Raw genomic sequence first — 72,089 nt, 5'->3', positions numbered from 1 at the left:
GGGGAGGGAAGGATCTGTGTGGGGTCGAGAATACTTAAACACGTTAACCCAGTGTAGTTTATGTAAATTCATGGTTTTAAGGAATATGTGTGTACATGATATATGTATAGGATGGATAGTGTGTATATACAGATTCTCTCCGGCTATCCTCGGTATCAAACCTTACACTAGTAAACAGATAACCATCTTACATTGTACTAACATAGACCTGGAGATAGAAATCTGCCAAAGAAATAAACAGAGAAATCCACCAAGACGATAGATGGAATGTATGAAAGGTTGTTGTTATTAAATAGATAGTGGTATGTCAGAAATTCTATTAAAACTGCCCACCCCTTGTCCCCCCCCCCTCATCATGAATAATTATTTGCATATTTTCACTAGAAATTTATACTGTCCACACTGTAAACCTCTTGCTCTTTAAAAGTATAATTTGAAAATGGCAAGGATGGGTTTGCTCCGGGGTTCGCTGAAACTATGGAAAAGTGTCGAATAAACTGTGCAGAACACCTTGACCCGGGGAGTTAGTGCGAAAATATCATGAACCTGGCGCCAAGACAGAGCTAAAATTATTGCAAACTCAGGTTCAAGTTAGGTTTAGATAAAGATAAAAGTTCACATTTTTTGATAAAGTTCAGGTTTACTCGGATGGGGTTTAGATTTGGATATGACTCGATCTTGGGTTCAGATCTAAATTTGAAGATAACCATGAAAAAATTACTTTCTGAAGTGACACGAACAAAAAAAATACGCAATTCAGACCCAAGCATATTAGACATGGGAAGGTTTAAACAATTTCTCTTATTCCTGTAAAGAAAGGACCAGATGGAGCAGAACAGAACTCGAACAGAAACATTTTAATTCAGAATAGAATTAGAGATTTGATTTATACAACCAATAATAATTTATTGATTTTTTTTAAAGCATGGGTGAAAAATGAAAAAAAAATAATTATGAAAACCGATATTTCCCACATACTTCCTCCTCCCTTTAAATGGATAATGTTGACACTGCATGATTCCTCAATCAGCCACCGTGCTCTGCGTCGTTCAAGTCTCCAGCAGGAATAATACTCAAGAGAAAACTATTCCTAAGTTGATCGTAATATCTCAATACCTTTCCAGTCTCTTTATTCCGCAGAGAGAAGAGGAGTGGGTTATGAAAGATTTTAAATTAGTTTCTGGAGAAAGTATATGCATTCCTAAGGACCCGACATAATTAACCGAACAAGATCAAGATCTCTAAACATAAAATTGAAGTAAGTGTTGACGATAATGATGAAGATGACAAAAATAAATGAGTTTCTCTACGTCGTCTGCTGGGTTTTTGTTGTATCAATATCTGGTCGGGGACTAGTGATCCATTTAACTATAATAACCAGACCTAAACCAAAATACTCAAAAACAAACCAAAACTCGTCAATCACAATCAAACCTTCCAAAATATCAGTTTACCCTCTCTGGACTAAAATAATATCCTTGCTGCCTCAGAATTCATCAGACCTGTCGCCCCGGGGGCTGACAAACACTTTTCTGCATCCAGATTACAATTAGTTTAAATAGAGATAAAGCGATAGAGCGGAGCAAGGACAGGAGTCGTGACAAAATAATCTCGTCTGCGTTTATCAAACCTGGTTTTAGATTGAAACACTTAGTCGGGTTGATGCTGAGTTGATCTTGAGTGAAAGGCGGAGAAATGTCGTGATTCAACCTTAGCTACGATACTTAGATACACCGAAGTACTTTATCCAACACTAAAAGAAACTAAGGAGGAGACTGAGGAAAAAGAGGGTAAAAAATAGATGGATAAAAAAGTAGAAGAGAGAATAAGAGTAAATAGAGGGAGAGAGAAGATACAAGATATAGAGAAAAAAGAATGAAAAGAGAGATAATTTAGAGAAAATAAAAGGAAAAAAGAGAGAACAGATTAGTAGCAAAGAAGGAAAAGAAAGCAAGGGAAGAGAAGCAGAGAAGAGAAAGTTAAAAATTGCAGGAAGTAAGAAGACAGAAGGAGAAGGGAGAGATGTGAATGAAAAATAATAGAGAAGAATAGTTTAATATTACAAGATCAAGAAAACTCAAGTTGAACTAAAGATTTCTAACGATTATATTCAATCTTACTAATAATATATACAGAATAAAATATAAACCAACCTTGCAGGAAACCTTGGATATTTTAGATTGAAAATTACAGGGTTGAGTTTACTACTTGTGCGGTCCAGTAGGAAAATCAAGGCAGTATTTGAGGTTAAAGGATCTAGGAGGAGAAGTATTTAAGGTTAAAGGGTCTAGGAGGAGAAGTATTTAAGGTTAAAGGATCTAGGAGGAGAAGTATTTAAGGTTAAAGGATATCTAGGAGGAGAAGTATTTAAGGTTAAAGGATCTAGGAGGAGAAGTATTTAAGGTTAAAGGATATATGAGGAGAAGTATTTAAGGTTAAAGGATATAGGAGGAGAAGTATTTAAGGTTAAAGGATATAGGAGGAGAAGTATTTAAGGTTAATTGTTCTAGGAGTGCATGTATTTAAAGTAAAAGTATCTAGGAGTGGAATGTCAAGGTCAAAATTTTACTTTACTCCTTTCTTTTTCATTTGCAAAATGTATTAATTATTTACCCCCCTATCTATCTTTAAACCAGGATGTACAAGGCACTATTTTAAACATTCTATTTCCTGGTGTGGTCGGAGTGAGGTTTAGTATGAATTACATTTGTGTGATCTACTCAATTATTAACTCCTTGTCGTCATGAGCCAGGTAATCAGTTTTAAAAACAAAAACTGGTTTTAGGAAATCTAGTTTTTCATCTGAAAGTAGGTTTAATGCATCAAGAGTCTGGTTTAATCTAAAACTATTTTGTTCCTAAGTATATCTATTGTAAGGGTGTGTCTAGTTAAGAAAGAGCGTGGGTTGAGTTGAGGATGAAAACACTTGAATCTAACACCAGGATCCTGTATAAGAAACTGTGAAGCCCTGGCTTCTGTTTTCATATATATCTTCCCTAATCGTTACAAACCGAACCATTTAAATCTTTTATTAGATTTTTTCTTTAAAGAAGAAATTGAAAATAAGGCAAAAGTTTGAACGGGACAAAAATTATCAAAGACGGAAAAGAAAATGATTGAATGGGAAAAGAGTAAGAATGGTTGATAATAAGAAAGAAAAAAGAATGGATGAGAGAAGAGTGTGAAGAATGGATAAGAGAAGAGTAGAAGAATGGATGAGAGAAGATTAGAAGAATGGATGAGAGAAGAGTAGAAGAATGAATAAAAGAAGAATAAGAAGGAAGTATAAGGGAAGAGAAGAAGAATGGATCACAGTGAGTGAGAAGAACGGAAAAGAGTATTCTAGGGAGGAGAAGGACGGAAGATAACAAGGATGAGATGTAAGTTGGGTGGTCGGAGAAATGAACGCGAACTGTATGTATTGAGTAAGAAGTAACCATCAGATTGTATCCTCCTTGACGTTTATTATGAAATGCAACGAATTATACGATCATTTAAACCTGACACGAGACAAGCGAGTGTAAATATTTTCTTGAACTGAATGGATACAGAACATTTTTTAGCCCATACATTTTTTATCCCAAAGGTTTGGATTTGATTAAGTTAGAGAAATTTTCCGGAACCAATTGTTTGCTCTGCACTCAAAATCTTACATACTTAATTAAATCAATTTATCCGTTGGAACTTCACAGGTCAACCTTGACCTGATCAACCCTGAGCAGGGAGAATATCTAAACCTGAAACCGAACCCAACCTTCTAGATATACTCTCCCATAACCTTGAGATGAGGAAACCTAGGGATAAAGTGTCCACTAAACATATCTTCTTCTTCTTCTATAAATATCTTTAACCATCACATTCCATCACACTCAAGCTCATCCCGACCAAACGCAGGACATCAAAAGTAACAGACGAATAACAGACGAATAAGGGACTAATAACCAACGACTAACAGACGAAGTGAAGACTAATAACCGACGAATAACAGACAAACATTCCCTGTTAAGTATTAGAACGTGAACTAAACAAACAAACATCCCTCATTAACGTTGAAAACTGCATCTCTACTCCAAAACATTTTTTATGGAGTATGTATACTAGTGAGTGTCATGTAACCTGTAAACTGTATAAACTACATTGTATTTAAATATGTAAGTCTATGCCCCGAGACTTCGTGCATATAGTTATATAGGATGAAGAAGAATAATTAAAGGGAGTGTTCATGGAAAATGAAAGGGTGGTACAGGCTTACGGCGAAAAATAAGCCTATACCCCCTTTCATTTTTCGCAAACACTCACTTTAACTTTTGTTTCGGAAAAAAATATCATTGCCTCGTTTCTAAACCAATTTAAATATTCAGTATGGACTTCCATATTCATCCCTCTTAAAATTGTTCCGCACCTCTGAGTAAGACACCGACCAAGCCCCTGGAAACCTATAGATTGCAAATTGGTCGGAAGAAGAAAGGGTCCGTAAGTTTACTGCACTTCAGGATCAGAGTTTAGATTTTTTTAACATCATGAAACTTCAGAAATTTAAACCAGGTATCCTTGACAGAGAATCTTTATATCGTTTCAGACAGTTTTATCTGATCTTTTTGGGAAATTTCAAAAACTTCAAAAATTAGGGTTTAACATTTTTGTCTTTTTAACAATATATCAAGATTGAAATGATTTATCTAAACCAATATGCAAGGCTGGAAATAAAAGATTGTAGAAAATATTAATATAAACGAAGATTAGCACTTCTTGTATTAAAAGTTTGAGGGCTCCGGGCCAAGGGTTCTTAGTATAAATCATGATTAGAGAAAATTAAATAATTAATAAACTTCGTGAAAGTGTCGAGTGTAAGAACGGGGAGGTATGCCAGGGTTGACCCTAACCCTCAGATCAAGGATATTGATGTAGTGCTCGGTTTTAATACAAACCCAAACCCCGTTTTTAATTTTAAATAGACAAACATGTAGGGGCAAGCTTTGAATCTTTTGTTAAAATCAAATACAATATCCTAATAAAGAGACATAAACAATTTATGGAAAGGTATCGTAATCATAAAGAATAAGATCAGTCCAAGAATTCATAAACCTATTCTAAATATACTCCCATTATTAAAGTCCTGCTCATGACTAATATATTTGTAGTTACGACCTTAAATGGCAATGTGGAGCATTTTACTCTGTGTACAGATGCCATCCATAAGTTATACCCGTTCTGGTTTATGCAAACCTAATACCCCCCCCCCTCCCCTCCCCTACTAGGCTGATACAACCCCTCTCCTCCACACTGGATACTTTCTATCCTATCTTCACATTTGCATAGTGCAAGATTAAGTATGTGCGGAGGGGAGAATATGATTTTGAAACCTCTCTCCTCTAATGAGCGGGTGCACTGCCAATTTAACTTTATAATGATTTCTCCAAGTAGGCAGAGGAACTGCCTGTTCTTGCCTGACCTGCAATAAATCAAACCCTGCTCAGCACATTCTCATAATTATGTTTGAAAATCCATTATTATTTATTGGATGTGAACGAAGTGTGGATATTGCTCCTGAATAGTTAAACCTAATATATTTTTATTTTTGTCTGTTTATTCTGAATGTATGCGCTCTAGATGAGAAACCTATCTACAGAAGTGCTGTGAGCACTTGGCAAGCGTTGTAATGGAAGTAAATGACTTGTCATTTCCTAGTATGTATGTTATGTACACCGTGTGAGTGTGGTGTGTATAAGACTGAATAGAATGGCGAGTGAGTGTTTGTGTGTAAAAACCTGAATTAGGAATGACGTGTGAGTGTGGTGTGTATAAGACTGAATAGAATGGCGTGTGAGTGTGGTTTGTATAAGTCTGATTGAAATGGCGTGTGAGTGTGGTGTGTATAAGACTGATTTGAATGACGTGTAAGTATAATATGAAAAGAACTGAATGGAACGGCGTGTGAGTGTGGTGTGTATCGAATTGAATGGAATGGCGTGTGAGTGTTTTGTGTAAAAAATTGAATGGAACGGCGTGTGAGTGTGGTGTGTAACGAACTGAATGGAATCACCCCCTCAAATTGTATCTTGGCTGTTGAATATTTAACACCCTCTCTCTCCCACACTATTGAATTATATTAATACGATGCGCCAACTTTCTCCAAAACCGTCCCAACCTTGTCCAACTCCAAATATATATCATCCCGTCAACACATATCATTATCATTATCTGGAATATTTTTACAATCCTCATTCTTTACAAGATTAGTTTCCAGGGTTTGATATTCTTCAATGCTCCAAACTAATGGATGATTACAAAACTATTTAATGTAATCAATTCTCTCTCTCCAATCCTTCATATAAACGGCCGGTTTGTGGCGCCTGGAGTTAATGTAAATATACTGGATCGTGATCGACCAATATATTGGTGTATCCTGACCTCTGGATTTAAATCCGAGATAAACCTAATAAATTGATATTTAATGGGAACTAATCCTTGAGAAAACCTTCCAATTTCAGGATATTATTTCAATTCTAATTGGATGCTTTAGAAAACATTCTTGGCTTAAAAGAGAGACATAAATACCAACAGAAAATATTCTTTCAATCCGTCGTTTTTGCATTCCTGTAGAATTGAAGAGAATGAAAAAGAAAATGCCCAAATCCACGATGCCAGGTTTCCTTTTACAGCCAAGTTAAGCTAATCTTTATTCTACTCTCAATCTCTAGACTAATCCTGCTAAATAAATACCTCGGATAAATCATCCCGCTAAAAAGCGTCTAACCTGACAGCTTGTGATTTACAGCGCCGGAATCCGGGATAAAAAGTGTGATATAAACCCTAGTTATCACGAGAACAGATATCTTAACTAACCTAGAAATATATACAGGACAGGACAGGACAGGAAAGAACTCAATTAAGGACGTGTACCAGTTTAATCTCAATCCTAATAGAAGATCCATGTGTGAAACCAGGAGAGGAATGTTTGTATGCCTGTCAAATCTGGTTCTGATTTAATTTGATAATTTGAATTTAATTCTGATATGGATATGATTGTTGGATCCGTGATTACATCTTCAACCCATTATTATTTGAACCTGGAGATACACATACTCATAATATGTCACTCCTCTTCTAGAAGAGAAGGGTTTACGTTGAGTTTACAGAGAGATAAAACATCAAACATTGTTGAGAAACAATGGAGAAAAGAATGTTGACATGATTTATTATGATATATTGTATATGTTTATGGTTGTTTGGTTGTACGTATATTGACTGTATTTACATGTCTGTAAGAATGATGAATGACGTGAATGCCGGGACCAATATATTCGAGTCTTGAGTACCTTCTCCGTCTTAACTTTATCTCTAGATACATGTAATGGTGTAACCAAATCCCTAGTTTTAGAACTAAAAATACAGAGGATTAAATTTTTTAAAGGGACTGTTAATGTAATTTCAAGTGAGCCTCTAATTAAAGAGTTGATTCACAGCAGTACTATTTAAACTTTATTCCCAGCAAGAATGATGGTTTCACTATAAAATTGACTTGCAGATTTATGCCGCAGGAACAAAGAAGGAAATTAACAGAACTCAAAACTTTTCATCAAAAAAGAACAATTATATTTTCCTCAAGGGCTAAAGGGTACCGTTGTGAATCAGAAATTTACATCTTTCAATATAGGGTCACTTCACAGTCCCTTGGAATAAGATTTCTACTGTTTATATATAATTAAAATATTTTGAATATTTCCTCACCGTTTCTACGGATTAGATCCAGGTGTTAGGTTTAACATGAAGGATTAGAAGAGCTCAAGGATGGTTGGAAAGATCTAAGATAGGATCAGAGAAACCTGGGGCTCAACACACTAATATTATATCCAGATCTTATCCTAGAGCTCCGGCAGCTATCCTGCACTACTCTCAAAACTATCTGTTAATTGGAGATTGGAAAATCTGTTGAAATGTCCTAATGAATCTACTCAACTAAATATCTCGGATCCTTATCTTTGAAAATTATCTTTCATAACTAATCCTGACCACTTAAAAATGTCATAATATCCTTCATAATTGTAACACTAATTTTTTGTGCAATACTTCTAAAGTTAAAAAAAAAACAGTTTAAAAACCAGATCCTTTATTCATTAGCTCAAGGATATCGTTAATACAAGAAGAAAGTATAGAAAATTTCAAGCTTAAACATTAAATTTGTTTCGTAGCTTCACCGCCAAAATTATTTAATCAACATTATGTAAATACACATTCTAGAACCCCTTTCATTTGATGCTTCTCAGGTTGAGAGTACTGATAATACAGATCAGTACTGAGATTAGTACCCGGAGATATCAACCTAACCCTGGAGCTCTCATCTCAGGGTAGAAAGTGCATTGACATGAATTATTGTGGCTCTCCTGAGCTGGATTAGTAATAGATCAATACTGTATAGAAATTCTAAACATAAGAACTAAATCTGGACACATTGATTTATTAACATAACAAAATATGTCTCGAAACATAATCAAACTTTTTGATACATCTGTAGGAACAATTATTTACCATACATCGTACAGTTTACTATGCACATACAATGTACAGTGTACTGTACACATACGATGTACAGTTCACTGTAAATATCGCTATGTAATTTTTATGTAAGCTATTCGTTGTACAACAGTTTATTTTGTATAAAAAGAACAGTACAAACTAAGCAATGAGAAGGGCACAGGCTTCAATCTGTATTCTGTATTCTGTACACCATCAGGACGATAAAAGTGTACTAATAGTTTAAAATACAGACAGTACATTGTACTGCTCTCACTGATTGATGTCAATAACTAGCCGAGGTGGATAGTTGAAGAAAATGCAGTTTCTACTGCCAATACGAGGATATAATCATTCTTTAAGATAAATACACTTCAAAATATCCCCGGCACTACTTTCAAACCCGGTTGATTACATCCACTTGGGATCCAGGGCGATTACTGGTTAGGGTTATCTACAGATATCCAGGGTGGTAAGGTGATCCCCGGGTATATTGGGTGATCAGGGTGATCCCTTGTTTACAGGGGGATCAGAATTATCCCTTGTTATACAGGGTGATCAGGGGGTTCCTTGTTACACAGGGTGATCAGGATGATCCTCTGGTATACAGGGTGATCAGGATGATCCCCTGGTATACAGGGTGATCAGGATGATCCCCTGGTATACAGAGTGATCAGGATGATCCCCTGGTATACAGGGTGATCAGGATGATCCCCTGGTATACAGGGTGATCAAGTGACAACTTCCCAAATGAGCAATTTTCCATGCGGCAACTTCTCAAGTATGTCTTAGCCGCAGCGCTCGTCCCTCATCCTGTTCTAGCCGCGGCGCTCGGGCCCCTATCCCTTGGTATACAGGTATCTGAATGATCCCTGGTATACAGGGTGATAAGAATGATCCCCTTGTATGCAGGGTGATCAGTTTGATCCCGAAAAGTCATCATTGAGCCAGCATCAGTTCAATAAAAATAAGATTTACAGTCTACCATCTTAATATGGTATCTCTCTATAACTATGCCTTAAACTAAAACAAATAACCATGAATAATAGGGCAATTAAATCCAGTCCATGCGTGAGATACCTAAGGATGATGTTACGCATTGGATGCTTTAGAAAACATTCTTGGCTTAAAAGAGAGACATAAATACCAACAGAAAATATTCTTTCAAGACTGATTTTTTTTACCAAATTTGAATTGAAAAATCAAAAAAAATTATTAAATGTTAAATGAATTTAAGTTTTGTTGTGAAAGATATATCCGGAAATATTAAAACAAGGTAGACCTGAGTTCTATATTGATGTTGAACCGTGAAACCGAGTCTGCGGTTTCACACTAATTATTATTAAATTCGGTAAACAAGATTGGGAGTTTTTTCAACTTTATACAATTTTAGTTTTTTAAAGAATATTTCAATATTCCCCTACGTTTTTTAATTTTCTCTTGCATTTCCCCCCTACTCCCTACTCCCCTTCGCTTCTTCTAAACTCCCANACGTACAGCCTCAGTTTTACGATAGGTTGCATGGTCCCTGGGTCAGTTTGCATAAACGTCCAAGGCCAATAAAACAGTTTTCTTAATAAACCCGGAATTCCAGCTGTATATCGGTATACACTACTATAATAACACAATTGAATTAAACCTTTAATCCTACAAATCCAACACACCACATGACTTCCCATGGTTTTAGAAAAATGTTTAAATTTTTAATAATTGGATCAAAAATATAGGTTTCACCAAATTTTTTATTTATCTTTATATATAATTATTTCATAAAATTTATTGTTTTAGATCGAAAAAACTCTTGGACTCTATTGTTAAGTGTAATAACACATTAGTCAAGTTAAGAATAGTTATAGTATATATATTATATATGTATTTATAGCATTAAACTGGTTAAATATATGCATATCTTTCCAATTAAGTCAAGTTAGTTTTCCATTTCGTCGATATAATGACTTTTTAATGTAAATTTGTAACCTTCTTTTCATTTCCAGTTTTAATCAACATTTAATCCTCCGCCCCCCCCCCCCCCCCCCCCCCCCCCCCGCCCCCGCGCAACAAATGCTAGCCTTCACTTTCACTCTTTTTCTTTAACCAGTGACCAACCCCAGAAACCACCAATATTTTACACTCAAAGCTAAACACTCCCGCACTCAAGTTTCAACTCACATACAACAAACACACACCCAAATCTAAACACTCAAATAGTTAACCCAAAACACACATTAATCCATCTTACAGACCACCCTTATCCCTTATTTTACACTTAACTCCAAACACTCATCTATAACTCATACACTCAACCTTAAACACACTTTTAACACATACACTTTAATACTCGCTGATTTAACCTTAAACACACGTTTAAGATTGTAAAAACCCAACCTAAAACCAATAACACAGCTCCAGGTCCAAGGTTCAGACTGGACCATGATGCTCCAGGTCCAAGGTTTAGACTGGACTCTGATGAGAAAATATTGACAGATCTCACAATAATGTTTTCTTTAGATTTCTTTATCCGGACTTTATAAACACTTCAGATGAAACAGCTCAAGGTTCAAAACTAGAAAATCTTTTCAACCAAACATTGGACAATTTGGAGCAATTCTTGGGCGTTCTTCGTTAAAGTAATTTTATATTTTGAAAATCATAGATATCCAATTAAAGTTAATCTGCTCCTTGTTTGAAAAGAGAAAAGTTTGCTCTCTAGATTCCGTGAATTTACTTAAACCCATAAAATGTATGTAATGAGAGCTTAGGTTTGATTAATCTTTATCTCCTGTTTATTACGGAGAGAACACCCAAGTATTACATAGTATAACCTCCCATAAATGTCATCCAAACCTGTCATAAATAAAAGATGAAATATCTCATCATTTTACCTCTAGTTTGCCCTCATTTAGAGTAGGATAATAAAACGTGGTCTGAATCTAAAAGAGCGTACGGAGAAATGAGTTTAGGGTTTCTTATCCTTCGCTGAAATGCTCAGGGTCCAACTTTGAGTACAAACAAATCTAAGCCCAACCTAGGCATCAAAACCAAGGATTTCTGGGCAATCCTTTGAACCAACGATATCAACTTTTTGCGAGGATAAAGAGTTGAGGAAAAAGATTAAGCTTGCTTGAATATGCTGAGGGGGTGGGGTGGAGCCTTCAACAAGAAGAAACTGCTTGAGGGAAGGATGGAGAAAATAATAAATTGTAAAGATATTATATAAATGACCTGGATGATGGACTTGAGTTGGTGGCAGATATTGCTAGATGTGTGGGTGAGCTGGGTTAGGAGTTTTCAAATCTTTACTTTTCATTAATACATACACCCTGATCATCATGATTTATAAAGACTCAGGATAAAACCGTCCTTGGAATTTGTATGAATGGATAAAAACTAGATTCTGATTAGGTCAACCTAATTCTCCCTCTACTTCCCTCCTACTATGCTTCTCTACTCTGCTTCCCTACTCATACACTCCACTTCTTCTCGGCTCCTATTCTCACTTCTACTCTGCTCCCCTGCTCATATACTCAACTTCTTCTCTGCTCCTATTCTAACTTCTACTCTGCTCCCCTGCTAATATACTCCACTTCTTCTCTGCTCCTATTCTCACTTCTACTCTGCTCCCCTACTCATATACTTCACTTCTTCTCTGCTCCTATTTTCATTTTCTACTCTACTCCCCTGCTCATATACTTCACTTCTCCTCTGCTCCGCTTCTCTCTGCGTTCCTATGCTCCACTTCTTCTCTGCTCCCCTGCTCATATATTCCACTTCTACTCTGCTACCCTGCTCCTATACTCCACTTCTTCTCTGCTCCCCTGCTTCACTTCTCTTCTGCTCTTATGCTCACCTCCTTCTTTGCTCCCCTGCTCCACTTCTCTTCTGCTCTTATGCTCCCCTGCTCCTTTGCTCACATACTTTTCGGCTCTCTTGTACTCCTCTACTTTTTTACTCTCTTTCCTTTCTGCTTCCCTAACCCTATACATTTCAGCTCCCCTACTTCCGCTTCTCTGCTCCCTTGCTCATATGTTCCCTTACTCTCCAGCTCCTATTCTTCTATACTCCCTTACTCCCTGTTCCAATTTTCCTCTGCTTACTTGCTCCTCTACTCTTCTGGTCAAAATGATATATCGTAAGATTGTGTCAAAGATTTCACAGCTCACTGGCGCCTCCTACGGGCACTAAAAAGGTCTGAACCTCCTTACTTGGAGAATATTGGATCAGAAATATGGAGGGGGCGAAGGAAGAAACTCATCTCCACTTTTTCCGAAATTCTTAAAATTATTCAATTTAATTTAATTCTCAATTTAATATTCATTTAGCTTGGATACATTTATTAGTAAGATATCAGTCTGACATTTTCAGCTCATTTAAAATATATAAGAATTTTTAATCTTCTTCTCATTTGCTCGCGGATCAATTTTATAGACCCGAGGCGTTGATCATTATACAGCTTTATCCAAGGTGAAATTTTGAACCTAAGAAAGACAGAAACTTATTTTAAATATTTTTAAAAATCACGCTTTTTGCATTATTTACTAGAAGGAGATATTTTAACCCAGAAATGGGTTGGATAAGAATTGTTTAGTCATCTGATGGATGATGCTCATGGTGGGAGGAGATACACACAACTCCAGGGTCAGGTTGGACCCTGATTCATCTCTTTATCTCAATCAATGAAGATTTATCGGGTTAAATATCTTAGATCAGGTTTCTCAACTGAATCTGATAAGAAAACTAATTTTGTATCTAAAAGATCGTGCTGCCCCTGCTCCCACCGCTATATCTACCAATTAGAACAAAATTGCTGTCTTCTCCAAATGTTCCAACTTTCAAAGATTTCACGTAGCTTGTTTGGGTGAACATATTGTTAGCCATTTAGATCATAGAAGCAGTGGAAAAAGTTCAAAGTAATATTCGAATACACTCATAATAAAAGCTACTTAATTCTACAAATATATTGTAAATATATTAATAAAAAAGTTTGCAAAGGATGTGCAAAAATACCCATGCACAGCCTTCATAAAGTTCATAAGGGTATAAAAGTTCCATCAAGATTCTAAATTCTTATGCTCAGTTTTTGCCTGCTAGGAATGCGAGTCAAGGGTTCACAAATAAATCAGCGCCCATTTAGGAACAATAGCGTGCACAGCGCGCGTTGCAAATTGTATATTATTCTTGAATGTCATCTGAAGTGGTTTCTATACTTTGCGTACTGGGCAGTCCAGCCTTGAATTAATTAATGATTTACTAAAGATAGAAAGATTAAACTAGAGAATATCCTAGAGCCTGGACCCTGGAGGCTAGAAGCAGGACCTGGAGACTAGTCTGGAGCCTAAACCCTAGAGGAAAGAAGCAGGACCTGGAGACTTGTCTGGAGCCTAAACCCTAGGGGTAGGAGCAGGACCTGGAGACTAGTCTGGAGCCTAAACCCTGAAGGGTAGAAGCAGGACCTGGAGACTAGTCTGGAGCTAACCCCTGGAGGGTAGAAGTAGGACCTGAAGACCAGTCTGGAGCTAACCCCTGGAGGGTAGAAGCAGGACCTGGAGACTAGTCTGGAGCTAACCCCTGGAGGGTAGAAGCAGGACCTGAAGACCAGTCTGGAGCCTAAACACTGGAGTGTCCTGTAGACTAGTTGACCTAAGAGATAAAATATCCTTTAGTTTAAACCAAGATTGTCCAGGATAAAGAAATATTTTCTCACGAAATTAACTAATTAGAAAGTAGACAATGTCCAAAGTATATTCAGTAGATTTACATGATTCGATCAGAATAAGGTGGGCAGGGGGCGGGGGGATACTCAAAAAGGTATGGAGGGGGGTTACAATGAGACATGTAAAACGTTATGAAGACAGGGGGCTCATTTCGATAAAAAAAACATTTATTTAAAGTTCTGTGAATTACGAGTTTTCCAGATGTCCCTGTAGGTAGGATGACAAGGAGAACCAGTAGAATAGGATTAAATCAGGATCCTAGGACGGTAACTAGCTGAAAAATGTTTAAATCGTTTAACTACAATAGGAGACAGGTTAGCTGAGATTCGATACGGGATCTAACTCATAAATTTTAAAATTAGGTTGAATTCAACTAAAGAACTCTTTAAGTTGGAGAAAAATAAAAAAGTGGAAAATGAAAATAATCCAGACTGAAACTTGTTAGTTTAGAGATAAGACTNCCGACACAACCAAACCAAACTTCAAATCAGAGCCAACCTTCTACAAGTAAAACCAATACCAGCTCCAGATACAACATGTTAATGAGAAACCTAACCTTGAATACTTTAAGCGATAATTAACCTCAGTCTCTTAAATAATATCTGTATAGTGTATACCCCCGGGTAATTGATTTCAGAAGATTTTCATAAATCATCGTGAAATTGTTTTCTGTTGAACTGAAAGAAAATTTCAAGAATCCAGTTCTCCGTGAAAAATGATCCATTTCCTTCAAGTGACCTTTAACAAGAAGAAAAGATTTGTCATCCCTGCGTGTCTCCACCTTTATTTTAGATAATAACTGGGGTCTAGGGGTGGTTTACTGGTTTATATGAGAGGGGGGAGAGTATCGTGAGCGGAGCTCGTGTGTACGTATCCGTTCTTATCCTTGCATGCCAAACTGCAGTAAAACTATACAGAGGGACGTGAAGGAGGAGGAAGAGGAGTAACTGAAACCAAACAAAATACTTGTGCACCTCTTGGGCGGAGATCTATGGAATCTTAAAGGTTATCATAAATAATTCGACAAAGGAATTGAGTCTTTGCTACAAACTCAAAACTACTAATTCCTATATCTGACAGTGTAAACCTTTGATATTTCAAACCTATATAATTTGACCTAACATAATTATTGTTTGAAATGTCTAGAGTCTACGACTTCGGGTTGCAAAGATATAGGGACTTGAAAATCAGAATTTGTGAGACTCAATTCCTTTAGTGATTCTTGCAAAAGAAGACAATGTAAACCTTGTTGGTCAATGATTTGAAAAGGAGGTTCGGGCGGGTTTACATGACCACATAGAGAGGGTGGGGCGGAGAATCATGATTACAATGCATGAAGGAAGGATGTCTACGGAATCTAAAGAAATGGTGAAATTACCGTGGTAAGATGAGTGAGAAGGAAGGAGGGAGAGAAGGGTGAGGGGGAGTGCGAGGGGAGGAACCTAGATTGCAATCTCAAACTCGTAATGTAAGGTTGAAAGACATAGTAGGCATTCAAACTGAACATTTCTACCAGTTTACAGCTTAAATATACAGAAAGGGCAGGAGGCTAGGGAAATACAAGAAGGGACTGGATAGAGGTTTGGGAAAACTGGATAATGGGGGGAGTGGGGGTTGGAGGGACTGGATAGAGGTTTATGAAAACTGGATAATTGGGGAGTTTGGAAGGACTGAAATACGTTCGGAAGGTCTGAATTTTGGTGTATATGAGAGGGATAGGAAGGGGTTGAGGAATGGGAGGTGAAGGGGAGGGGAGAAATATGGCCTGTTTAATCATGAATCTCATGTATTGGTATCACTTGACCCAGAGAGAGGATTACAAGGAACTATTTAGATTTCTCCGCTTGGTCCAAGAGAGGCAAATACACACTTGGTGCAAAACCTTGCACGCTTTTTAAATAATAGGCGCGAAGCATTGTCTACTTGCGAATGCGAATAATAAATATTTGCATAGTGTAAATATCATTGCATATTTTCTAGGTATGGCTGGAAGTAAGAAAAGGGCGGATGGACGGAATCTTTTATATGTAAAAGCGCGGAACATAGAATTGTGAACGTTATTAATCAAATGTATGAATCCACAATTTGTAGCATTTAGTATGTTATGTATGTCGGATGATTGAAATTACATCAAACTTCAATATTCCTATTGACGGCTGATTTAAAGGGATTATATACGCATGTATGAGTAGATTGCGTGAGCTGGGAAGAATGCGTAAATGCGAATATTTTACCAAATATTGAATATACGATAGCGTGCTAATACGCGTTAAAGTCGCTAGAGAAAAGTGACCTCAACAGCCAACAGCAAGTTATAATATTAAACTGTACAAGGCATACTAACAGACGTCAAATCGAAATATTTTTTAGAAAATTAAACGTTTTCTGTTGAAGTCAGACATTTTAAATGCATAAACCACGCCGGCCCAATATAGATAAAAGAAAGTTGTGTGAATTGTTGTATACAATGTAACCTGCATATATCTGATTAACCTGGAATAATAGTCTAGGGTAATATGCATAAAGATAATAGTATCTTTATAAACCCATATATTCATTCATTCATTCATTCATTCATTCTTTTAATCCCTCTCAAGGCTTAATTGCATTAATCTTCAAATAGCTATCTCAATCGTTAAACAATATTTTATGTGAAAAAAATCTAGAATTAGATGTACACGCATATCTATAAAAATGCTAGATTTATGTATTTGCAATTAACAAGATTGAATTCAACTGGATATCTAGACTGGTGTAGATCTAGGATAAGTTTAGACAAGGTTGGATTGCATGGAACCTGGAGTAGAGTTGAAGAATGTTCTGCTCAAGGACGTATACTCGGGTCCGGGATTTTTCCCCAGCATATGTTTATGCATAGATCAAGCCATGCAGGGCTCTCAGCTCAACGCGCAAAATCAACCAAATCTACAGATAGAAATTTAGCAGCACGTTGCATTGCTGACTAAACCAGGGGCCGGGTATCGAGGGGGGGGGGGCCTGTGGGGCATTTCTTGTGAATTTGTCAAGATTTGTCAAGACGGGGAAAATTTCTAGAGGGGAAAATGGTCAAAATATTTTGACTTGATAATTAAAATTTTACACATTTTGCCGAAGGCAGGGGTTGGTGGGGTGTCACGACAGTCCGAGGAAAGTTATTATAAGGGATAACATAATAGTTTTATGAGCCTTAATTGGCCCCCTCGGTTTCTAAAGTGTAAAAACTCTTAGTAGACCTGGAGTCCTAGCTCAAGGTTAAAGTAAAAGCACTGTAGTTTTGCTAGAGCTCCTAGAGCTTGTACAGCTGCTGACTTTAATTAGCTCTAAACGAGTCCCAACTCTATATATGGATAGAGAGGATAAGAAGTTGGGTTTAGACGTGTATACTTCACTAGTGTGATGTTAGATTCCATTATTTTTATTTGATCAACATAAACATACAAACAATACTTAAACCAAGCATCCATTGTTCCCCATTTTTCCTTCTGAAAACCATCATTAAGTTTTTAAAAATTTCTCGACAAAAACGTGGAACCTCGTTCCTTCTCCCCCCTTCCAACCTTAGAGTCAAACTTTTATGGTTTTAACCCTCTTGGAGATTTAAGTTTACAACATCCTTAGCTCCAGTAATAAACTGTAACTACTATGTTTCATTGCCAGATTATATAATTAGTTAACCCCTCATTACAAGATTAAACGTTACAAAGATTGTTACATCAACAATTAAAGGGGTTGGGGGTTGGAGGGGTGTTAACGAAGAATAAGGAAAATGATTTTGCGATAGAGGAGGGGGAGGGGAGAGATTAATAAAAACTTCAAAATTTAACAGGATAATAATGTATAGACACACTCTGCCCACAGTGACAAGTAAAATCATTTTAACACTTATTTATGTTTGACACTTTTCAAAGAAATCATTTCAAACAAAAAGAAAAATGAATCGACAATATTTCAATCTTATTTCCAGTCAGAGCTTATATGTACTCAACTAAGACTTTATGTCAAACCTTATATAATCGGATAAAGAACTTACAAATAACGAAGGAAACTTGATCTAAAAACCAATCAGAGAATTTAGATTTCGAATAATCCTGAGAGATTAGTTGAGGTTCAAGTTCTTTAACTGAATGCTAATACAGGAAGCATGGTTGGATGGACAGATTAGGATAAACTAGGAAAACTAGGACAAAATAAACTGTCCAACATCAACCCAAGCCGCTGAGCTCTGTCCGAAAGATTAGAATGTTTCTAATTTTGTCTGGCGAAATAAGTTCATCTGGGTGGATGTTTTGCACTGGGTTGGTTCACTTTAGTTTCTTCTCTTCTCTGGGATCAGATAAACTTGAGTATGAGCAATGATAAAAGAAGGATGGAAAAACTCTCTCAGGGATAAGATTAAACCTTGCTGCGGGTAGAATTCATCAAGTGTATATCTCAGCTCATCTGAGAGGATCCATCCAGAAGGATTAAAGGATTATCAGAACCTTGATGTACAGATTTAATTCATCTTATCTTCTCGAAGGATAATATGGAAACCAACCCCATTGCGTCAAAGAAATGATCGTGCATCAACCTGACGCTTCGTGACGCCCCACTTGTCCAGGCCTGGGTCCAACTTTTCTGTAAGATTCTCCCAGCCCCGTGGAATATATTTGAGAGCTAATCTATAACAAGGACGGATCTGATGGACATGGGAACAAAATATTCATTATTCACTAAAAACCTCCGCAACCTGCAACAAGGATCGGAGTAATTACTATTTGATCCCAACCTTGCAATTTTAAGATTTGAAACCTTGGGTAAATTAATTAAAATAAATCTTCTGCCTATAAGAATGGTAGGATAAGAGCCGGGGGACAAGGAGACGAATCTTATACCAGCTTCCTGTAATTACGCAAGGAACTGCACACACCGACATCATTCAACTATTTATTCATTCATTCATTTATTCTTACAGTTACCTATTCATTATTCATCCAGATATTCATCCTTGTTTCTGTTTTATTTATTCAAAAATCTAAACTTTCTTTATTCCTCCCGTTCCTGAAAAACTAACATTTATAAAAAAATCGTTTTATTCGTCAATTCATCCATATAAAAACATTCCGTCCAATTTTGTATCCCAAGGTTGCCTACACACCCTGATTATGTTCCTGGTTCGACTGATCTATGTTAAGATAATTATTATCAATTTCCCCCCTCAAGCCAGGGCAGGGATATATCTAAAGAATAAATTGATTTCGTTTTCTATACTATGCAATAGAGTACAATAGAAATTCATTATATAATCCATTTATTCTTCCTGCTTAGTTTAAATCCAACCTTAGCTATAAACACCCCCTCAGCACCCACGCACTCACCCGTATTTAAAAAGTTAAACCCATAAATGTCCAGATGTATCATAATTATCACCGGGAAAATAGGTGAAAATATTTCCCAGTCTGAGCTGAGGTTCACATTAAATTTTGTATCTCTTGGATATTATGTTCATGACTGTAATTAAGTATTTTCATCGTTTAATGTTCTAATAAAACTATAAAATGTCTGCTGACAAATCAAGGTTTTATTTTAGATATAATTTAATATTTTGAAAAACGGTCAGTGGGTTTCTGAGCTCTCGGAGCCGGGATCAATCCTTTCTATCAACACAACCCAAAGAGCCTCCTGTGTATCTTGACAAAAATAAATGTATTTAAACAAGAGACAGAAAGACAGATAGAATATCTTTCAATACAAGAGACGCAAAGACAGGATACCTTTATAAAAAAGAGACGGAAAGATAGAAAGAAAAACAAGATATGGAAGTAAGGATAATATTTCTTTTTTTAAAACAAGAGACTGAAGGACAGCTAGTTTATCATTTAAATCACGAGACAGAAAGCTAAATGATTTAAAGGTCTCAGCTCCCAAAAAAATATCTATGAGAATTTTGCCAATTACTTCTTAAAAACCATAGCTAAGAACAAGTGCTTTATTGTGCTAATGTAAAGGGCTACACAAAGCATAATTGTAAGAGCGGTAAAATCAAAGCCCGAAGGTGTTGCAACACGTCAAAGTCGTTCCTGGCTTAAGAATTGATGAGCCTTTTCATAAGTAGGCTGAATCTATGTGTTAAGGACAGATAGGATATATTAAAAAAACAAGAGACAGAATGACAGATATATTTTAAAAACACGAGACAGAAAGACAGATGGGATATTTATGAAATATTTTCGAAATGACAGATATATTTTAAATACACAAATATCCTAGAATCCCTGTCCTGTCTGAACTCTCAACTACCATCCTATCCTATTCAACCGGACTAAATATTCGGACAATGAATAATGAAACTGTTCTCCTATATCTATTCCTACCTTGAGTAAAGTGAAAAGGTTCTATGCCGGTCGGAATGTTGGATATGTAAATGTATGCAGTATGACTTGAAGGAAAGCACTGCCCATGTACAATATTCAAACTTCTTTAAATAATTCAATTCAGCAGATACAATTCACGCCTTCAGTTAGAACTTCCATATAATATTCATTTTAGCCACTTTTTGCTCCTTAAAGGGAGTGTACGCAAAATTCGATGCAATCAACTAGTTTATGACAACTAATATTTTCCATCGGAGATTTATTTCAATTTAAAAATTTAAAAGTCTGGTTTTTTAAAAATTTGCCACACAACACTGATAAAATCTTGAATCAATATATATCTGGTTTATAAGTTTATAAACTTAAATTTCCTCTCCGAGCCTATTGTCAAGCTAACAGTGGATACTCGACACTAACTTGGCTCTGGATAAATGAGTGTATGGAGTGTATGTTTCTATATGGATAAGGAGAGAACCAGGAGAACCAGGCTCAAATGATTGATACATCTGATTTACCAAGAATTTCACATAAATTAAACATTCAAGCCAAAAAAGGACACTTTTACATTTACAATAAGATTGTATAAAGTTTATTGATGCTTAACAAAAAAATGGCTGATGCTGTAGGTATTCAAACCCAACAATTTGCATTGTATTCTACAAGACAAAAAATATTATGAGCAATGAAAAATGTTTGTAGTATTCTCCAAGTGGACATAAACCAACTGTGTTTAATAATGAAGTACTGATATGTATGGATGATAAGGTTTGAGATAAAGGTGATACGAACCCTGCTAGTTTACTAACTATCAAACCCCGCAATTTGCATCCAAGGAATGAGAAAATACCACTTTATAAGAACTGCATAAGTGTTTATTAAAGAGAGAGTAGAATAAACAGGTTTCAGGATTGTTTAAACCTTTAAACCAATTAATTTAAGGATTAACCCGAGGAGAAGGGAGTTGGAGTCACTCAGGTTCAAGTTTAAGTTAAACCAGACAACGGTGCACATGTATTTCTAAATAATGTAATTGTGTTGCCTGAATTGGGAGTAGTCCAGGGAAAGGTTTAATATTTCTCCCAGGATCGGAGTAATCAGTCACATATTCTCACCTATTAGGCTCAAATCTTTCTCAGATATGAATTATGATTGGAATATTTGAAAACGCTATTTGTCAAATTATACGTTTTTTTCAGGTAAAATGTGAAAAATCACAATTGAAACAATCATTTTCTAAAGAAAAATGCGAAAAACTTGTGATCAAATACAGAGATTCCTATTAAAAGAAATGAGAAAGGATCAAGGGAAAAACAGAAGTTGCAATTTTATATTTAAATATTCAGGCTTCAAAGGAATAGAGTCTTTGCCACAAACTCAAATTTTCTAATCACTATATCAAAATCTGAAAAAATAAACTTTAAAATATTTTAAACTTAGATTATTTAATCTAAAAGAATTTATAATTTTGAAATAGCTAAGGTCTACGACGTCGGGTTGTACAGATATTGGAAAATCTGAAATTGTTGCAAAGGCTGTGAGAAGATTATCTTAATAGAATCTAAATATACAAATACATTGCACCATGTTATCAAAAGATCCCATATTTATTGTAAAAGGGCGGAACCTCAGATAAGTTTTCTACAAACAACTCACGAATGATAATAAAATCTCCAACCCTGATTTTAGAATATTTTCCTTTAATCCATAAGTTTTAAAGACAAGAGTGATAATCAGATTTCAAAATCAATTTAATTTTTCATTAAACCCGAAAGATGTGACTGTAAAATTTGATCTGTTAAAAGATGTGAGGAATGTGCGGTGAATATAAAAGGAAATGCAATATGTACATAATTTGAAGGGGAAATGATTTAGATAAAAATTGAGCCGATGAATATGTTTCGAAACAATAAATCCATTTGAAACCAAATTCTCAGCAGTTTTTCTACCGATCCAGTGTAATCAGATGATCTCAGTTCCGACGTCTAACTACAAATGATTTCCTGCCGTAAACCAGATTAACTTTTTACCACACATTTGTAACCTTTCCGCGATGAATTAGGAGTTTATAAATTATTATTATCATGATTTTTGTAATAAGGGTGGATAGTGTGAAGAAAGATGAGCATTTTGACCTTCTCTTCCAAGATTGTAAAAATTCTTTTTTCTTTAACTTGGAAAAAAGCAAGTTAAAGGTGACCTAACTACTTTTTTCGACAAAGAAGGTATTTACAGAAATAAACGTTGCCTTACCAACCCCTTAAGTGTGTATAGTAGAACGAAGAGATAGAGAAAAATCACACAAACCTCACGTGAAGTCACAGGTCCGTCTCTGTGGACGGTCTGGTCGGAACTGAGAGTTTCGTCTAGCATCTACCATTCACTTTCCTCCCACAGTGAAACCAAGAGTTTTGGGCGCCCCCGGTTCCTCGGCCAAACCTCACAACTCAGGAGTAGTTTCAGGGTTATACAGGATACAAATATACCCAGGACCTGGAGAACCAGGAACAAGGCGGGGTAGTCCGAGTAGGTCGAGGTGTTTCTGTTGGCAGGGTCCGAGTAGGTCGAGGTGTTCCTGGTGGCAGGGTCCGAATAGGTCGAGGTGTTCCTGGTGGCAGGGTTCGGATAGGTCTAAGTGTTCCTGGTGACAGGGTTCAAGAAGGTCGAGGTGTTCCTGATGGCAGGGTTCGAGTAGGTCGAGGTGTTTCTGGTGGCAGGGTTCGAGTAGGTCGAGGTGTTCCTGGTAGCAGTGTTCGAATAGGTCGAGGTGTTCCTGGTGGCAGGGTTCGAATTGGTCGAGGTGTTCCTGGTGGCAGGGTTCAGGAATAATCCAAAAAAGAAATGGAGAGTTTTTAAATGTTTCTTAACATTGAAGTACATTGCAGTATATTTTATACTTTGATTCCTTTTGTTTTTATCAGACCTAATCAATGTTCAGGAATATAATTTTGTTTTTATCAGATCTAATCAATGTTTAGGAATATAATTTTGTTTTTATCAGTTCTAATCAATTTTTAGGAATATAATTTTGTTTTTATTTAGTTATTTTTAGCTGTTTTTAACCACAATGAAAATATGAGCCAAGAATTTCTGCAAATCATATCAAGGCCTGAAGGAAAAAAATTTAAATACGCGACTGGGGGAGTGGATGATGGAAAGGGGGGATTGGGGGAGATGAATGATATGCAGGGTGTCTAAAAAACGGGGAATAAGGGTTTTCAGTCTCGTTTGTAATCGGATTTTCAAGATTGAGACCATTTTTAAAATCTACGTACAATTTACGATAAGCCCAACTTTAGGCTTGTAAATTTAAAAATGACAATTTTAAAGACTTCTAAAGTTTTCTACTGGATTGAGTAATTTTGTAAAAATAAGATAATTTTTTATACTAGGGTGTACAGACTTGCTTGTAATTGGAATTTCAATACTGAGAGCATTTTTGATATCTACGTACAATTACCGATTCAATGAGGCCAATTTTAGGCTTGTTGATTTAAAAATAACAATTTCATAGGCTACTAAAGTGGCCAACTGGAGCGAAGTAAAAAGTAAAAGATAATCTCCATTTGCATAATTTTGTATTCAATGTTACGTTACAGTTTATTACAGTACAATTGTTATTTTTAGATCTACAAGCCTAAAATTGAGCAGTGAATCGGAACTTGTAGGTAGATATTAAAAATGGTCTCAACCTTGATAATAGGGTTACAAACGAGTCCGTAGACGCATTCCCCGTTTTTTCAGACGCCCTGTATATCAAAAAGTTAAACAATAAGTTAAGGTTTTAACAGTTATTGAAAAGCCTATATAACCCTAATAGGTCAAGTATACAGTCATCCCATTCAGTTAGTTCAAAATACTTTCAAACATTAGAAATACCTTGTAAAAAAAATCTTTTTTTTCAATTGAAAAGTATTAAAATTTGTGAGGAATTGTGTAATCATAATAAACATTATTTTTTTCCAGTTCTCAACTCTAAAACTAAAATTCCGTGATACATCTCTGAATGATTTGCACACACACACATAACCTTTCATTTTTTTTCGCGGATTTGCATTCCCATTGAATATTTGCAATCCTTTGCACTTTCATCTTCAGATTGCAGCTAGTCCCTCTTCAGATCTTCAGAAAGAACGCTGGGAAGATATTCAATTATCTGAGACAGCAATTTGTAAAATTATTCTGAAGTTCAATTTTTAGATATTGTAAACTAACGTGGATCCACTTTTGCCAGGAAACTCAAACTAGCAAAGTATAAATCGAGGCTGAACTCGTTTTTATAGCTTTATTCCGCGCATTTCTTTATTTTTTATGTGAGTTTCCTACAAAGGAACTTCGAGTTTTTGCCACAAATTAAATGTTAAAATATTTACATATATATTTGCAACTTGATGGTGCAAACCTTTGATATTTCAAACTTAGATGAATTGATTTCAGAATTCAAGTTCGAAATATCTAAGGTCTATAACATTGGGTTCCTAATTAAGGTATAGTTTAGAACAGACCAAATTCCTTTATCTGTTAATTTTTTTTTTAAACCATGCAAAACCAACGCAAATAAAAATGTCAAGAATGCAGGAATGTACGGAATTCGAATGAACATGTATTGAGTAATTTGGGACATTTAATGCATGTCTTAATAGTAACTATATTAATTGTTACTTAAAAAAGATTTTATCCTTAAATTGTATATAGTTGGACAATGGACAATGAACATCCTCATAGATTAGGTTTTTGTACTATTCAGGGATTTTGGGCTTTCAAGGAAATCTACGAGTTAAAACAAAGTTCATATGATTATTCTCTACATTTAAGTTTTTATTATCTGCAATATGCAAAATATTTTCCCTGACAGAAGAATAGAGAAGTAAATAGAAGTATAGAGAAGTATAATGAAGTATAGAGAAGTATAGAGACAAATAGAGAAGTATAGAGAAGTATAGAGAAGTATAGAGAAGTATAGAGAAGTATTAAGAAGTATAGAAAAGTCTAGAGAAGTATAGAGAAGTATAGAGAAGATAGAGAAGTATAGAGAAGTATAGAGAAGTATAGAGAAGTATAGAGAAGTATAGAGAAGAATAGAGAAGTATTAAGAAGTATAGAGAAGTATAGAGAAGTCTAGAGAAGTCTAGAGAAGTCTAGAAAAGTCTAGAAAAGTCTAGAGAAGTATAGAGAAGTATAGAGAAGTATAGAGAAGTATAGAGAAGAATAGAGAAGTATTAAGAAGTATAGAGAAGTATAGAGAAGTTCAGAGAAGTCTAGAGAAGTCTAGAAAAGTCTAGAAAAGTCTAGAGAAGTATAGAGAAGTATAGAGAAGTATAGAGAAGTATAGAGAAGTATAGAGAAGTATAGAGAAGAATAGAGAAGTATTTTTACGATGATTTGTAAGATTGTAAAATGAAACCCTGTACATGGATTTCCTTGCCGGGGGCACACTTGCAAACTCCTTTATACATTTGAAGAGCTTTCTTTCTAATAATCTTGGTACCTAGATCATCTCAACATTTCTCTTCCCATCCTACTCGACCCTTTCCATCATCCTTCCTTCCAACCTTACCCTTTACGTTCTTTCTAATTATTCTTTCACATCCTTCCCAGAATTCCAACCCCCTTGCATCATCCTTCCCAGCATTCCAACCCCCTTGCATCATCCTTCTCAACCTTACTTACCCTTTCCAAAATCTTTCCCGTCATTCCCAGCCTTACTCTTTGCATGTTTACCTTGCCATCCTTCCCAAACTTACACAATACATCCTTACCTTCCCAACCTCAACCTTCACATTTTCATCATTAACTTCCCATCCATCCCTACCTGCCCCTTTTGATCCTTACTTTCACATCCTTCTCGTTTACATCCCTACCTTCCAATCCTTCCCAACCTGCCCTTTTTCAATCTTACCTTTCCATCATTCCCATTTACATCCCTACCTTACCCACCTGCCCATTTACATCCCTACCTTTCCATGCTTCCCAACCTTCACAATTACATCCCTACCTACCCATCCTTCACAACCTGCCCCTATTCATCCCAACCTTCCCATTTTGCCCATCTAAATCCTTATCTTCCGAACCTTCCCAACCTGCCATATCTTTCAATCCTTACTTTCCCATCCTTCCCAACCTTCCCAACCTGGCCCTTTTCATTCTTACCTACCCATCCTGGGCCTTCGCATCCTTGACTTTTATAGTTATCATTGTCATCTTTACTCTTCATACACTGACTGAAAAAGTTTAAATTTTCCTTGTCCATTATCTACAAAATTTCAACTCACTGAATAATTTTCCAAAATTAATAAATAATTTAAGAAATTGTTTCAACCGGTAATTAGTTTTATATTTTATAATTAAACAATGACAATGCTAAACCTACTAGTTAATATGACTGTTTGTTTTTAATCAAAAAGAATATTTTCAAACCATCAGGTATTTATAGTCCGACTAACGAAGTTCATTTCTTTTGGAAATCTATAAAGATTCGACCAATCTCTCGGCCAATGGTGGATCGCGAATATATAAGTTAAAGTTATCTGTTTTCCCGAAGTAAGGAATATATTCTTTCAAAAGTTCCGTCCTTAGGATTCATTAAATCATGAGAATCACTGATTCTTAATTCCGGGAACACAATACTACTGGGAAACTAAACAATTCCTGGTACACAATAATATTGGGAAACTAAACAATTCCTGGTACACGATACTTCTGGGAAACTAAACAATTCCGGGTACACGATACTACTGGGACACTAAACAATTCCAGGTACACGATACTTCTGGTAAACTAACCAATTCCTGGTACACGATACTACTGGGAAACTAAACAATTAATTCCAGGTACACGATACTTCTGGTAAACTAACCAATTCCTGGTACACGATACTACTGGGAAACTAAACAATTAATTCCAGGTACACGATACTTCTGGTAAACTAACCAATTCCGGGAACACGATACTACTGGGAAACTAAACAATTAATTGCGGGTGCACGATACTACTGGGAAACTGAACAATTAATTAAATCCAACATATTCAAACTTTTCATTTTTACAAGTTTATAATTGGAATATTTTTACAAGTTTAAAATTGGAATAACGTGCTTTATGTATGGTTTGGTAAATCTGGGAAATGACTTCCATCAATAAAATTCAGTCCCTAGAAACATAAAGTCCAATATTTCTAAGTTTTAAACTCCTACAGTTCACAGTCCTACAGTCCTTCTATCCTAAGTCCTAAATTCCTAGATTCCAAGATTGCTATATTCCAAGATTCATAGATTCCAAGATTTCTAGAACCTTGGAGTCCTTGAAGCTTAGAGTTCTAAAGTACCAAAAACTCAAAGTCCTAGAGTCCGTTAACCCTAGAGTTATAGAGTCATGAATTCTTGATTTCATAAGTCCCAAAGCCCTAGAGTTCTAGAGTAATGAATCTTAGAGTAATATAGAGTCACACAGTCCTAGAGTCCTAGAATCGTAGAGTCATTGAGTCATAGAGCCTTTGAGACCTAGAGTATCGGGGTCATAGAAACCTATTCCTAGCTTCCTAGAGTACTAGAATTCTATAGCAGTGTGTTGTTCAAGGTTATACCTTCGGCCCTGATAATATAACGTTCGGTTTGATTTTTTCAGAAGAACCAATTTCAAGATTTTATTGTTTTCTGGAACCAAAGCACACACTTTTCATGCAAGATTATAAAAACGCGGTCATTTTTGCATAAACTATGCTTAACTTATGCAAATAATGGGTTTATGTGTGGAAAGAAAGGCTGTAAAGAAGGGAGGGAGGAAGAGAAAGTTTGTTTTGCAGGACACATGTACTGAAAACGTTTAATTAGTCAGCTAGGTCTGCAGTTTAAGATAGTTTAACTTGGCTAAAATTAGTCGATAAAAAACTGGGTTCCTTTTTAATTATATCATCTTGAATAATATGAACTAGAGCTTAGTTGAGCTATTTTAATTAATGAATATATAAATTAGACTAATTATAGCTTTTCTATGGTGCGTCTTGTCGGCTGCTTTTATTGTTGCTCCGTGATGTTCAGTAGCTTTAATTGCTAACTTCTCCCAGTTCTCCTAGTTTCCCTAGTTCTGCTAGTTTATAGTTTCCCTAGTTCTACTTGTTCTCCTAGTTCTCCTAGTTCCCATAGTTCTCCTAGTTTTTCTAGTTCTCCTAGTTCTCCTAGTTCTTCTAGTTCTCCTAGTTTAAATAGTTCTCCTAGTTCTCCTAGTTTCCCTAGTTCTTCTTGTTCTCCTATTTCTCCTAGTTTCCCTAGTTCTCCTAGTTTTTCTATTTATCCTAGTTCTTCTAGTTCTCCTAGTTTCCCTAGTTCTCCTAGTTCTCCTAGTTCCCCTAGTTCTCCTAGTTCTTCTAGTTCTCCTAGCACTTCTAGTTCTTCTAGTTCTCCAAGTTATCCTAGTTTCCCTAGTTATCCTAGTTCTTCTAGTTCTCCAAGTTCTCCTAGTTTTCCTTATTCTCCTAGTTCTCCTAATTCTCCTAGTGCTCCAAGTTCTCCTAGTTTTCCTTATTCTCCTAGTTCTCCTAGTTCTCCTAGTTCCCCTATTTCTCCTAGTTTCCCTAGTTCTCCTAGTTTCCCTAGTTCTCCTAGTTCTCCTAGTTCCAATAGTTCTCCGAGTTCCCCTAGTTCTCCTAGTTCTCCTAGTCCCCTTATTTCTCCTAGTTTCCCTAGTTCTCCTAGTTCTCCTAGTTCCAATAGTTCTCCGAGTTCCCTTAGTTCTCCTAGTTTCCCTAGTTCCCCTATTTCTCCTAGTTTCCCTAGTTCTCCTAGTTCTTCTAGTTCTCCTAGTTCTTCTAGTTCTTCTAGTTCTTCTAGTTCTCCAAGTTATTCTAGTTTCCCTAGTTCTCCTAGTTCTTCTAGTTCTCCAAGTTCTCCTAGTTTTCCTTATTCTCCTAGTTCTCCTAGTTCTCCTAGTGCTCCAAGTTCTCCTAGTTTTCCTTATTCTCCTAGTTCTCCTAGTTCTCCTAGTTCTCTTGGTGCTCCAAGTTCTCCTATTTTTCCTTATTCTCCTAGTTCTCCTAGTGCTCCAAGTTCTCCTAGTTCTATAGGAACTCTGTTTGTGCCTGGAAACAAGATAAACGATTGTTCAAGGTTAAGGAGAAGTTTTATTTCCAGTAATTCAACTAGTTTCCTGTTCATTGTGAATTTTTCATTGCTTCATTGTTTCATTAAATGTGTTTACCAGAATATAAACTACAGATCTGTTGTACAACTATTGTTTAGGTTTAATACGATAAATGTGGTGTCGAGCTAAACTCATGTTCCGGGTTCAGGGAGAAATTAAAATAGATCGTGATATGTTTCAACTTGTTCTTGTATTTTAACGGCGTAACCAAATATCACGAAATTGGACGACAAGGTTGTAGCCTCAAATTATCCACTATGGGGGGGGGCGGAAGAAATAAAAAGGGTGCATGACACCTGGTGCACGGAAAAGTCTTTATTTGATAAGTACAGGGCGCTATAGTATTAAAAATCTAATTTTTTAGTTGAGTTACAGCTTACATTTAGGGTGAATCGACTTTATAACGGATAATATTTCTCAAATTAAAATTATTGAAAAGGACTTGGCGTCACGAATTTAAAGAAGGACTAAAAACACTAATTTTTTAACTGCATAATATTTCTAACTTTATGGGTAGAATTATTTAATGATCAGTATTTTACTGCACCATGCATCACAACCCCATTTGTTAGAATAATCCACAAGAATTGAAAAAAATAGTAAATATAGATTTTACAAAAAAATATTTTCATTACGCATTTTACGGTGGTTAAGTGTACCCCTGAAACGCCTAATTGGGCGTGCCCCTGCTCCCATAGAAAAAGGCCTGAGACTGAGAGTCCCAGGGAAGAGTTGCAATTTTGATAGATTTTTCACATCACACTTCTAACTTTAATGGTTATTGGTAAAATTGGTTCCCGGAGAGGTTTAAAAATCCATGCCGTACTGAATACATTTTTTAGTTTTTTATCATTGAAAGCCCTTCCGATTCCGACCATCCTCTGTTTATTTTATAAAAAATACAATAAATTATTGTTTACTAAAAGTTAAGAATTTGTCAAGATCCCGCTTAGTTAGTAAGATTTAAGTTCAGAAACTGAGTCGTCCAATACTATACCCTCTTGAGAAAATTCGCGTTCACTCCTTTAAAGTTTTTAAGTTCAATGATGAGTATCATAAAATAAATTTTTAGGCCACCACTTATGTCTGAATAAGACTTTTATCTATCAAAAAATAATCTTTAAAAATCTTTTAAATCAATAGAAACGAAGCGAAGCACTCTTTCAGAAGGTATTATTTGTATAGGTTACATCAAACCTTATTAAGATACTGGAGCACTCCTTCAGAAGGTATTATTTGTATAGGTTATATCAAACCTTATTAAGAGACTGAAGCACTCCTTCAGAAGGTATTATTTGTATAGGTTATATCCATAGATAAATAAATAAACATAGATAGCTTATGTACGCAAAATCACCAAGAATTGTACAGTCCGCGAACTCATACTTCTAGGGGTTAAAGTGTACTTCAATGGTAAGCGGGGTGGTTTGGTGTTTTAATGGATTTCATAATTATTAAACCACTCAGGAGTGAATTTTATTTTGAGAATATCAAATTATTTCACTGAGCAATATATTATATTGACGAGAACTGAAGAAGGACATGAGAAGGACTAAACTGACTTAAATTTCTCTCTATACAGAACTCATGTACGCCACAAGTACTCAATGACATAAGAACAGCCAATGTTCACAACCGACCTAGTTAATCTATATAATAGGAATATCTTTAAAACATCTCTGTACATTTATATCTTTCAAGATGAAAAATGTCGTCTTATGCGCAATCTATCTTTATCTATGGTTATATCAAACCTTATTAAGAAGACAAAATTCCAAGTGACTCTTTAATTAAAGATTGTGGTTACTCTGTGTGTGCCTCGTGTATTTCTAATTCAGAAACAACGAAGGAAAAACAGCCATGTCTACCACATTATTGCTAAGATAAAGGTTTAAAAGTACTGTTGTGAATCGGGTATGGCGCTCTTGAAATTCCGACTAAAGTCCCTTTAAGAAGGTTGACTGTAAAGGATGCAATGAACCCTCGTAAAACTTTAATCATCTTCTATCTTGGTTAAGATCTGCTCTTTCCTAATCCTAGTTAAATAGAGTTAGATTGGAAATGCATTTAATCCCAAGGATTATTCGAATTACAAAACCTATGTCTCGATGAATAAGCGAATTGTAATGCTTGAATAGTACTCAATGCTTGTAACAATAGTTTATCAATCTTATGATAGAACATTACACATTAAACCACCTGATCTAAACTATTTTCTTATTATTTTCCATTCTTTATTTTACGAATCTAGTAACTGATTCAGTATATTTGACCATTTTGGGGTTAACATTTATTCCTGTTCCCCCCCCCCCCCCACCCTCCAACGTCCCAATGACATACACCCACATACAGATAGTCAATATCTTCTTACCAAACCTTAATTTACTTATCCTTTACTTAGAATATATCCTTTACTTAGAATTTATCCTTTACTTAGAATTTATCCTTTATTAGAATTTATTCTTTACTTAGAATTTATTGTTTACTTAGAATTTATCCTTTACTTAGAATTTATCATTTACTTAAAATTTATCCTTTACTTAGAATTTATTCTTTACTTAGAATTTATTCTTTATCATTTATCTAAATGACTAATTCTGTTCCTTCAATTTCTGAATAAAAACAAACAATATTTTCCTTCTTCATTAGTCCTTGCCCATCCTTAAACTTATAGTTTCTAGTCCTTGCCCATCCATCAACTTATAGTTTCTAGTCCTTGCCCATCTATAAACTTATAGTTTCTAGTCCTTGCCTATCCATAAACTTATAGTTTCTAGTCCTTGCCCATCCATAAACTTATAGTTTCTAGTCCTTGTCCATCCATAAACTTATAGTTTCTAGTCCTTGCCTATCCATAAACTTAAAGTTTCTAGTCCTTGCCCATCCATAATCTTATAGTTTCTAGTCCTTGCCCATCCATAAACTTATAGTTTCTAGTCCTTGTCCATCCATAAACTTATAGTTTCTAGTCCTTGCCCATCCATAAACTTATAGTTTCTAGTCCTTGTCCATCCATAAACTTATAGTTTCTAGTCCTTGCCTATCCATAAACTTAAAGTTTCTAGTCCTTGCCCATCCATAATCTTATAGTTTCTAGTCCCTGCCCATCCATAAATTTATAGTTTCTAGTCCTTGCCTATTCATAAACTTAAAGTTTCTAGTTCTTGCCTATCCATAATCTTATAGTTTCTAGTCCTTGCCTATCCGTAAACTTAAAGTTTCTAGTCCTTGCCTATTCATAAACTTAAAGTTTCTACTCCTTGCCTATCCATAATCTTATAGTTTTTAGTCCTTGCCTATCCACATATACTTATAGTTTCTAGTCCTTGCCTATCCATAAACATATAGTTTCTAGTCCTTGCCTATTCATAAACTTAAAGTTTCTAGTCCTTGCCTATCCATAATCTTCTAGTTTTTAGTCCTTGCCTATCCATAATCTTCTAGTTTCTAGTCCTTGACAGTCTAAAGTCTGAATATGAGAATAAACTGTTAAATATTCTTGGCTCTGCTCCAAATACTAAATATTCTTGAGTTAAGACGAACATCACTGGATCTTGATTTACTCAAGAATTCTTTAACTCCGCCTTCGGTTGTTTCCTTAAAGTTAGGCCTTGTCCTTTTTCTTAAAATCTTGCCGGATTCTTTTCTGGTTTATTTATTTAACTCTATATTTGATTAAAACCTCTTGAACTCTTTTTCTTAATCTTTACTTAATTATTTTAAACATTTTTTCATGAAATGTTCTTTTGGGAATAAGATCTTGGATCTAAAATCTTAGATCAAGGATCTAGGATCCATGCTCCAGAATGCTATATCCAGGATTAAATGACTAAATTATCTTAGATCAAGGATCAAATGATGATAGATCAAGGATCAGAGGATCTTTTATCAAGGATCAAAGGGTCTTATATCAAGGATCAACAGTTCTTAAAGATCGAGGATCAAAGGATTTTGTACCAAGGATCAAAGAATCTTAAACCAAGAAACAAAGGAGGTCCGCGATCTAAGGATGTTAGATCCTGAATCAAAGAATGTAGATCCTGGATAAAATCATATAAGATTGCAAGATTCAGAATCAAAGAAAGTCTTAAATTTAGAATTAATTGATAAGATAAAAATCAAAGGATCTTTAATCCAAGATTAAGGAATCTTGTATAAAGAATCAACGAATCTTAAATCCCGGATCAAAAGATCTCCGATCAAGAATTTATGATCCAGGATCTAGGAATCCAAGGTATCCTCTCCATAAACATTGATTTTCATCCGAATACTTGGAAACGGTCCAGAAATTCAAATAACACACAAATATAAAGATTTGCAAACACATGGCTATCATATGGTTATCTACACTGTTGTTAAATAAACACAAAACCGTATATATTTCACACAAACTCAATAAAATTAAGAACACTAAAACAAAAAAAGTGTCAAAAACACAACAAACAATAATAATAAGTTTTGTATCAAACACGCATTGCACATTGCAATCACTTTTGCATGTTACACACAACAGGTCATAGACTTTCACACACTCTTACACACAGCACGCACACTTTAGTACTTGTGTAGTGTGCACGCACAGTTGGGTTTAATGCGATCTTAAATTAGAAATTATCTTTACCTTCTTTCTTTTCGCAACCTTTATGCTATTAATTAATTTTTGTATTGTAATTTTAGTTTAAACTTCTAGTACATCGGATAAAATAAATGAGCTTTTTGTTTTCCCATATTTTTGTGATAATTACGATAATAATGAAATAATGATAATATAAAATCAAATTTTTATAAAAACTAAACAATAAATAAAGAAATTACTATTGAGGTAAATTTTTCCCCCTGCTTAATTATTTTCAAGAGTTTTTTGTTTGTTTGTTTTTCAGCACTGTTTTAACCATGCTTTAACCACAGTGCATCTTACGCATCTTGTTTTTTAAAATATAAAAAAGAGATAATTATAATGAAATAAAAGCCTAATTATAAATTCTCAAACTCAGACTCTGTAAGTGTACAATGTACACTGCACATTTTGTGTACAATTTATATTGTGTAAACTTGTTTTCTTTAGTGTTAAAAAATTCCATTTTTATCTAAACATTTCTTATCAGCCTGCTGAACCTTTAAAGATTGCCTATACATTTAAGTAGAACAGTACAGCAAAGTACATTGACGTCAGAGAATCTGTTGTTGTACATAGTTTTCTGCAGTTCAGTACAAGGATTCGAGATTTAGGTTTGCACGCTAAAAATACATAATTGTAAAGGAAGGGGGGGGGGGGAAATATACTGATCTGTATTATCAAGTGAAGCCTTCCAAACCATGAACCGTTTCGAGTATATCTCCTTGAGTGTCTTTAGTGTTGAAGTATAGTACGCAAATATTATTCCTGTACAATGTACATGCTACTAAGTTCAGCGTACAGCAAGGTCATGAACGTGCATGTAGATCTTAACCTCAGAGTTTTAAACCAACCACAACATATCCAATGGTTTTAAACCCAATCAGATCATCCCCAGCGGGTTTTAAAGCAACCACATCATCCCTAACGGGTTTTTAACCGACCACATCATCCCCAATGGGTTTAAAACCAACCACATCCTATCCAACTGATTTATAAACCAACCACATCTTCTCCAACTGATTTAAAACCAACCACATCCTCTCCAACTGATTTAAAACCAATCACATTATCTCCAACTGGTTTAAAACCAACTACATCCTCTCCAACTGGATTAAAACCAACCACATCATCTCCAACTGGTTTAAAACCAACCACATCATCTCCAACTGGTTTAAAACCAACCACATTCTCTCTAACTTGTTTAAAACCAACCACATTCTCTCTAACTGGTTTAAAACCAACCACATCATCTCCAACTGGTTTAAAACCAACCACATCATCTCTAACTGGTTTAAAACCAACCACATTCTCTCTAACTGGTTTAAAACCAACAATTTCCCACGCACTGAGTTTAAAACACAGAGTAGATATTTTTAGAGGTTTGTCTATGGTTTAAAACCAGCTGCATCATCTCCAAGTAATTCTTTAACATGCAAAGATTTAGAATGTTCATTCGAGAATATTCCAAACTTGAAAGAAGAAGAAATAGTAGTAGAAAGGAATGAAGATGAAATCGCCGAAGAGAACAGGTTGCAAGGATTGATTTACATTAGTTTTGAATAAAAATAGAAGAAAAAACTAACGTATTAATGATTAGTGTAAATATACCATAAAAACGTATTTTCAAAATTATCAGTTAAATGTTAAACAAATGTTTAGCTCCCCATACACCATGTTTAATAGATACCTCTTAAGAATTAGACTTCATTGATTACTGAGTACTGATTAGAGCTTATTTAGTCACATTTTAAAAATTGAAAGTCCGCTGTGACATTTTGTGTTCACCCAAAGGGATACCACAAAAGAATACCACAAAGGGAGAACACAAAGGGAAACCACAAAGGGAGAACACAAAGGGATACTACAAAGGAATACCACATAGGGAGAACGCAAAGGTAAACTACAAAGGGAGAACACAAAGGGATACCACAAAGGATGAAACTTCAGAGACAACTGTAAGGAATGATTACTATCTGTTTCCTTTGTTTCATTGTAAACTGTTTCTTTTTTTGGGGCAAATTGTAAAAGCCATTAAAAGACTATTTTCAAGACGGAAGACTTAACTTAACCTTGAAATCGTCATATTTAAAAGTTTCAAGTCGTCTTTACAGTTTTATTATTTGCGGGTAACCCTGTATTTGATTACTTACATAATTTTTAAAGCACAATTTTCAAATCTTTTTTTCTAAAAAAATCGATATTGAAAAATAAGTTAGTAGTCTTTTTTTATTTATCATGATATTCGTGTTTTCCCCAGTAACTTTGATTCCTGGGGGACCGGGGTTCACTGTCTTTAACTTTTAGTTTGTATACAGAAAATTGTCTAAATTAGTAAATTAATGAATTCGTAAATAAAAGCCTGTAGGACAAGAAATATTTGCAAGCAAGCGACCATACAAACATATTGTTTCTAGCTTCCTATCTATTGTAAATATTCATTACTAGAGGCTTGCTTGGAACTTACAATTCTAGTTTACGATTTCCTGACTTTTAGTAAAATAGGACCTGGAAATATTTATGCGCGGAACGATAACTCTGGGGGCAAACAAATGTTATGTTCCTCGAGTACTCAATAACCAGATGACGTCTCCGACTGTTTACGTGATAATTTTCTTTTTAATCGTCTCCAAAAGAACTGAAGGACGGACCTTGTTCATCAAAAAAAACGTACTCATTAGCTTTAAAACTGCAATGATTTTAATCTAATTTAACACATGATCTAGCAAAAATTATATTAAAGCCTTAAGCAGAAAATTATAAATTGAATTGATTTATATTTTCCATTTTTTGGCTTTTCTATTTATTTATCAGACTATTTATTTCTATTTATTTATCAGACTATTTATTTATCAGACCATTTATTTCTATTTATTTATCAGACTATTTATTTCTATTTATTTATCAGACTATTTATTTCTATTTATTTATCAGACTATTTATTTCTATTTATTTATCAGACTATTTATTTCTATTTATTTATCAGACCATTTATTTTTATTGTCCAGAGGGATAGTTTAAGGCAGGTTAGGAATAAATGTATTACTAGGCCACGTAAATTAAAAACCTTGTTTAATCTTTATTTTCCTTAATTTACTTTTTTGGGACGCACTGGAATATTAAACATTCCTTTGTGTAGAGGTATGTTTGCCTATAATGAACCATGCTATATTCATGGGACCATGCATAAATTCAATATGAGAGGAATCTCAAAGGTACTGCATGATATTTAAAGATATTTTAAATATTTAAACTTCAAGTTTATCAGAGAAAAGTTTTATTGCATTGCTTCAGGCAACATGACAGGTTTAGTAGAGATTCAGGGTAATACAAACCTATAAACAGGATATCAGGGATACAGGATACAAACCTATAAACAGGATATCAGAGATACAGGATGCAAACCTATAAACAGGATATCAGGGATACAGGATACACACCTATAAACAGGATATCAGTGATACAGGTTACAAACCCATATTCAGGATATCAGGGATACTGGATACAAACCTATAATCAGGATATCAGGGATACTGGATACAAACCTATAAACAGGATATCAGGGATACAGGTTACAAACCTATAAACAGGATATCAGGGATACTGGATACAAACCTATAAACAGGATATCAGGGATACTGGATACAAACCTATAAAGAGGATATCAGGGATACCGGATACAAACCTATACACAGGATATTAGGTTTATAGAACCCAACAAAGCTATTAACAGGATATCAGTGAAACATGATACGTACAGCAAAGCTATTAACAGAATATTAGGAATGAAGGGTACAGCAACCCTAGGAACAGAATATTAAAAAACTAATATTCAAGAAATCAGAAATAAATGTTTAGAAAATAGATAAAAAGACATGGGGTGACCATCAGTCATCAAGGATTGGAGATATTGGTGATTAGATATTTAATTATGGCTGTAATCCCAAGAATTGTTTCTAATAAGAACGACGAAAAAAAAAGATTTCAAATTGTGTTCCTGAATGAAGTAAAGTAAGATATACGTTGCTGATTTTGGAAATTGTTCAATAATTTTCAAAGAGTTTTAAAGTTGGTTTCAAGGTTAGTTAATAGGATGGGTTCAAGGTGGCTCCCGAGTTTGGTTTGCAAGGTAAAGCATGGACCCGGAGACAAGTTAAGTTTGACAGGTTGGAATGTATGATGAGTATTCTTCCTTCTCCAACCTTGGGTTTCCTGTAATTCCTTAAATACTTCAATTTCCTGTAAACATTCTTTGGCCAGTGCCTTAAATGTACAACAATTTTCCATTGACCTATGGTGGGTGATGAATTCCAAGAATCTGTAGATTGCGGCGTATGACCGAATTTCTCTCAGAAAATACTCGAAAGTCTAAACATTCAACTCCAACTCCTCCAACCTGAGAACTACACATGTATAGACTTAAAGAATAACAGATAACATTTCCATTGGTCGTTTTATTTACTCATTGTTAAGATGGGTCAGACTTAAAAATGAAAATATGGAAGGAAAGGAGTGGAATTGGGGATTGATTGACGCTGAAAAGAAAGGGAACAATTTTTATAAGTTCAAAAAGAAATGAAGAAGGATTGTGTTTGAGCAGGATAAAGAATGAACAATGATTGGGTTTGAGCAGGATAAAGAATGAACAAGGATTGGGTTTGAGCAGGATAAAGAATGAACAAGGATTGGTTCGAGCAGGATAAAGAATTAATAAGGATTGGGTTTGAGCAGGATAAAGAATGAATAAGGATTGGGTTTGAGCAGGATAAAGAATGAATAAGGATTGGGTTTTAACAGGATAAAGAATACACAATGATTGGGTTCGAGCAGGATAAAGAATGAACAAGGATTGGGTTCGAGCAGGATAAAGAATTAATAAGGATTGGGTTTGAGCAGGATAAAGAATGAATAAGGATTGGGTTTGAGCAGGATAAAGAATGAATAAGGATTGGGTTTTAACAGGATAAAGAATACACAATGATTGGGTTTGAGCAGGATAAAGAATGAACAAGGATTGGGTTTGAGCAGAATATAGAATGAATAAGGATTGGGTTTGAGCAGGATAAAGAATGAATAAGGATTGGGTTTGAGCAGAATAAAGAATGAATAAGGATTGGGTTTGAGCAGGATAAAGAATGAACAAGGATTGGGTTCGAGCAGGATAAAGAATTAACAAAGATTAGGTTTTAACAGGATAAAGAATGAATAAGGATTGGGTTTGAGCAGGATAAGATAAGATAAGATAAGATAAAGTTTATTGCTAAAATAAATGTATCTGTANTCGGATACAGGTTTATTTAGTGCGTTGTATATTTTATCTAAGAAATGAATTAAGGGTTGAGTAGTGTTGTGCTTTGCTCTGAAGCCATACTGATGTTCATAAAGTAGTTTAAATTTATTCAAATATTTCATAATTTGATTTGCTGCCACTTTTTCTAAAAGTTTTGAAAACGAAGAAAGCAAACTTATAGGCCTATAATTTGTAAAATTATCCGTTTCCCCAGCCTTGAAGATTGGGACGATTTTTGCAGTTTTAAGAGTGGTAGGAATAAACCCAGTTTTGAAAGATAAATCAAATAAATGACAGATAGGACCCATGATAATTGGTATGATAGACTTTAGCAAATTTGTTGAAATTTTGTCTGGTCCAGAACTGTTTTTACTTTTTAGTTTTTTAAGAGCATCATTTATAATATCAGGGGTCATATTTGCAAAAACAAAGTTTTCATCTGTTCCCTGTGACAAAAAGTCAGAAAATTGTTTTTTAGTGCCCTTAATAGTTTTTGCCAGATCAGGACCTATATTAGCAAAAAAATTGTTAAAACCCTCTGATATTTCTACGGCCCCTGAGAGAACTTTTCCATTGCTCACAAATGCATCAGGAATGTTAATTGTTTTACGTCCCCTTCCTAGTACACTATTGATAGTCAGCCATGTTTGTTTACAATCTTTACTATATTCTTGAAATTTATCATTAAAGTATTTTTTTCGTGCTGCCCTCACAAGGCGAGTATACACTGCATTATATTCTTTAAATCTAGATTTAGTTTCCTGACAGGGTTTCCTCAACTTTTTATTAAACAATTTGGCTTTACGTTTTCTCGATATTATCAGTGCTTCAGACATCCAAGGGTTAAAAGGTCTATTTTTTCTGTAAGGATTTACATTTTTTTCAGGATAAGAATGAACAATGATTGGGTTTGAGCAGGATAAAGAATGAACAATGATTGGGTTTGAGCAGGATAAAGAATGAACAAGAATTGGGTTTGAGCAGGATAAGGACTGAACAAGGATTGGGTTTGAGCAGGATAAGGAATGAACAAGGATTGGGTTTGAGCAGGATAAAGAATGAATAAGGATTGGGTTTGAGCAGGATGAGGAATGAATAAGGATTAGTTTTGAGTTAGACAGGGTATGAGTGGGACTGGCTCATGGGTTGGATAAGGAATGGTTTAAGTTTCTCTAAAATTAGCGGTTACAGAGAAATAGCTGTAATGGTTTGAATACAAATGGTTTTTAGTTCGCTCTGAGTCTGAGTCTTTAAACCGAATATGAAAGCCAAACTAAATTTTCTTTTTTTATGCTTCACTCCTACAAAAAAAAAAAACAATTCAAATATTAAAATATTTAATATATAATTTAAATTTTTTTTCTAGAATTGCTTTTCTTTTCCTCCACATTCTCCTTTCTCTCCTATATTGTATTCATCTCTCCTTCCATCCTTCCATCCTTCCTATTCTTATTCTCCATATTCTCCTTGCATCCTCTTGTATATACTTGTACTATGCGTTCTTTCTTCATAAACTCTTTGATCCTATTTTCCTTGTATGCTCTACTCCTTAATGCTATTTATTCCTCCTTCCTTTCTTCCTATTCTAATCCTCCATATTCTTCTTGTATCCTCTCTCTGAACTCCAAAATCTACAAATCTCGCCTTCCCTCCTTCCTATTCGCATTCTCCATATTCTCCTTTTATCCTCTCTGAACTCCTAAATCTACTAATCCATCCTTCCCTCCTTCCTATTCGCATCCCCCATATTCTCCTTGTATCCTCTCTGAACTCCTAAATCTACTAATCCATCCTTTCCTCCTTCCTATTCGTATCCTCCATATTCTCCTTTTATCCTCTCTGAGATGGAATTTAAAGAATTTAAGCCGCGGTTTAAATCCGCCAAAACCCGGTTAAAATCAAGCGCCGGTTTAAATCTTGAAACATTTCATACAATTTTAAGTGGAACCAACCATATTTAAACCGCGGCTTAAATTTAAACCGCCGCTCAAATTCATTAAATTCGGCCACTGAACTCCTAAATCTACTAATCCATCCTTCCCTCCTTCCTATTCGCATTCTCCTTGTACTCCTATTATTTAGTCACACACGTAGAATATTAATTAACCACGAAACGTTAAGATATTCATAAGAAATCTTGCACTCCTTGATTTAATGCTTAAAATCCAAGAATAACTTGTCAGGACGAATTCTTTATGGGTTCGGGTAAAATTAATAGTTTCTCAGGGCTAGCCGTGGAGTAAGGATGACACGGAAAGAGAAAGAGCGTACAATTTTTTATTTTTTTATCTGTTTATTCCTTGTAAAGTAGAAAGTTGGTTTATTTTATATTGAATCTGATATTGTGTGTATGGTAGAGAGATAAATGAAATCTAATGGTCAAACATTCCACAGTTTTCTATTGATATTCAGTAAACATCTTACATTCAATTTATATCCTATATATACAGCACGTTGGATACATATTGGTTGGATACACTATATATTCTCAGGATAGTACTACTCGTATCCTATATATACAGCACGCTGGATACATATTGGTTGGATACCATATATATTCTCAGGATAGTACTACTTCTATCCTATATATACAGCACGCTGGAAACATATTGGTTGGATACAATATATATTCTCAGGATAGTACTACTTCTATCCTATATATACAGCACGCTGGATACATATTGGTTGGATACAATATATATTCTCAGGACATGACTGCTTGAATCCTTTATATATATATATATATATATATATATATACAGCACGCTGGATACATATTGGTTGGATCCAACATATGTTCTCAGGATATTACTACTTCTATCCTATATATACTGCACGTTGGATACATATTGGTTGGATACGATATATATTCTCAGGATAGTACTACTTCTATCCTATATATACAGCACGTTGGATACATATTGGTTGGATACACTATATATTCTCAGGATAGTACTATTTATCCTATATATACAGCACGTTGGATCAGGACCAGAACCAGGACCAGGACCAGGACACGAACTAGGACCAGAACCAGGACCAGGAACTACTCAAAATATATATTTTAAGTTTACCCAACCAGACATCAAACTGTCTTCAACCTATATATGTATATTTCAAGTTTACCCAACACAGGATCAGGATCAGGACCAGAAACTGGACCAGGATCAGGACCATACCAGGACCAGAAACAGGGCCAGAAACAGGACTAGAAACAGGACCAGAAACAGTATCAGGACCAGGACCAAGACCAGGACCAGAACCTAAATATATAGTTCAAGTTTACTCAACCAAGCATCCTACTGTCATAAACCTCTATATATATATATTTCAAGTTTACTCAAACAAGCATCTAACTGTCATAAATCTCTATATATATATTTCAAGTTTACTCAACCAAGCATCTAACTGTCATAAATCTCTATATATATATTTCAAGTTTACTCAACCAAGCATCTAACTGTCATAAATCTCTATATATATATTTCAAGTTTACCCAATTAAGCATCTAACTGTCATAAATCTCTATATATATATTTCAAGTTTACTCAACCAAGCATCCAACTGTCATCAACCCTTATATATATTTCAAGTTTACTTAACCAAGCATCTAACTGTCATAAACCTCTATAAATATATTCCAAGTTTACTTAACCAAGCATCTAACTGTCATAAACCTCTATAAATATATTTCAAGTTTACCCAACAAAGCATCTAATTGTCATAAACCTATATATATATATTTTAAGTTTACCCAACCCTGAGATGCTCAGAATTACAAAAAGTTGTCTCGAAAATATTTCAATTTTCGTAAAATTTAGAAGAAAGTTTTTTATTTGGTTTCTCGTCGATTTCACAGTAAGTATTAACTTTATTTATAGCATTTTTCTTCGAAGGATAACCCTGAAATCTCTGATAAAATTATTTTATCATGACATCTTCCAGAATTTCTTCAGTTAGTTCTGTAGAATCATTTCTGTGATTTTGCTGCAGTGACAAAACTAATGCGAGTAGAATTTATTCACGATATTTTTGAATTAAATATTGATCAACCTGATCTTATTCATGAAGGATTATGTTGATTATCTCATTGAACCTTGAGTCAATAAATCGACCTGGAGAAACAGTATGGTTCCTGTGTATCCAGCATATATCGGATACTAGGGAAACACTTCAATCTATCTGTATGTTTCAGATCTGATTACTGAAGAATATGATATCTCTCATCATGGTAATATTTAACCCAGCTGCATATTGGAATAATAAAGCCGTTAAATTAGTTTAAAATATTCGTAGAACATTCAAGAATGGATGAAAAATATTTTAAGTGCATTTGGTAAATTTACAGAATGGTGTTCCAGAAAAAGAACAATGATAATTTTTGCAACGGTCCCCAACAAAAGTTGTTTAATTACAGTGATTACTCATTACAGTCGCATTCGACACAATACTTTTGTAAAGGGAATTTAGTGTCCATGTTTTCTTTAACGGATATCAATTCTCTAATTGGTTTCATGAAAAATATTGAGCAAGTTTTTATCATAGTCTCAGAAATTAACACTTAAAGGAGGTGTTCACGAAAAATGAAAGGGGGTATAGGTCTACGGCGAAAAATAAGCGCTTTTGATCGCTACTAATCTTAATTCTATCTGTTGCGTCTATAAGGAGAAAATTGTTAAAAACGACTCACACCGAAGAACGCAGCGTCCATACAAATTCTGAAAGATGCAACATTCAACTCGGATCGTAAACAAATCAATTTATTTCTAAACAAATGATTCAGATATTACAGACAATAGTCATCGATTATTTTTCGACGCATTCGTATATAGTTAGTCGTTTTTATCAATGTTCTCCTTATAGACGCAACAGATAGAAGTACTATTAGTAGCAATCAAAAGCGCTTATTTTTCGCCGCAAGCCTATACACCCTTTAATTTTTCGCGAACACTCCCTTTAAAGGAACTATAGACGTAATTTTAAATTACTCTCCATTTATCGAGTGACATATCCGATTCACTATGGTCCCCCTTAACCCAGTATCTGAGCGACATTGCGGAAGATATAATCGTAATTCTATCTGGAAATCTGGGATTTTTGACAATGTCATTCTTTCTATAATCCTGGGGCAAAACAAACCGCGATTGAAAATAATTAATTTTCAGATTAGTTTAGCTCAGCAAATGGTTTAAATGGAACAGTTGTAAATCAAAGGTCAGTTTAAATTACGTCCACAGTCCCTTTAAAGCGCTAAAAGATAAAATGAACATACAGAATGAAAATTAAGGTAGTAAAAAAGATTACCTAATTTAGTCTGAATTAGTTTAGAAGTTGAATTATATTTGTTTTGAAGTAAAACAATTGTAATTAAAGTAATTTGGCGGATTCCCCATTACATTTACAAGTTTGTAACTTAATCTATTTAATTATATATAATATAGGGTTCTTCCTCAGTTGATTAGTTTAAACCAAAGCAAACACAGCCAGAGATCGGAACTTTTGTTTAAATTGGCGCTAAGCTATAACATCCGAACTTGATATCCACAGTGAAACTTTTGATTTAAAGGGACTAATATCGACATTTAGAAATATCCAGGAGGAATTAAATTAATCCATCGAACCTCAAAAGATACCAATTAGAGATATCTGAAGCTAGGGATTACCAATTGAAAAATTCTGTCCTCAGAGCTGGGAACTTTTGAATGGTGGATATCGGGATTAATGCTTGATCCACTCTTTTTCTTAATCTCTAGATTAAATATTGCTTGTTCTCTTCTTGTATTTAATCTCCAGATTAATTAACTGATCGGGATTAAAGGAAAAATGAAAGGGGGTACAGGCTGAAAGCTAATCACTTTAGCTCTTGATCGCGACCCATGAAAGTTTTATCTGATGTTCCTGTCTCGAGAAATTGACATAAAACTGTGTTTAAATTATATGAAAATTCATATATGTAAAATTTAGAAAATCTGAAACTTAAATCATGTGTCCAATGGCAGAGCAGTATACTGGTCACGTGTCTCCGCCTGTGTCACGTGACCACTTTACTGCACTGCCATTGGTGGAATTTCTGGTCAAGTAATATGGACTTATAAATAATTTTATGAATTAAATCTATTAAAAATAGAAATTACAAATATAAAATTAGAATTGGAGTAAACGTAAGTTACAATTAGCATTCTCTGGGATATCATCGTTTTCAGATTGGTTGCTTACTTGCTGAATTTGATCTATCTAAACCCACTACTTTTATACAAAATTGTATATATATTAATTTTCGTATAAATTTGACAAGTTGTATATCAATTTCTCGAGATAGGAACATCAGATATAACTTTCATGGGTCGCGATCGAGAGCTAAATTGATTAGCTTTCAGCCTATACCCCCCTTCATTTTTCCTTTACAGTCCCTTTAAGGATATTCCATTCAAAAGTTTTCAGCTCAGATTATATAATTCTCTGAAAACAGAATATTAAAAAACTGAAATAATTCAATTAAAATTGAATCATCATGATATAAGGCGTATACTCTGTTCTGTGGCTGTATATTAATGAAGATTTTTTGAAGTTAGAAAAAACTTTCGTTGTATTTTCAAGTGACCTTTTAATAAAAGAGGGACATCCCCGATTCACAACGGTAACCCACATTTTTCGTCAGAAACCCTTTGTTTTAGGGTACCGTGCCGTTGTGAATATGACATGCCTCTCTTTTAAATGAATTGTCACTTGAAACTTTACGACTGAATTCCTTTAATAAATCTTACAATTCAGAATGAAAATATTGAAAATCATATCGTTGCCCATTTTTATGAAAGGAACTGAGTTTTACCACAAATTATGATTTTACACTCGCTATATCTTTTCAACCTGATGGTATAAACCTTTGATATTTCAAACTATCATTATTTGATCTAAAATGTATCATAGTTTGAAATATCTAAGGTCTCCGACAATCAAATGCAAAGATCTAGGAAAAAGAAAATCAGAGTTTGTGACAAAAACTCAATTCCTTCCATTTGAAAAATCTAAATATATCATAATTACATTTTTAAAACAAATATCTATAATCTTTCTGTCAAAGGAAACTGTGATAAATTGAAAAATATGGAAAATAAAATTTCTAAATCGATGAATACATATTTTAGATTGTTTGAGAATGATGCTAATATATTTTGCAAGGAGAGGATCAGAGAGCAAGGTTCAGATGACACATATCGGAGCTAAATCAATTCTAGGATTCAAGATGAGTATGGTGAGCAAGGATGAGGATGGTAGGGAGGGAGGGAAAGTATAAAAGAAAATAATTGTCTGGGAGATTGAGCATCACGTATGGAGAGAAAGAGGGAGAGGGACGAACTACAAAAAATTAAGAACAGAGGGTTCCAGGACAATTAACAAACGCACAATTAAGAGAAGGAGAATTTTTTTTTAAAATCCCGTTTTCGTAAATTCAATAGGTCCTCTCTCTTTGAAGACCGTTAAACTGACCATGTTAAACGGTTAACTCTGAAACTTACCCTCCCCCCCCCCCTCAACTCATCCCAGGAATATGTAGGGTTAAGATAAATTAAACGTTGGTAATATTCATTTAGAAATGTAAACACATGAGTGATAGTATTGTAATGAAGCATATCGAGGCAAGACGGAGATCATTGGAATTGTGTCCGAACCTCAAGGTTGAAGAGCGGAGTAATCTTATTCACCAGGTATTCAAGTAGGGGAGAAGGGACAACCGCATTATTTCTACATTCGAATCATATTCTCCTCATTTATTCAAACGGCCACATTTCCCAAGATTAGCCCATTTAAAAGAGAAAAAAGCATGGATGTTGTTTCGGAGGTGTTTCGGATGAGAAAATGTGGAGAATGTGGTTTGGATGTATAAAAGGATGTGGTCGGCCTTCTCCCCTCGCTCAAGGGTTATCCAGATTCGGGATTTTTTAAAATAAGGATAAAAAAATGTAAATTTAATTTATACTCTAGGTAGAAGAGGCGGGGAAATATCTGAGGAAGAGGTTGAGAATTATCCGTCTTTGCTCAGATAACTCTTGGGGTGCAGGCAAACCACACGTAATAACTCTTGACATGCAGGCAAACCACACGTAATAACTCTTGACTTGCAAGCAAACGACACGTAATAACTCTTGACGTGAAAGCAAACCACACGTAATAACTCTTGACGTGCAGGCAAACCACACGTAATAACTCTTGGTGTGCATGCAAACCACACGTAATAACTCTTGACATGCAGGCAAACCATACGTAATAACTCTTGACTTGCAAGCAAACGACACGTAATAACTCTTAACGTGCAAGCAAACCACACGTAATAACTCTTGGCGTGCAGGCAAACCACACGTAATAACTCTTGGTGTGTATGCAAACCACACGTGATAACTCTTGCACTGCAGGCAAACCTTGGGGCCCTAAAAACCACACCAGAAAACTGGTTCTCTTTAGAAACATTTAAGCAATTAGATGTTTAATCTATGTATTGTGTTTCCTTATTAATGCTTATCTTTACATATCATGCACTTATTAAACAAATGATTTGTATCTAGATAACAATTCAAAAAGCTCTACCGCCCTTTTTTCAGGGACACCCTGTATTTTTATGTCTTTATTACTTATATTTTTATTTATTTATATTTATGTGTCTTAATACTACTACTTTGTGATCTTAATTTGAATTTAAAATTCTGAAAAAAGTAAAACTTTTTCTTGTAATTGTAAAACCGATCTTACTGGAAAAATAAAAGATATAAAACATGATAAAAACTGATGGCTTAAAGGATACTAATTTCCAGTTATTGATGAAAAATTTCACGAGCTAAGATTTAAAATCTACTTGAACTAGAGAATTATTCAGTAGAAGGAGGAAATTGTAAGGAATTTTTAAAATTTATTTCTCCATAAAGTGTGTATACTGTTTAGTTGTGAATACTACGATAATGTTTATATTTAATATATTCAATGAATATATATTTGAAGGTTAATATGACATACATTTACAATCCTGGCCTTACACACGGGCCAAGAGCATACAGAATATTTCAAAATTCTCTTCTTTCCTCATCCCTACCCTCTAACTCATCCCTCTCCCTTTCCTCATCCCTACCCTTCTCCTCATCCCTCTCCCTCTCCTCATCCCTACTCTTCTACTCATCCCTTTCCCTCTCCTCATTCCTCTCCCTCTCCTCATCCCTACCCTTCTTTTTATCCCTACCCTTCTCCTCATCCCTACTCTCCATCTCATCCCTTTCCCTCTCCTCATTCCTCTCCCTCTCCTCATTCCTACCCTTCTCCTCATCCCTATCCTTTACTCATCCCTATCCTTGGCTCATCTCTATCCTTTACTCATCCCTATCCTTCTACTCATCCCGCTCCATCTCCTCATCCCTATCCTTTACTCATCCCAATACGTCTACTCGTCCCTTTCTTTCCCCTCTGCTCATACCTCTCATCCCAATCATTCTCCTCATCCCTACCCTTCTCTTTATCCCAATCCTACTCCTCATCCCATTCCATTTCCTCATTCCTATTCTTCTACTCATCCCTATCCTTCTCCTCATCCATCTCCATCTACTCATACCTATCCTTCTGCTCAACACTATGCTTCTCCCTAGCCCTCTCCTTCCACTCATCCCTCTCTTTCTATTCATCCCTATCCTTCTTCTCATCCCTGTACTTCTACTCATACCTGTACTTCTACCCATTCCTATCCTTATCCTCATCCCTATCCTTCTACTCATCCCTTTCTTTCCCCTCATTCCTCTCATCAATCTCCTTCCCTCATTCCTCTCATCTCTCTCTGTCCCATTACTTCTCCTCATCCCTCTCCTATCCATCACCTTTCGATCATCTCTCTCCTTCTACTCAGCCTTCTCCTTCCCTTATCCCTTTTCTGACCCATCACCTTTTGCTCAGCCCTCACTTTCACTATCATCCTTCTCCTCATTCCTCTCCTTTTGCTCATATCCTTCTTCTTCTTCCAATCCCTCTCCCTCAATACATCAATCTCCTTTCCCTCATCCCTCCAGTTCTTTCATCCTCTACGTTCCTTCATCCTCTCCGTGTTCCTTCATCTTTCTCTGTACCTCCATCCTTCTCTGTACCTCCATCCTTCAACTTTCCTTCATCCCTCTACTTCCCCTCATCCATCTCCTTCCCCTCATCATTATCCTTCCATTCATCCCTCTCCTTCCCTTCATCCATATCCTTACTTTCATTCCTCTTCTTCTCTTCATCCCTTTCATTCCTTCATCCCTCTCCTTCCCTTCATCCCTCTCCTACCTACATCACTCTCCTTCCTCTCATCCGTCTCCTTCTCTCATCCCTCTTCTATCATTGATACCTGCTCTACCTCCCTAAATTCCTCCCTCCTCTTTTCACTCCTAATTTATTTTATAGGTTTAGTTTATTACCTTCAGTCCTGCAATATCTATAAACGTCCTTCAATTAAATCCTTGGAAATAAATATCAAATACTTGATAAAAACCTGATTTTTCATGGAAAAACTCCTTGTAAAATTAGATTTTAAACAATCTATCCCCCACCAATCCTCTCTCTCTCCTCTCCTTCTTGTCGTTTTATTGTTTCCTTAGTTTTCTCTCCGCTAGGTGTGTTGTGTGAAATTCCGGGCATCTCTCGATTTATATTCAATGTTAAACTCCGGGAATATACCTTCAATAGTGAGAGGGGAAAATATTCCCCTCTTTAAATATAATTTATTAACCTACCTATCCCTGCACCATTTCTCATCCTGTAATTTAATATTTTTTGGGAAAAAAATTGTCTGATGAGTAAAATTGATTAGTTTAATTTGCAATTAAATAGCCTATAAGCCGGTAGATGGGTTGCAGGCTGCAGGCTAAGGTCGGGTTAATGAATAAGAAGTGGGGGAAAGAGGGGGAAGGATTTAGGATCGTCTCTTCCTGATCTCTAGTTTACTATCTGAAGATATTGTGTTGTAGGATCGTCTCCTCCTGATCTCTAGTTTACTATCTGAAGATGTGACGGATATATCCAGGGTTTGGCCGAACCAGCTCAGGAACAAGGATTCGAGGGTAAGAAAACACTGTTATTTGGTGCTTTTAACAATTTTATTTGAAAAAATGGTATATTTATTCATTGGGGAATAAACTCTTCATTCCCAATCAGCCTTAAATAAATTGAAAATTTAATTATATTGAAAATTTAAAATATCTTTCAAAAATCAAATTCTTGAGACCCATGAACATCTTAAACCTTATGAGGAAAATTGTCAGAATACAGCAGGTTTAAAGATAAGTTTAAAGAGTACAATATTGTGAATCGGACATACCAATCTTTTTTTTTTTAAATGGAAATTATGTCTGTAATCCCACAAACTTGCAATATCTTTTAGTGTAAGCCTTGAAATTTCTAATGTTTAAAAAGATCTTCATAACCAAGGGTGTAATGCAAAGAAAGTTAATTGCGGTCGTGTATACTCTGCGTACATATTGAAACCAGTTCTCTCTGGGCGGAATTTGTAAACAAGAATAGATGCATCAGTTTTCGTTTAGTATCCAAGGAGGTTAAAAGCATTAAATTTTGATAATTTTGATAATTCACATAATAGTTTCCTATGACCAGAATATTTCATTGATTTTTTTAATGTGAAAGATGGATCCCATGTCAGGCTCGTCAGGCTTTGACATCCGTCTTGTGTTTACATTACCGCCCAGACACAGTACACTGCATAAAAGATGTGTACACTTCTGAAATAACTTTCCTTGCATTACATCCTTGTTCACAACAGGATTTTCTAAAAATAAGATTTTGTTTTCTCAGATCCGCCGAGAATTATCTGAGCAAGGTTCAGAACATTTCCTTGCCGGGGAAAATGATCTGGTTCTGGAGTACTATAACAGGGCTTTAATGTACAGGTACAAGATTATTCTACAGTACATAGCAAAATAAAATAAAATTTTAGCCAAGAGAACACTAATCACACTTTTTTCTCACACATAATATAATCATATAAAACTATAAAGATAACTTAAAATTAGATTCATTTTATTCTTCATTGCACACTTTCTATAGGAATTGAGTCTTTGCCAAAAACTCAAATTTCAAAGTAAGACATTTGGTTGCAAAGATGGATAAGAAAATCAGAGTTTGTGGCAAAGAATTACTGTAAATGATGTGAAATGCTTAGGTACATTTTACATTTGTAAATTTTAATTTCCCAAATGAAAGTTTCAGTAATATAATCTAGCCAAAGTAAAACAATAACATCCTAACAGGTTGAGTTAAAAAAATTCTATTTCAGCTCCGGGAAAGGAATAGCTCACACTCTGGCTAGAAGAGCAGCATTCTTCCTGTCTACCGGAGAACCCAACCTTGCTCTCCGGGATCTGTCTACAGCACTAGAGTATGGATGTTTACACACGGAGCTCATGGATTTTTTGTTGTCCCATCATACTCCAAACAGGACTGGAAAACCTCAGGTATTAAAAAATCCTAAGAATCCAGAAATTAATGATTTTGTGAATATTAGGCCATCAGAACAAAAGTGGGTCTAATTAATTAAAAATAAATTTTGTCGTTAGTCAGAACTGTTTAAGTCAGAAAACAACGTTACCTTCCACATTTCTGATCAGATAAAGGTTTCAAGGGTAACGGTGCTAATTGGGCTTTGTCATCGGACATTTGCATCGAGGGACAATAGAAATTATACTTAAAGTCTCTTTAATATGTAACAGTTGGTCTACCTCATCTAGCTAGATAAGTAAGTTAAACTAATCAGTTTACAAATAGTTATTGTACCTCATCTAGGTAGATAAGTAAGTTAAACTAAACAGTTTACAAATAGTTATTGTTAGACAATCCTTTCTAATCCTTCAACATACTTAAACCATAGACAATCCTTTCTAATCCTTCAACATACTTAAACCATAGACAATCCCTTCCTAATCCGTCTAGATCATTAAACCATATTAAATTCCTTTCTATTCCTTCTATGCAATTAGCCCAAAATAAATTCCTTCTAATTCTTAAAGATGATTAAGATGAAGACAAAATTTTCTATTTCTTTAAAATTACTTCCTTTGTTTCTAGGTTATCAAGAGAATAGGAAATTTTTCTATAGCTCCTACTTTTAGCGCCGAAAAGAGAATCTTTAATCTCTATAAATCTATATCCTTATCACAATACCAACTATCGTGGACGTTTATTTGATGACAATTTATTCTGGAACACGTATTGTAAGGATTCAAAACTATTTAAACTTAAAACTGAGTAGGGTATAGAAATGTATCCCCGAGTGAGAGTCCTGAATATTTGTAATATACGTTTAAACTATTTAATACAACTTTCTAATTTTCTCCCTCCCTTTTGCATTCCTGTAACTTCCCTAGATACACTAAACTAAACCCCTATAATGACCCTTTTCCCTAAAAATCTAAAAATTATATTTCTATTTTAATTTCATCCCATATCAGCCCCCCCCACCCCCACCCCCCCTACTTTCATGCATTCTGACCTGTATATGCAAGCATAAAACATAAAACTGCATAAAAACTAGAACTAGTTCATAACTCTTTTTTTACGTCTCAGAAATATTGAAATTTATCACATTTTGATTTCAAAAATTTTAATGAGGATTTCTAAGACCATGAAAGGAGAACGCAAAAATTGGAAAACAACAAAAATAACAAGTTTTCTTACATTTTTTAAGTTTTTTACTCGCAACAGTTGAACCTTAATTTGTATATTTATATTTTCTAACTTATTTCTATCCCTCCCAATATGCCCCTGATTGTATGAAAGGAAAGTTACAGACCAGTGAGTAAGAGAATAGAGGGAGTGGGTCAGCTTAAACTAGCCTAGTCTGGGTGAGCAGGTCAAACTATACCTAGTGTCACGTACACCCGGAGTTATCTATATGTAACGGAGAAGAAAATATAAAAACAGGTGAGGAGTATTTTATTCATTTGTTAAATGCTGAACTAAACCGATATATGTTTTGTTTACTCTAAAGAGTTATCAAAATATTGTTTCATGTTATACAGTGGGACACATAAAACTGTGGAATATGAAGGACAACATTTAAGCCATCTTGTATTTTTATGGTCTTAAAAATAAAACATTTTAAATGTTCATTCCCTTGAAATGAACCAGAATTTCATATTTTTTTCATTTTTTATATAAATTTTACGATGAAGATGGGGGGGGGGGGTTATCATTTGATGACACCCCATAATTCTTTATTCTTCTTTCTTGATGGATATTTGATCAGAATGGGAGATGAATCCCGTGAGACAGGACGGAGAGCAGCAGGACGGGGCGGAGCTAAGAAGAGAATGCGCTCCAAGTCTGCCAAGAGAACGACAAAGCTGTCTCCGCTCCAGGAGAGGTTGAAGGATACGGATTGTTATCTAAACCATGAAATGGAGAGAATACTAAGCGCTCCAACAACAAAGGTAAACAAAGGAACTGATTACTCTCCTCATACTCAAGTTTCAAATTTTTATATCTTCACAACCTGATTTAGAGATTTTTTGAATTTCAACTATGAATTCTGCTAGAAAACGCAGTTCAAGTTTTAAATCTAAATATTTTCGCCTTATCATGTTGTAAAGCTATAGGGATTAAAAATTAAGAGTTTGCGGTAAATTCTTCCAAATTAATGGTGTTTTATATATATTTGCACTGTTAATTCTTCATACTTTCTAATATTTTCTGAAGGGTACTTACGTTATGCATTCTGAAAATGATTAAAAGCTAGTAGTATCTCTCTGTTATAATAATAACTCCAAATTGTACCTATATATTAACCTTTCTGGTATGAATACTTAACAGTTGTATCTTTCTGATATAAATACTTAAAGTTGTATCTTTTTGGTAAAAATACTAAACTCTCTTGTTTTAACAAGTATAGATGTCTGGTTCGTCTGATATTGGAACAATGTTTTCTGTTGTTCTGATATTGTATTGTAGGATCGTCTCCTCCTGATCTCTAGTTTACTATCTGAATCATCTAGGTAGATAAGTAAGTTAAACTAAACAGTTCACAAATAGCATAAAACAATTTTTAAAGTTTGATATGGTTTTTCACCAATTTTTTTTAAAAATTCGAAAATCTCTTTTTTACTATAGTACACTTACAGCCGGACTCTCCTTTAATTTTGTACAATGATAACCAGAAAACTGCGGAATAGGAAGACGACATTAAAGCAATACTTGACCGTATTTAATATTCTTAAAAAGCAAATAGTTTTACCAGTAACTTATTAATTCACTTAAATAAAATGTGTCTATTTAAATTGTTTATTGATTTCAAAAGTCGTCTTTCTATTCCAGAGTTTTGCTGGTTATCACTGTGCTTGTGTAGATAAGTACCAAGTACAAGTGGGCTGAGAATATCCGAGCATACTTGGATGCAGCTGCGGTTCTTAAATCTAACCAAAAAGGAGGAGAGGGAGTAGGAGGAAACCTATCCAAGGAGGAGCTCCTACGAAATATAATGACAAGTATAGAAACTGCAGCCAAGGAATCTAATATAGAGACCAATCTTGAAGTACGGGAGTTGGAATTACCAGAAATAAAAGGTACAGTAAAGTTTACGTCGCAATTATTACAGTTACACTGAATCAAATATGTCTTTTGGGTCAGTATGTAAACTAAACCCTGTACAGTGCCGTACATAGCAATTGTTTACACTATTAATGGGATCTGGTGATAAATACGAAGTGTTTACAAAATTAAATCTATGAGATTTTTCTTATAAAATATTCAAAATACTTTTTTAAGTCCATTATTTTTTAGTTGGGTTTCCAGTATTGTAAGAGCCTAATGTTCCGTTAAGATAAGGAAAAGAAAAATATTTGGGGCTTGAATCAAAGTTTGATTAAAACTATCTGTTTTGATTAAAATTGAACCGGTTTGATCCATACTTAATTACAGAATACTTGAATGAAAGAGGGAAGTAATTTGCAATTTATGTAATTTATGATTTTAATATCTTGGAAACCCATCTTTCCCTGAAAACTTATCTTTCTCCATCAAAGTTAGAAAACTACGAATTTCAAGATTATTTCTGTATGTATAGAACTGGAATCGTGTTTTTCAGAACGGAATCCGCTGATCCCAGCCTTCTCTGAATCTGCAGCTGTTTGTTATGACCCTGAGAAAGGACGAACCATAAAAGCACGAAGAGATATCAAAGTAGGAACTCAAGTTGATTTATTTACAGTACAGAATGTATTTCTCAAAAATGTTTTTTTTACAATTTTATGTTTTGATATGTTGTTTTAAAACTAAACAATCCGTCTTAAAAAAATTTGAAAAAATTTGGGCATATTAAATAATAAACAATATGATAATCTAGGTAACTATGGTTTAGAGCTCGTCGGTTTATAAAACTGAAATAGAAAATATGTGTAGCTTGAAAGGTGTTAAACTGTATATCTGTAAGTTTTCCCAAAATCTGTAATGCAATGCAAGGATATGAAGGAATTGAGTTTTAGCCACAAACCTGAATTCTGTTATGTCAAATAATCTAAGTTCGAAATATCAGCAGGTTGCAAAGATATAGGGGTGAGAACAATTTGATTTTGTAGTAAAGACAAATAGTTTATATAAAATTAAATAAATGCATTTTTAAAGTCCTGCAGTGAATGGTTGATGGCACTCTAAATAAAGAAAGGGTGATACAAATTTACGCTGACATGCCTTTTAATTAAAATTATTGATGTATAAAGGCCGGTGAGCTGATCTGTGTTGATTCTCCTATCTGTTCTATCTTGTGCCCAGATAAACCTGAATCTATCAGTTCTCATTGTACTCAGTGCTTCAGGTTTACCAGAGCTCCACTTCCTTGTGATGTAAGTATAAAAGGCACATTGATCCAAACTGTTATGAAAAGTTGTATCAATTTTCAAGGCTGGGTCAATCTTAAAGTGTCACAAGGCCTTGGCTTTTGATTTTACCTCACTAGCTGATTTATACTTTTTAGGATAAACATTTATATAACATAAGAACTTGTTTTAGCTTCTGTTCCTGATTAGATTATAAAAATAAGCTAAAAATATTCTGTTTAGAATTGTTGTTCTGTTGTATTTTGTTCCAAGGAATGCAAAACCATTGGACTTCAAACCTATCACAGGTAAAAACAATTTGTCCATCAAATATTAACTTTGTAAACCTCTTGGCTTATTTGACTACAGGTCATAACTTTTCCGTTTAATCCTGATATCCACAATGGCAACTTTTAAGTTTGAGGTGTTTGATCCCTAAATTACAGTTCCAACCACATGATATCCTCGGACGACGAAAGATCGGATAACTGTTTAACCCAGGGTTTAGCAAACCAAAAGTTTTGACCTTTGGTTGTCTTGTTCTCTGTGATTTATCCATAATTATAACTGATTACGTTTTAAATATATTGGTTTGTGTAGGTATGAGTGTCAGATGAAACTGTATGAGATGTTTGAGTATGAAGGTAGAGATGTGTTTGGTCTATTCATGGCTCTTAGAGCTGTTACTCAGAAACCTCTTCAATACTTTTCTGAGAAGAGACAGGAGCTAGAGAAGTTCATGGATATATCTAAACCCGTTCATCCTCTCCCGGGCAGAGCATACCTCAGTTCTGACTACAGAACCTTGACAAACCTAGAAACTCATAAGGATGATTTGGATGATGATGTTATGGTGAAGCATTCAGTTCTTGCGGTTTTCTTTGTTAGGTTTCTAAAGTTTGCTGGATATTTTGGAAATACAGGTAAATACAAAATGAAGAAACAAATCTAATGGACCATAAGCTTAATTTCAAGTGTCTCCTCATGCTAAGATTTTCATCTGTACCCTTGAAACCTTTATCTGATCAATTATGCATTAGATATCAATGTTTTTTTTTTCTTTAAACTGCTTATTTTCATTTGCAGTTTCTCTGCGAAAGAAACTTGTTTATAAGAAGCAATAGGGAAACTCACAGAAATAAGGTTCCAAGGGTACTGTTGTAAATCGGGCATGGCCATCTTAACATGGAGAGTAACTTGAAATTACACTTACAGTCCCTTTGAATATTTTTGCATTGCTATTTCAGGGAAACCTGTGCTTGTGAAGGGTAAACCCGTGATGGACGATATGGAATTGTTTATGCTCAGATATATTTATCAGCTCATCAACATTCAAGCTTTTAATTCTCACTCAGTGTTTGAAATGTCAAGTATGTTTGAGTGGAGTAAGGTTGGGACCTCCATCAACCCCAGCATGGCCCTGGTCAACCATAGCTGCGACTCCAACACTATCCGATGCAGTTTAAACAAGAACTCTATTCTTGTGGCTGGACGACATATTCCAGAGGGAGAGGAGATTACAGATTCATACACAGTTCACTTCCGCAGCTCTACGCTTGATCAAAGACAGTATCATACTTTGAAATATTTTATGTTTGCGTGCGAATGCCCCGCTTGTGTCGGAAAATGGCCGCTAGAAGACGGCATACCAGATGAGTTGCCGCGAATACCAAACTTTGAACAAGAAGTTGTGTATGTAAACCGACAAGGGGATAAAAAGGAAATTGTGAGAGATATTATTAAAGCTAGGCAAACCGTTGAAGCTAATATGTTGAGCAAAAAGTTTGAAGACGCCATTCTGGCATATCAAAGCCTATGCGAGCAATTAGAAAAGCATGTTAGGAAACCCCATGCATTCTTCCTCCAAGCTCGTTCAGGAATATCTCACTGCCTGTGGAATATGTATTGCAAGCAAAAGGTTGCAGATGATGAGGAAGATGAGACTGAAGATATTACTGGAAGAGATAAAGCAGTTAATATCTACAAGTCGGACTTTGTAGAATCTGTAAAGGATAATGAAGCTCTGAACCTCGGAGAATCTGCAGCTGTTGTGCAAGATGAGTCTGATGAAATGAAGGAGGAGCGAAGGAAAATGATTGAGTTAGCTAAACATACTTTAGCAAACAGTTCACTTGCATTAGGGCAACTAAAGGCAGATAATAAAGATATGCTAGAAAATGTTAAAGCTCTGAAAGGACTATCAACAGAGCATGCTTTGCTAGAAAAAGTTTCTGGGAATGTTCTTTCAACTGCGGAAATATCCAGACTAATTGACCATCAGGAGAAAGAAGTTGAAGCAATGAAGAAAGATTTAGAAAACTTTCATGAAGAGGTCAAAGCTAAAGAATTAGTTATAAAAGAAAGAAGAAAACAAGAAAGACAGGAAGAGGAAAAAAATAAGGCATATGAGATGGAAGAAAAACGAAAAAAGAAAGAACAGGAGTTGCAGAAGAAGCTTGATATGATGAAAGAAGAAGAAGCTCGGAAGAAGGAGTTGAGACTACAAGCAGAAGAAAAGAAGAAAAAAGAAAAAGAGCTGATATACAAAAAGAAACAAGAAGAAGCAATCAAGTTGTTTGAAGAGGCCCAACAGAAGCGGAAGCAGAAACTAAAGGAAGAAGAGGATGAGCTTGAAATGCTGCTTGCAATGGTAGCTGAAGATGCAGAAACTGCAAATGGAATAGATGATCCAGAGATTATGATCCTTTCAATGGAATCTCAAGATAAAAATACAGTGGAGGAAATGAAGGGTCCAGAGATAATGCAAACTTTGGCAGAGGATGGAGAAAAAATCACTCCTTCAATGCTTTCCTCTGTCCCAGCTCATCTTGATGACTTGGCTTTATCTAATAAAATTCCAGATAAAGCTACTAAGAATTTAGCAGTTCTGAACAAAGTTGATAATGACACAAAAAATATGGATGGTCAACCTGAGCTGAAATTTGAACCAGCAGAAGCTATTGATATTCCTAACAATGATTTTTCTGAAGAAGAAGAAAATACCAGAGCAAAAGATTCTGAAAAAGCAGAAAATGTGATGACAAATCCGATGAAAGAAGAAGAGGAAAATGTTTGGAAAGCTCTAAGAGAAATCAAACAAAATGACACTTTTAATATAAATCTTATGTTGAATAATTCCACCAGTGGTGATACTCTAGACGAAGATGATTTTGACTCATATATACTAGAGTTAAGGAAGAAAGCTTTGGAGAAGAAAGCAGAAGCAGAAGCTGAAAGGGAGCGCCGCAGGATTGCCGCTGAGCAACAGGAGTTAAAGAAGAAAGAAGATAAATTTGAATGTATTAAAGAAGAAAAGGATGAATCTGATTCCATACAGGTAAATTATAAATATAAAAAATGAAGTCAATGAAGACAAAATATATGAAATATTTTTCTGAAATTTTTGTAGATGGAAGAGAATGAAAAAGTGGAGAATGTTGCCTCTGAACCTTTTGACTATGAAGCTTGGAGTGCCAAAATAAATACTTTATTTTCTGATATAAATGCAGAAGAGTCTAAAGTTCTAGCACAAGATCAAGCATATCTTACTGCTCTAAAACAGAAAATAAATGAGAACATAAAAATCGACTTGGAGAAAAATAAGAAAAACGAGATTATCAGCAAACCTCCTGTAGTTGTAAAACCAAAACCAAATTCGCCTATTATAAAAGATAAGAATGGGAAAAAAGTTGACGATTATGAATCCTTAAAAAACAAAGATAAAGAAAGAAAAAGGAAGAAGAAGGAAGAAAAATTTAAACAAGCAGAAGAAAAAATGAAAGACATGTCATTGAAAACAATCAAAATTGACAAAATTGCGTCAGAAGCAGAACAAGAAATAATGCGTATGAAGGAAATGGCGAAAAAAATGGTTTTGAAATCTAGAACAAATGAGAGAGATTTTGATGAAATATTTACAAGTTTGGTTGAGCTAGATACTAAACATGAACAAAATAAACCTATTGCAAGAGATAACCTGGAAGAAGATGAACACTGGACTGAACAGGAGAAGAATAAATGGCCAGCTCAGACCAAAACTCCAGGATTCTCCAATGCCCTGTCAATGCTAAAAGTTGCAGCTCATGGACAAACTGAGCTTGTGGAAACACTGAAAGGAAATATATCCAATGCTCAGAAGAATATCCCAAAACCCCAGCCTTCACAACAAAAAGAAAAACCGAAAGAAACATTTCAAGATTTGACTAAAAAATCCTCAGATCTCCAGTTAAAAGAAGATTTTAAAGAGGAGAAGATTTCTTCTTCTGTAAAGGATTCTTCACATCAAGTTTTATTAGAAAATAACATTTTTGGGAAAGAAAAAAATCTGTCTATGTCCAACAAAAGTAAGGCCCCTGAAACTAAAATAAGCACTGAAAAAACAAACCGTCCTGAAATAGTAGAATCCAAAAGTAACAGACTGCCTGATATTGAAGTTAAACAAGTCAACCTAAATACTAATGGCATAACTTCAAATGCAAAGAAAGTTTCTAATGGGGATGTCATGAAAACGCCAGCAAAGGCAGCAAATGAGAAAAAAATTGAAAATATTTCAAAAACTGCAGTAGAGAAGAAAAATATAGAGATAGAGAAAAAACCTACTTTTATTGAGCTAAAACTAGAAAGCACAATGAAGGATTTGAAAGCATTGGCTGCGAGGAAAAAAATGTCCAAAACGAAAACAGAAACTCTTTCAGAAAATAATGTTAAACTAGTGCAACCTAAAGAAACTTCAAACGGTCCCCAAAATAAAAATGGAGAGAACATTATACCTGTTAAAACCTGGAATTTATCAGAATCAAAAGATCCTGAAATGATGGAAAGTTCAGTGGAGAGTTCTGATTCAAATAATCTAAAGATCGACCCTGCTCCTTTGAGAGAAGTAAAAATTGAAAATCCAGGATTAAAGGATGTTAAGAATGAAATAAATGTGGTAAAGGAAGGTATGATTGAAAATACAGTGGTCAATGATGCTAAGATTAACCAAACAGCATTGATTGACACTAAATGTATAATAAAACCTGAAGCTGACCAAAAGAATACAGGCTCAGATGAAACAAAGAACAATTCAACATCAACTGGTGTATCAGATTTTAGCAGTGCTTTGAAGGAAATCAAAGAAGACTTCACAACTGTAAAAGATTTGCCTAAAAACGACTCAGCTTCAGAGAATATGAAAGTTGACTGCATTGATTTAAAGAACGAAAAGATTAACAAGAAACTTTTGGAAGAAAAGAATAAGATTGGAGTATCAAATGATTTTCAAAGCAAAGGCATTGTTTTGAATGATGAAGCTGGTACCAAAGCTGCAAAGAACGGTATAAATAAGATAACAGTAATAAAGTTTGCAAAAGCTGCAAATGGTGAGAAAGAAAAGAGTTTATTGGAAGATGCTCAAATTGTCAGTACAACTGTTAAGGATGTTAAACTTGTCAGCACAACAGTAAATGATGTTAAACATGTCAGCACAATTGAAAAGGATGATAAAAGTGTCAGCACAACAGAAAAAGATGTTCAAATTGTCAGCAAAAATGTACGGGATGATAAAGGTGTCAAAACAATTGTAAAGAATGATAACTGTGTTAGCACAGCAGTAAAAGATGCTAAAGATGTCAGCACAACTGAAAAGGAAAATAAAGGTGAAAGTACTTCTGCGAAGGATGCTATAACTCTTAATAAAGCAGAATTTGATGTAAAACCTGATTGTAAAGCTGTAAAGAATATCGAAATTGACAAAAAAATTGTCAAGATAGTAAAACTTGACTCCAAAGATTTAAAAGATAAGCAAGTTGATACCACTACTCAAAACAACGAGAAAGGACATCAATCTATTCTAAATCCTAGAATAGATGGAAAAAAAACTACTACAGATGGTAAAAACAAAATTACAGTAATAAAATTTCAAAAATCTGAAAATGGAGGAGAAAGTCAAATAATAAAGAAAGAGAAGGAAACAAGTAAAGAAAATAAAGATATTAAAGAAAAAAAGGAAACCATTGATGCTGACGAGAATGGAACAAAAGAAAACTATCAAATACTAAAAGTTCCAACACAAGTTGTCATTTTTCCATCTAATAGTGTCACCAAACAAGTTCAGTCTACAGAAGAATTCAATCCTAAAATTGACGCCATTTTGAATGTAGACTCCATCCCAAAAATGTCAGCTGCTCCTCTGCCAGCTGTTAAAGTATCAAGACCACCTCCACCAAAAGCCAGACCTCCACCTCCCCCTATTCTGCTTTAAATAATTTTCATTGTAATATTTTTATTTTCACTTTTTATATTTATCATAAATGAATAACAAAGTAATAAATGTATTAATTAAGTTTCTACGTTTTCTCCTCCTCTGCAATATCTTCCAACTTTTTGTTTGGTTCGGTTGGAGAAGGCTTAGCTAAACCATCCTTGCTGGGATCAAACTCTTCACTCTTTCCGATAACACGGAGCAGGTCATCATACTCCTCCTGGGTCACAACAACCCTTCTCTTCAGCAACCCGTCCACCTTGTCATTATAGAACACGATAATATCCCCGTCCTTAGTCTTCACGTTCACGATATACTCCTGCTTCATCAAGGTCTGACACTTCTTGAGAAGGTTGGATCTGAAGTCTGTCAACCATTCCTCCATAAAGAGTTTGTTTCTCTCAGCATAACCACGGGCAGACCAAACTTTCATCCTAGTTAAAATAAATAAATAAAATGCTGGGGTAAAAACTACTTTTTGACATATTGGCAAAACAAAGCTTTAATAATACACCTGAGAGCAAGATCATTGAATCTGACAAAGATAGATTTAGTAAAAACAGTTTCTGCTGAGGAAACAGATTTTAGCTCCACGTGCGCCAGATCCTCTGTTTCCACCATAATACCAGCTCGACTGGTCAGCACGCTGGAACACAGGTCAAACATCTTGTCCTGGAATACAAATAAAAAAATTAATCTCAAAGCAAAGACAGATTTTTTAACAGTTCCAAATGAGATTCTTATTTTTTAACTTTTTAACTGTCAAAAGGCGGAGAAAAAAAACATTAGAAACAGATGAAAAGGAAGAGGTTTGATAGAAAAAAATGGTAACCTCTGAGAAATCATTATGTTTCTGTATGATTGGACCGGTGAGTATTATGCAGAACATTTTTTTCTTCTGCTCCATAGAGTCCTGTCTCTTCAAGATCTCAGATCTGACAAATCATTGAAGATTTTTTATTTTACTAGACTATAAACCAGACCGTTTTCGTACAATATACAATATACATAGTATACCAGACAATATGTACTGTATAACAGACCTCATACCAGATAAACCAGACCTTATTACAGATATATTAGACCTTGCATTTAGTATAATAAACCTTATACCAGATAAATAAAACCTTACAAATAGAAAACCAGACCTTAGACCGATTAAACCAGACCTTTTAATATTGTTACAGACCTTAGACCAGATATGTTAGACCTTTTAATTACACAACCAGACCATAGACCAGATGGATCACACTTAATATATAGTTTACCACCGGACCTGAAAAAGAATGCCGATGTAATTCAAGTGACCCTACATTAAAAGTATTTCATGTCAATTCACTTTAATAACCTTAAACTCTTAATTTCAGTTAAAATGAGGAAGACATTCTCGTTTTTCTATCTTGAAAAGAGATAAATTCGGTCTTTACTTCATATACCATATTTATCCACTTGTGACTTTTTGAGAGAAACTTGAAATTGAAAATTGAAATTTTCAGATAAAAAAACTAGGATATCTTCATGAAAAGTTTAAAGGGTACTATTGTGAACTGGGCATGATTTAACCCTTTAAATAAAAAAAAATTCAAATAACCTCGAGACAGATCCCTTGAAGCACATGGTAAGCTTAGAGTAAACCAGACATTAAGATTATAGTGAACATTTCAATAAAAAATACCTCTTTTTGTATGCCTCTATAAATTCTTCTTCATTTAGAGTTCCTTGACAGTCTCGATCTATGGCCTGTAAAAAATATTTCGTTAAGTTTCATGATTCTTTATTTCTATATTTTTCTCACTTACAGCAAATATCTCCATAGCTCTGGTTTTAGTATCAGCAATAGGTTCAGGGTTTCCGTTCTCATCATACCGAATAACTCCTTTAAAACAATTCAAATATTTTCATAAATTCATTTTAAAACTGAGATTTTACTTTACCCGGTTTTACACCCTCAATACAGTCTAGGGTTTCAATGATTGCGGCCATTTCCTTGACGTCTATGACGCCGTTGCTGTCCACGTCGTAGAGTTTAAACGCCCATTTCAGCTTGTCCTCGTCTGAAACAGGGAGGGTTGGTTTTTATTATTTTCAAATCTAAGATAATTTTTTAATTTGAAGATTTCAGAAAGCTTGTGCAATCCTCGTGGAATAACTTTAAATAAACCGTTTTCTAAATTAACGTTGTAATCTTAAATTTAAAAGGATTGGTAACCAAACATAAATGCAAGAAAATGGTCGTTTGTCGAAATTATAATAGGAAAACGTGTCATGTTCGCTATCAAGGGTCGATTGCGCTTCATAATAACAGTGATCTTTCAAAAACCCAAATTTGTTAATTCTTATTAATTGGATAGTTATAGTTGATAGAAATTATAATCATGTTCTCTATGGTCTTCATTAAACATTCCAACCTGTATCTCTATTTGCGACATCTATGGCCATCAGAAACTCTTTAAAGTCGAGAAAATCGTTTCCGTCACTGTCGAATATTCGAAATATGTGGCCAGTAATCTTCGACGAGTTTCCTGAATAGATATTTTATCAAAATATGAAAACTTTTTTTTCCATTAAATGGGTAATGAAACGTTACAACTTTTTTACTTTTTTACTCTTTAATTTTTTTATTCTTTCAGTTTCAATCTATTTCCCCCCCCTTTACTCTCTCTTCTCCCACCTCCCCCTCCTCCAAGATCTCAATCTTCTTCGTCCTTCTTCTCACCGTCTGGAAAGACCTTCTGAAAGAGCTCCCTGAGATGTGTTCTACTCAACCGTCCATCTGGACACTCAAGTCGAAACCTAGAAAATATTGAAATAATCACATTTAATGGCTTGGTTTATGTCGAAAAGTGGTTCAGTTCAATTAAACACCAACATTATCATGATAACAAAACAACCTGGTTTAATTTTCTCATTCATAATTTTTCAAGTAATTTTTAGTGATTATGAAAGTTAAAGTTAGTGTAAAGACCAAGAAATAAATATCAAAATAAATCAATTTACTATGTTCATTATTTTTTAAATAGCGGTTTGTTTATTAGTTCATAGTTAGTTTTGTTAAGTTGCAGTTCTTAAAAACAATTTGTAGCACGATTTTAACATGAGAAACTGTAGAAATCTATTATCTCTGGCTTAAATTTGATTGATGCAATTCGGTGAATTAATTAAGTAACCATACATCTTTCATGCACAGCTTTGTTTATTAAGGAGTTATGTAGAATTGTAATACAGTGAGAATCATAAAACAGAGGAATTCTCTCGTTTTCTTTTTCTCTTAATTATCAAACTGAGCTATCTGTTCCGGAAAATTTTAATATACATGTAATATATTATTCACATATTTAAGTCAACACTATAAAGCCAAATTTTCATGCAAAGAATATAATTTGATTAAAGTTTACAATAAACTACTCATTATTCAAGTTTAATTATAATCGACGACATTGTTCTGCAATTTCCTTGACTGTAGTCATGTTGTGTGTCTGTACCAGAAGAGTGTTTGTAAGTTTACTGTACTGGTCTGCAAAGCAGTGCGACTGGCTTTCTCTTGCCGGACCAGCGCCATTTCCTTTCCCTTTATTTCTGTTCCCTGGGTAAAATGTAGATATTTGAAAATTGTAAAGTGTTTGCAGTCAACATCCTCAAATTCTCTTTATATAAAGAAAGAAAATCTAAAAATTTATCAATTCCCATTTGAAATCATTTGATTATTTGAAATTGTTTATGTTTTTGCAAGAAATTTTCTTGAAATACTTTCTATTGACATCTCTCCTCGTGGTTTTTCTAGTGTTATAGTTGTATTATAAAACAAAAACTGTTTATTTCAACAGGGGGAAACTTTGGTGTAAACTAATCTAGTTTGAGAGAACTAAGTAGGACAGAGTATCGTTTTAAAATTGTGTGTAACACATTATAAATACCTTTTAAACCATGAAATAATCTTTTCCTCAGAAAATTTAGTGTTTTGTAAGCAGAAGAGTATGTCGTGAGGTCTCAGATATGATCCGGTATCCATATACTTAGCTTTCACCTAGACATATTAGAGATTAAACCATATACTTAGCTTTCACCTAGACATATTAGAGATTAAACCATATACTTAGCTTTCACCTAGACATATTAGAGATTAAACCATATACTTAGCTTTCACCTAGACATATTAGAACTTAAATCATATACTTAGCTTTCATCTAGACATATTAGAGATTTAACCATATACTTAGCTTTCACCTAGAAATATTAGAGATTAAACCATATACTTAATTTTCATCTAGACATATTAGAGATTAAATCATAAACTTAGCTTTCACCTAGACATATTAGAGATTAAACCATATACTTAGCTTTCATCTAGACATATTAGAGATTAAACCATATACTTAGCTTTCATCTAGACATATTAGAGATTAAACCATATACTTAGCTTTCATCTAGACATATTAAAGATTAAACCATATACTTAGCTTTCATCTAGACATATTAGAGATTAAATCATATACTTAGCTTTCACCTAGACATATTGGAGATTAAATCATATACTTAGCTTTCACCTAGACATATTAGAGATTAAACCATATTCTTAGCTTTCATGTAGACATATTAGAGATTAAACCATATACTTAGCTTTCATCTAGACATATTAGAGATTAAACCATATACTTAGCTTTTACCTAAACATATTACAGATTGAACCATTAAACTTACTTAGAGATTAAACTTACTCTATCTATTGGATTATTTGCTGGATCTAGTAATAATGGTTTTTTGTCCAGTTTTAGATCTTCTTTTTTTAATCCAAGTCGCCTCAGTTCCTGAAGAATGAACAGTACTTGTATATGTTAAATATTATTTAAATATAATATGTGGGAACAAGACTTCAAAGAAAGAGTTTTCGAGAGAAATCTTTGTCTAATAAAAAGTGTTTTTTTTCATTCAAAAAAATTTACTCCTATGAAAATAAAGAAACAGATTGGTTTAAAATCCCGAGCCTGCTTTTTTATGCCCCCTGGCCATTTTCAATTTAAGAGAAAAAAACCGTGAAATAGGAAAGAACAGTTTTTAGTTTTTAAACTGTAGCAATTTTTTAATGTTTAGGTTGAATTAAAGACAGCCCTGAAATGGTGGATGCTATGGGTTGATGGCTATAGATAGCTGTTAATCCATTAAAAAAAAGCAGCGGTAATTGAACTAAATATGATTAATTCAACTATCCTTTCCAACCATCTTGAACCAGTGGTGGAGAAGAAATAGTAATTGATTAACCATATTCAGCGGATCTTGCTCTTCGTAATTTCTGACCACAGAAAACAAGAAAATTAAAAATACCTTGTTAAGTTCTTCTTCATTAGATTCCCAGGGTTTAACTCCCTTACTCCTGCTCAATGTTTGTAAGATTCCTGAAGTTATTGTTTTGTCAAAATAATGGATTTTTAAAATAAAATAAATTTTAACTTTTAAATTTAAAACTATTTTATTTCTATAACTTACAATTTTAAAAAAAATTTTCAGTAAAAATATCTTTAGTTCAATTTTTTGTTATTATATTTTTTACCAATCCAAGTTATCTGTGAAGATAAAATAATTTTAGCTTTGTAGTTAAAAAAAATAATCCTAGAACTATTGAATAATTGTGTTTGTCAAAATCCTTGAAATTTCAAAAATAAAAAATCTATTGAATCAAACCAACTCTATAAATATGTTTGAAAGGGTTCAAGTTCTTTGATTTTTATTTGTTTCCTGGAAATCCTTCAAAATCCATTAAATATTGGAAAAAGAGAAAACAAAGTCTCATCCAAGGCTGTTCAAAGATTGGATATATCAAACTATAATTATGCAAAATTTCTATTTAAACTTTTGTTTTCAGTTTACAAAACCTAAATTGCATTTGCCTCTAGTTAAACTTTTATATGTAATGTTAATAAAAAGCATGAGGATATGTTTGAAAAGTTAAAGTATGAAAGTTAAAAACTAAGCCGTCGTTAAATAGATGAATGTGGAGTGCATGACACATACAGTGCAAACTCTAACATAATTTACGTACATGCTTTGCTTAAAGGGATTGTAAGCGTGATTTCAAGTAACCCTCCTCCATGCAAAGATGGTAATGTCCGATCCACAACGGTTTAGGGTGCCCTTGTAACCTTTATCTGATCAATGGTGTGGAAGATATTGTTTTTCTTGCAGTAGAAATGCGTATGTCACTTTTGTAAAAAACCCCAAATGAAAATAATCAGTTTTAAAAATTAGAAACATTGACATCTATCTCATACTTGATCAGACAAAGCTTTAAAGTGTCCTCTTGTGATTCTGGCATGTTTGCACGGAGGATCACTTGAAATTAGGCTTACAACCCTCTTATTATCTAACCTTTATCGTAAATAACGTCCCAGAGCCCCAACTCCTTTAATTTTTCCCTGTCCCTACAGTTCAGATTATTTATCAATTGTTCATTGACACATATTCAGGCGCGATACCTGGAGGGGGCAGTAGTCCTCTTGCCCCCCCCCGGGATTTATGGCAAGGGTTAAAATCTGGTGTTGTGTTGTTTTCAAAGTAGTTGAAAATTTTCTTTTATAATTTTACCTTAATATTTCTCTTTTATCTAAATTGTGAAAGGGCATGGCATGTCTTGAGGAAACTACTCAGGACTTTAGAGAGTAATACAGAACTAAATAAACAGATGAATACATTATAATATATAGTCCTTGAATCAGGACTACAGTGGACTACAAAGAGCGTAGTCTCTGGAAACTACACAGGACTTCAGAGAGTAATACAGAACTAAATATTCAGAGGGATATATTATAATATATGGTCCTTGAATCAGGACTACAGTGGACTACAAAGAGAGTAGTCTCAGGAAACTATATCAGGAATTTAGAGAGTAATACAGAACTAAATATACAGACGAATACATTATAAAATATGCTACTTGAATCAGGACTACAGTGGACTACAAAGAGAGTAGTCTCAAGGAAACTACATCAGGACTTCAGAGTAGGAGGGGTGGCTGCTCTCAGGGTTTTGGAGTGCTCTCAGGGTTTTGGAGTTGCTCCCAGGGTTTTGGAGTAAAAATCGGAAATTTATCAGAAAAGTCGATTAAAAAGGGTATTTTTAAGCCGAAAATTAAAAAAAGGGCTCTGCTACCCCTTTTTTAGTTTCATTGTCTACATTTTTTGTTAAAAGTTTTTTTTAGTTACAACCCATTGAATTGGAGAAAACGTCGATATAGTTTGGATTTGCTTAAATTTAGTCATTTTTTAGGCTTTTTTACTGAAATTTATAGGTCAAAATGAAGTATTTTTTCTTGTTTTTAATGAAAAAAATGTGATTTATATCTAAACTGATCTATGTGTATCAAAAAATTTTTTATTATGGTATAATTTCCTAGTTTTTAAAGAAAAAAATCATTTTTTTCTCGTCTACGAATAACTTTAATTTATTAGAGGACAAAAATTAAGCATTTTTACGCAACATTAATAACATAAAATTTGTTCTAAAAAAAATTTAGAGTCTTATTTATAAAGCGCCCTTTACCAAAACTGATGAAAAATATTAAATTTTTAAGAAAAACTATGTTTTTTCCAGCAATGTTTGATTAACTAAAGGATAATCGTAACCGCATGCAAAAGCTAAAATTTAATTTCAATCGAAAGGGAATAACATTATCTTTGAAATGTAATGCGCGCCATACCCATTTTTTTGAATTTTTAATGCATTTATTAGCCTGTAAACTTTTTCATATTGTCGTATTTGTACGAGAAATTTCAAGATTTCTAACTGTGTGCGGCATTTTTTTCAAAACTGCGCTATTACAAATCTGCGAAACTATTAATTAAAACCAAACTTTGGAATACACAACGATTTCAGTGAAAAGACACGGCAACATTCGCTTTTAAGGTCAATGTCTTCAGCGAAAAGTCCAGAAATCGTTCTCTAGGACGGACCCGGACTTCCTCTGTCTCCTCTGTCTGTCTGTGTGAACTGAACTGTGTGAATTATAAATATCGATTGTATCGATGGCTCAATTACATTTTTTAGAAAGATTTAAGCAAACCCCCCACCCCCCCTCTGATATATCAAGGGTGTACATAGTAAAATAAATTATTCCAACTATTTATTTTCAATTATATAGCCGCAGCGATGTGCTCCCAAGGCTGTCCTAACCAGTCAATGCACAATAAAACGCTTTAAAAACATGTACAAGATGATATGGGGGGGGGGGACAAATATCGACAGACCCTGAGAATGTTTTGGGTCTGTCCTAGTGAACGATTTTTGGACCCCTCCCCTCAATTTTGTATATGTACANGGGGGGGGGGGGGGCACGGGGTTTTGGGGGTCTCTAGGAATATACCAATGTTTTTTTTTTGGAGGAAGTTTTAGTATACTTAATTTTGTTCTTTTCGTACTTTTGTCTAAAATATTATTCATATTAGTATAACTTACAACACTAATTTTAGTGCATGGCTAACTCTTTATGACAAAATTAAATATTTTTTTTAAGCAATTGAAATGTTCGTAGATATTATGTCCGTCAACTATTTGGAAACATGGGTCCGAGGACTACATGCCACTGAAGCTGCTAACCTTGAGCAGGTGCGTAGTATAAACAGTGATATGATGGCATTTCTTGGTAATTTACTAGGAATGCGTTATCTATATAACGAAGCTGTGTTGTGGGTTAAAAATTTCTAGGCAAAGCTGGGTTGTCTGCTACATATGCGGATTCACGGATCCAAGGGGCAAAATATCAACCAAAAACTGCAAAAAGAAAATTTTACTCCCAAAACCCAAATTTGAACTACTGAAAAACGAGATTATAAAAATTTCTGGTGGTGTATTTTTCGACCTACACATATCCGCCATACTCGACTTCTGACCTACGCCAAATCCGCTATACTACACATCCGACCTACTAGCACCAAAATACACCACCAATAATACAAAAATAAACAGCTGGCGTAGGTCCGATATTGCAGTAGGTCGGAAAGTTAGTAGGTCAGAAGTTCAGTAGGGGGGATGTTGCTTAAAGACGATGTAACATTACCAAATTTCTTGATTTCTGAATGGTTCATCAAGCTTTAGCATAAAAATAAGACAACAAATTCAGCAAATCTTAAGGAAATGATATTGATCCGGAATCCGGATCAATTTTTTCCTAATGAGGATCTGGATCCGGAATCGCATCAAAATGAAATTTTTCCTAAGCACTAATTCAAACTAACCTATTAATACTTATCATACGGCTGCATTGCTTCGCTTCCTAGCCTAATTACCCCCCCCCCCCCCCCCCAACCTTGCGATGTCATCTATTGCATTGATTTATCAACAATATTTTAATATATATATTACAGTTTCTTGAAAAATCATTTTCCCCCAAATATGTAAAAACTCCACCTCCCACCCACAGTTGGG

The 72,089-nt window shown here is 34.6% G+C and overlaps 4 protein-coding genes and 1 long non-coding RNA gene across 5 annotated transcripts in view; 3 read left to right on the top strand and 2 right to left on the bottom strand.

Annotated features, from left to right (window-relative positions):
- The window catches only part of LOC111708371 (uncharacterized), a gene marked incomplete at its 3' end in the record, with an annotated part of 40,533 nt that extends 17,574 nt beyond the window's left edge, over nt 1-22,959 (bottom strand). Inside the window, 1 exon segment of the mRNA XM_023481716.1 lies at nt 22,883-22,959.
- A 23,804-nt stretch (nt 22,960-46,763) lies between these two features.
- LOC111708566 (uncharacterized) lies at nt 46,764-48,188 on the top strand. The gene is made up of 3 exons (XM_023481987.1): nt 46,764-46,866; nt 47,207-47,320; nt 47,598-48,188. The coding sequence occupies exons 1-3, from the start codon at nt 46,771-46,773 to the stop codon at nt 47,718-47,720; spliced, it is 333 nt and encodes a 110-aa protein (XP_023337755.1). The 5' UTR covers nt 46,764-46,770; the 3' UTR covers nt 47,721-48,188.
- A 2,379-nt stretch (nt 48,189-50,567) lies between these two features.
- Nucleotides 50,568-62,749, top strand: LOC111708389 (microtubule-associated protein futsch). The gene is made up of 10 exons (XM_023481750.1): nt 50,568-50,680; nt 51,429-51,523; nt 51,910-52,087; nt 54,973-55,189; nt 55,711-55,805; nt 56,342-56,464; nt 56,681-56,745; nt 57,038-57,360; nt 57,685-59,774; nt 59,847-62,749. The coding sequence occupies exons 2-10, from the start codon at nt 51,516-51,518 to the stop codon at nt 62,676-62,678; spliced, it is 5,931 nt and encodes a 1,976-aa protein (XP_023337518.1). The 5' UTR covers nt 50,568-50,680; nt 51,429-51,515; the 3' UTR covers nt 62,679-62,749.
- On the top strand, nt 53,418-54,614 carry LOC111708403 (uncharacterized). Its single transcript, XR_002766658.1, has 3 exons — nt 53,418-53,552; nt 53,878-54,061; nt 54,579-54,614. It is a non-coding gene; the product is annotated as an uncharacterized LOC111708403 (long non-coding RNA).
- On the bottom strand, nt 62,683-69,400 carry LOC111708396 (uncharacterized). The gene is made up of 13 exons (XM_023481760.1): nt 69,255-69,400; nt 69,039-69,091; nt 67,998-68,068; nt 67,394-67,483; nt 66,593-66,702; nt 65,395-65,471; nt 65,087-65,200; nt 64,613-64,732; nt 64,478-64,554; nt 64,354-64,418; nt 63,511-63,613; nt 63,193-63,350; nt 62,683-63,112 (listed from the first exon to the last, which is right to left on the bottom strand). Exons 1-13 carry the CDS (start codon nt 69,290-69,292, stop codon nt 62,764-62,766), a joined length of 1,425 nt encoding a protein of 474 aa, XP_023337528.1. The 5' UTR covers nt 69,293-69,400; the 3' UTR covers nt 62,683-62,763.
- Nucleotides 69,401-72,089: the final 2,689 nt, after the last annotated feature.

This window comes from Eurytemora carolleeae, unplaced genomic scaffold (assembly GCF_000591075.1).
Source record: "Eurytemora carolleeae unplaced genomic scaffold, Eaff_2.0 scaffold38, whole genome shotgun sequence".
Classification (NCBI taxonomy): Eukaryota; Metazoa; Arthropoda; class Copepoda; order Calanoida; family Temoridae; genus Eurytemora; species Eurytemora carolleeae.
Note: the sequence above shows the minus strand (reverse complement) of the source record. Positions and strands in the feature narration are given on the sequence as shown.

What these genes read in the sequence shown, in the direction of transcription:
- LOC111708396 (XM_023481760.1), bottom strand. Translation starts at nt 69,292, where the DNA reads ATGCCCTTTCACAATTTAGATAAAAGAGAAATATTAAG. An exon ending in CAAATAATCCAATAGATAGA is followed by an intron (nt 66,703 to 67,393) that starts GTAAGTTTAATC and finishes TAATATGTCTAG; the next exon opens with GTGAAAGCTAAGTATATGGA. An exon ending in ATTATTTCATGGTTTAAAAG is followed by an intron (nt 65,472 to 66,592) that starts GTATTTATAATG and finishes AATATTTTCTAG; the next exon opens with GTTTCGACTTGAGTGTCCAG.
- LOC111708566 (XM_023481987.1), top strand. Translation starts at nt 46,771, where the DNA reads ATGATGCTAATATATTTTGCAAGGAGAGGATCAGAGAGCAAGGTTCAG. An exon ending in TAGGATTCAAGATGAGTATG is followed by an intron (nt 46,867 to 47,206) that starts GTGAGCAAGGAT and finishes ATATTCATTTAG; the next exon opens with AAATGTAAACACATGAGTGA. An exon ending in GGAGTAATCTTATTCACCAG is followed by an intron (nt 47,321 to 47,597) that starts GTATTCAAGTAG and finishes TTTATACTCTAG; the next exon opens with GTAGAAGAGGCGGGGAAATA.
- LOC111708389 (XM_023481750.1), top strand. An exon ending in AAGCACGAAGAGATATCAAA is followed by an intron (nt 55,806 to 56,341) that starts GTAGGAACTCAA and finishes TGATGTATAAAG; the next exon opens with GCCGGTGAGCTGATCTGTGT. An exon ending in TGGATATTTTGGAAATACAG is followed by an intron (nt 57,361 to 57,684) that starts GTAAATACAAAA and finishes TTGCTATTTCAG; the next exon opens with GGAAACCTGTGCTTGTGAAG.